The 60,948-nt window shown below is 42.0% G+C and overlaps 3 protein-coding genes across 3 annotated transcripts; 1 reads left to right on the forward strand and 2 right to left on the reverse strand.

The window, feature by feature from the left end:
- Nucleotides 1-13,845: 13,845 nt before the first annotated feature.
- On the reverse strand, nucleotides 13,846-14,469 carry neurog1 (neurogenin 1). Its single transcript, XM_070837452.1, has one exon. The coding sequence runs from the start codon at nucleotides 14,467-14,469 to the stop codon at nucleotides 13,846-13,848; it is 624 nt and encodes a 207-aa protein (XP_070693553.1).
- A 13,457-nt stretch (nucleotides 14,470-27,926) lies between these two features.
- Nucleotides 27,927-30,562, forward strand: exosc3 (exosome component 3). Its single transcript, XM_070836908.1, has 5 exons — nucleotides 27,927-28,209; nucleotides 28,749-28,898; nucleotides 29,071-29,222; nucleotides 29,322-29,603; nucleotides 30,297-30,562. Exons 1-4 carry the CDS (start codon nucleotides 27,985-27,987, stop codon nucleotides 29,527-29,529), a joined length of 735 nt encoding a protein of 244 aa, XP_070693009.1. The 5' UTR covers nucleotides 27,927-27,984; the 3' UTR covers nucleotides 29,530-29,603; nucleotides 30,297-30,562.
- A 4,583-nt stretch (nucleotides 30,563-35,145) lies between these two features.
- Nucleotides 35,146-59,033, reverse strand: b4galt1l (DP-Gal:betaGlcNAc beta 1,4- galactosyltransferase, polypeptide 1, like). The gene is made up of 6 exons (XM_070836555.1): nucleotides 58,279-59,033; nucleotides 48,254-48,489; nucleotides 40,450-40,637; nucleotides 37,695-37,817; nucleotides 36,137-36,241; nucleotides 35,146-35,874 (listed from the first exon to the last, which is right to left on the reverse strand). The coding sequence occupies exons 1-6, from the start codon at nucleotides 58,625-58,627 to the stop codon at nucleotides 35,745-35,747; spliced, it is 1,131 nt and encodes a 376-aa protein (XP_070692656.1). The 5' UTR covers nucleotides 58,628-59,033; the 3' UTR covers nucleotides 35,146-35,744.
- Between the last annotated feature and the right edge of the window lie 1,915 nt (nucleotides 59,034-60,948).

Consider the following 60,948-nt stretch of genomic DNA (forward strand, 5'->3'; position numbering starts at 1 on the left):
TGATTAATCTCCTGATGAAGACAGTGGGAGGAGGCTGAAAGCTCCACAGAAAGCTAACGTGAAGATTATTTTGTCTAACTACGATTTTTTGTCAAAATGTTTCTTCTTCTCCAAATATTAAAAATCAACACACACACACACACACAGACAGACACCTGTTGTTTTATTTATTGTGAGTGTGTGTGTGTGTGTGTGTGTGTGTGTGTGTGTGTGTTATGAAATCATGGCCCTTTAACATTGAACATCTTTTATTTTGAAGTGCAGCTAAAAGACACCTAAAAATTGATGATAGATAGATAGATAGATAGATAGATAGATAGATAGATAGATAGATAGATAGATAGATAGATAGATTGGCTGATTGATCGATTGATTGATTGATAGACATCAGTTTATATTGATCCTCTTCTTTTCTCCAACCTGCAGAGATGAATGAACCAATTAGTGAGTAACAGAGGTCTGCTGAGGGTGAGCAGGATGAAACTCTACTCTGCCCCGGGGTGAGGGGGTGAGGGAAGGGGGGAGGAGGAGGAGGGGGGGGGGGGGTTACAGGTGCAATCAGTGGCACAGGGAGGGGGGAGGAGGGGGGAGGAGGGGGAGTCAGAGGTTATCTTGTAGAGCAGAGAGAGCAGAGGGCAGAAACTCCCATCTGTTTACCTGAACAGCAGCAGCAGCAGCAGCAGCTCTGAGGCTCAGTTTCCTGATCTCTATCTGAGGGAGGGGGTCCTCATACCTGAACCCCCCCTCACCCCTCTCACCCCTCTCACCTGAGGAGCACTGCTGTGTCTGCAGAGATTTGATCCTCTCATATAGTCACAGCTTATCTATTTATAAATGCAGCAACACAAATCCAACAGACCAGTGAACATAATGTCCTGTTAATACGAACCACAGCTACAACTATTAAGACTGTTATTTATATATATTCAGACACTAGACGCTGTTATTTATATATATTCAGACGCTAGACGCTGTTATTTATTATATTCAGACGCTAGACGCTGTTATTTATATATATTCAGACGCTAGACGCTGTTATTTATATATATTCAGACACTAGACGCTGTTATTTATATATATTCAGACGCTAGACGCTGTTATTTATATATATTCAGACGCTAGACGCTGTTATTTATTATATTCAGACGCTAGACGCTGTTATTTATATATATTCAGACGCTAGACGCTGTTATTTATATATATTCAGACAATAGACGTTGTTATTTATATATATTCAGACACTAGACGCTGTTATTTATTATATTCAGACGCTAGACGCTGTTATTTATATATATTCAGACGCTAGACGCTGTTATTTATATATATTCAGACAATAGACGTTGTTATTTATATATATTCAGACGCTAGACGCTGTTATTTATATATATTCAGACGCTAGACGCTGTTATTTATATATATTCAGACACTAGACGCTGTTATTTATATATATTCAGACGCTAGACGCTGTTATTTATATATATTCAGACACTAGACGCTGTTATTTATATATATTCAGACACTAGACGCTGTTATTTATATATATTCAGACGCTAGACGCTGTTATTTATATATATTCAGACACAAGAAACTTCAAAGTGCGTCACAGGGACATAAAACACAATAAAAACAGGACACAGAAACATTAAAATTTTATTAAAAGACAATAAAAGCGTGCAGATAAACAACTGTTTGTGTTATTTTCCAGATCCAGTGATCCGTTCTGACAGTTTCAGGTCCGTCGGTGTTTTATTTCAGGAGGAAGAATGTTTGAAGGATTTTATTTTCCTAATTCAGTTCTGAAGAATATTATGAGAACTCTTTGGTGGCAGCAAAGGCCTCCGTCTACAGATGTTTACAGAGGTCTACAGAGGTCTATAGATGTTTACAGAGGTCTATAGAGGTCTACAGATGTTTACAGAGGTCTACAGAGGTCTATAGATGTTTACAGAGGTCTACAGAGGTCTATAGATGTTTACAGAGGTCTACGGATGTTTACAGGGGTCTACAGAGGTCTACAGATGTTTACAGAGGTCTACAGAGGTCTATAGATGTTTACAGAGGTCTACAGATGTTTACAGAGGTCTATAGATGTTTACAGAGGTCTATAGATGTTTACAGAGGTCTACAGATGTTTACAGAGGTCTACAGATGTCTGTAGATGTTTACAGAGGTCTACAGAGGTCTATAGATGTTTACAGAGGTCTACAGAGGTCTATAGATGTTTACAGAGGTCTACAGAGGTCTATAGATGTTTACAGAGGTCTACAGATGTTTACAGAGGTCTACAGAGGTCTATAGATGTTTACAGAGGTCTACAGATGTTTACAGAGGTCTACAGATGTTTACAGAGGTCTACAGAGGTCTATAGATGTTTACAGAGGTCTACAGAGGTCTATAGATGTTTACAGAGGTCTACAGAGGTCTACAGATGTTTACAGAGGTCTACAGATGTTTACAGTGGTCTATAGAGGTCTATAGATGTCTATGGAGGTCTATAGTAGTCTACAGATGTCTATAGAGGTCCACAGACGTCTATAGAGGTCCACAGAGGTCTATAGGGGTCTATAGAGGTCTACAGATGTCTATAGAGGTCTACAGAGGTCTGCAGATGTGTATAGAGGTCTACAGAGGTCTACAGAGGTCTATAGAGGTCTACAGATGTCTATAGAGGTCTACAGGGGTCTATAGAGGTCTATAGAGGTCTACAGATGTCTGCAGATGTCTACAGAGGTCTGTAGAGGTCTATAGGGGTCTTCATTCCACTGGCTAAACAGAAACTGATGCAACATTTCTAATTCTTCCGTTAGTCGTGAAGACACAACAGCAGTTTTGTGCTGATGTGTTATTAGTGAGGTTCATGTAAATAAATGCAAATAACTTGAATTCCCTGTTTGTTTCGTTTGTTTGGTTGAAGAAGTCGAGACTTTAGTGTTTCCCCTGAATTCTGAAACCAAACCCACTCACTTAGACTTAGAACTATTTTTTATTCTTCGGGCTGCGATTAAAAGTTGAACTCGTTAACATTCAGAAAGGTTTGACAGAAACGTTCAGGACTCGACTGAATGACTTCACACTGATTTATTTGCAGTGTGTGTGTTCGTGCATTTGCGTGTGGATTTAATGCATGAGATGTGAGCAGTGTGTGTGTGTGTGTGTGTGTGTGTGTGTGTGTGTGTGTGTGCACCTGTGTATAAGTGGTGTGTGTGTGTTCATGCTGCTTGGCTGCTCTCTTGATTGACACTTTCCTGTGACTCTGTTCTGCCTCTGTGGGCTTTTAAAGGGAAACTAACTGACCCCCCCAACATGCCCCGGAGCTGTGTGTGTGTGTGTGTGTGTGTGTGTGAGTGTGTGTGTGAGTGTGTGTGTGTGTGAGTGTTGGAGGTGACAGAGCGTTTAAGCCTCCTCCTCTCAGCTGCACTCGGCCTCTCTCTGCTCTCAGAGATCATTAGCGCTCTCTTCACTCCGCCATAAGAGTCCTTCATCGTCCACTTCTACCTGTCGACCTGCTCACCTCCGACCCTCAGCGCACACACACACACACACACACACACACACACACACACACACACACACACACACACACACACACACACACACACACACACAGTGAAGAGGAGACACGAGAAGCTTCAAATCAACGAATCCACTCAGGGGAATCAGATGTTTACGGTTTCCATCTGAAGTGCAGCACGAAAACAGCTTTCACACACGTTCACATCACATCAGTGACTGTAAACCTTCATCTGAATCAGAAATACGTTCATAGCGACCGATTCTGAGTCTGTAGCTCGTGACTTCACCCCCTCGAGCACGATGTGAGTCCATTCAGCACACACTCAGATATGAGACTGACTCATTTTGTCAGTTTAACAGCATGTAAAGGATCCAAAAACACCAGAGAAATGACACAGACACATACAAATGTACAAATAGTCAAATCTTATATTGGATTAATACGTCACTTAAGTAAAAGTACAAAGGTATCAGCATCAAAATATACTTCAAGTAGGTTATATAGAATGTCTTAGTTACTTTTCACTGCTGCAAACCTTCAGTCATAATCATTTATAATATTATTTAATATTATTATTATACAGCCAAAAGGTAAAAAATATATAGTTTCACTTTTTCTATGCACAGATACAGCATGAAAATATGACATTTGTTTACATGTTAAGTGATGGAGAGAGAGAAGGAGAATGAATACAATAAGATATCTTAAATAAAAATAATTTTTACCGAGGTAATTAAACTTTGCTGTGGGGAAAAAACATTAATTATTATTAAAACCAGAGTATTTTAATGTCCTGAGAGAAGAGCTTCAATGATTTACACATTTCTTCCAGTGTCGATCAGTTTTCTGTCTCTACATGATGTTTAAATAAAGTTTTATTACTATTAATGGCACACGCTCAGTGTGTTCACAGATCAATCACAGCGTTTCTCCGGCTGTGACCACCTCCGTCTCTGAAGCGTCCCTCTTTCTGCCGTGCACCTGAACGCTCCCCATGTTACCATGACAACCGGCAAAGTTAGCCCTAAAAGTTTTGACTGATTTATGAGTTATTTCAAGTAACAGACTCTCTTTTTACAGTGTGTGTGTGTGTGTGTGTGTGTGTGTGTGTGTGTTCCCGTGTCAATAAGTGTGTGTTCATGTGAGCGAGCGTGGATCACTGAGTGTGCAGTGGTGTGAAGGGGCATCTGTATGAGTGTGTGTTCAACCGTGAGACTGTGAGTGTGTGTGTGTGTGTGTGTGTGTGTGTGAGTGTGTGAGTGTGTGTGTGTGAGTGTGAGTGTGTGAGTGTGTGTGTGTGAGTGTGTGAGTGTGAGTGTGTGTGTGTGTGTGTGTGTGTTTCCTCTACAAATGAAGACAACATATCTTTACATTGTGGGAGGTCAGTCACTGAGAGCGGTCTGCCTCAGGCCAACACTCCTCTTCTCCTCCCCTTTTCACCTTCTACCCTTCCCTCTCTCCTCTCTCCTTTATCTCCTTTCCTTTCACAGTAAGAGTGCTGAAATGAAGATGAGAACACTTTTATTGTGAAGGAAGTGAGCTATTAACCCTCTGGGGTCACGATCGCAAAATCGCTTCATACTTTTAATGAAAGCAAATAAAACGAGCCGACGTTCGTTCCCATAATCCATCCCGGTGTTCCGTATTATCATTTTGGATCTATTTGATAGATTTTTCTAAGTGTTTGCTTTGTTTTGTTTCGTGCATATGTATGTAATGTGGAAAATGAAAACAAAAGGGCAGGTTTGTGGTGGTGTTAATGTCCCAGTTTCAGATCCCTCACTGGTCCTGACTTTATTTAGCCTCCTGCAGGATCAGGACTAATATAAATAGTGATACTTTGTGGTTTCCAGCTCCTGTAACAGCTGGGCGGTTAAACCTTCAGTTTGTGGACATTCAGTGTTTTGGGATGTCTTCGTTTGGGCCCACTTACTCATTCGAAACATGAACAGACGATAAATGTTCTTCAACAGCTCCGAATATAATTATAATTCTGCTTGTTTTGGCATCGACAGGTGAACAAAACTTAATTAACCCACAAAGACTTTATTAAACATGCAGAAAACATGCCAGTTTTTGCTCCTATTCCAAAAAAGACATTAGTCTACTACTGGGCTCTGTTCACGACCAGTCAATATTAATATTCCTCCAATATTCCCGTCTATATGCAGCTTCGGGCTCAACAGCCTCCTTCTTTCATTCCTTCCACAACTTTCGGAAAATTATATTTGTGCATTTCCAAAAGTATTTCAAAATATTTTTATGTCCGACCAGAAATGTGTTTTTCTTTTGGGGGAACGACGACCTGTTGGCGTGATGGTGGATGTTTTTTTGGGTTTGTTTTTTTTTGGCCAAATGCAGATGTGACAGAAAAAGTTTGGCAGCACTTTACTTTGACATTATGAGCTGCTGTTTGTGCGTTCACATTTCAACTGCAGGACACAGAAGTTATGTTTTCATGTCTGAAACACTGTCGTCTCTGCTCCAGCCCCCCCCTCCCTCCGTCCTTGTATCTGCAGGTATAAAGCTGTGATTGCTGTTTTCAGCAGGAAAAGGACCAGAGAGGTGAGTGAATGGAGGGTGGGGCGGCCTCGGGGTGGAGGCTGAATGTCTGAATGGAGGAAGTGAAGAGAAACCAAGTGGAAGTGACGTCCTGTCGTTTTCTAAAAGTCTTCTGTCCGTCTCTTCTTCTTCTTCTTCCCCTCTTTCTGTTGTCACACAAACAAAACTCTGCGGCTCGCTCCTCCTCACGTGGCCGATGGAGCGTCCACGCAAAACATGGCCGCCCTCTGCTCCCGCTGTCCGTCACTGATCACTTCCTCACGTTGATAGAGTCGATCACACCGGCGAAACTCGGGGACGAGGAGGAAAAACTCTTAAAAACACAGAGGAAGAAGAAGAAGATTCATCCACATGTGAGGAAACACTGAGTCTGACTGAGTCCAGTGTTTACACAAGTCCAGGATCAGTTCTTCAGACCTGTTTCACATCCGTGTTACAGTCTGTTTACACCTGTCCTGGTTGTGATCGGCTGTTACATGTTCGGGCTTGTAAACAACATTTTTTTAGCTCTCAGATATAGAAAATACACAATTTTTACACAAAGATGCACAAAACTCTGCAGATTCAAGACTAAAACTCACATCTCTGCTGCATCTCAGAGGAAAATGTACTGTATAGTTTTGTCTGGTTACTTTGACCTCTCACAGATTAAAGGTGCACATTCACACAGGTGTTTTCAGTTTTGTGTCTGAGTCATTTGCTTTATTATAATAATAATAATAAGAAGAAGAAGAAGAACTTTATTTGTAGAGGACCTTTACAAAACAGAAATAAAAACGAAGCAAAACAGGACAAAAATGAATTTAAAACAAGCAGAAATGGACAAAAATAGTAGAGAGAAGGTATGAGAGGAGATAAAAGAAAATGCAAATGCATGCAAATAAAACAATAATAATAATAAACAATTGAAAATATAAAAGATAAAATCATAAAAATGATAAAGTTTCATACAATCCTGCAAGAAAACTGAAATTTAGAAAGTCGTGTCTCAGTGTGGACAAAAGCAGGAAGAGAAAGACTCATTTTGTCTGTTTATACGAGAAACGAGTGCAAAAAAGGAAGCAGGAGGAGGAAGAGGTGGGCAGGAGGAGGAAGAGGTGGAGGAAGAGGAGTCATCTTCAACCACAGAGGAAGAAAGGTTAGAGAGAGAAGAAGGAGGAAAAAAGGCCATGAGGCTTTTTGACTGCAGGAATCCTTCCTCCGGTGTTTGAGGGGTGAAGAGGAGGAGGTGAACACTGCTGTAAAAAGCATCCGAGGAGAGGAAGAGGAGGAGGAGGAGGAGGAGGAGGAGGAGGACACTGTAGAGTGCTTTAGTCCCCTCAGACAAAGAGCATAAAGTGGGTTAACAAATTGAGAACAATGTGGAGGAATTTACAATGAGCTGAATGGGAGCGTGCTGCAGAGGAGCAGGCGCTCATTAACCAGACTGTTGTTTCCCTGAGAGCTGCTCCAACTGTAAACAGCCTCTCAGGACGTTTAGATCATAACTTCTTAGGATCCTTTAACTCGGCTGCTGGTTTTGTTCTTCTGACCCAACAGGCTAATGAAACTTTATTTAACTCACAGTTATTCCAAAACTAAACCTGCTCCAACTGTATAAAAACCCTCTCAGGCCTCAGAGAGAAACCTGCAGGACGGCGTCAGTGAAGGAAAGAAAATCTGTAAACCAATCAGAAGCTTCTTCACAACACAGGAAGCTGAAAAGTTTGAAGTCCAAAGTAAAATCAAACCGAGTGGACTCACCTGATATTTATGCTGCTTTACGTTCTTGTTCAGCTGCTTCTGTTTAACTTTTGGTGCCTCGGGATTCTTTTGTTAAAAGAGAATCAGACTCAAAGAGTTTAAATTGAGGTTCTGAAAACATCATTTCAGCACTGAAACTCAGGATTTATCAATCAGGAGGATCAAAAAATGTGAAATTACACCCAGACAGGCAGCAGCTTCTGCATTAAATTCAGTATTATTATCGGTTTAATTAGCAGTGTCAGAATTAGCATTATTAGCAGTATTATTTTATGATTATTGTCATCTGTTTTATCATTAACAGTGTTACTGTCATCGGTATTTTCTGCAGCATTAGTATTGTTATTGTTAGCAATATTCTTATGATGTTATTAGCAGTAATATAATCAGTATTCAGTATAATCACTATCATTAGCAGTATCAGTAGTAGTAGTATTATCAGAACCATAGTTATTCTAATTGTCTGTATCATTAGCAATATTAGCATCAGTATTATTAGCAGTACTATTAGCGGTATTACTATCAGTTTTATTGTTATTATTATTATTATCAGTCTTGTTTTTATTATCATTATCGTCAGTATTCAGTATTATCAGTATCATTATCAATATTATTAGCAGTATCATTGTCAGTATTATTGTTATTATTATTAGCAGTATTAGCACCAGTATTATTAGCAGTTTTAGCACCTGTATTATTAGCAGTTTTAGCACCTGTATTATTAGCTGTGCTCCCATCACTGAGGCTCCTCTCTGACAGGCGTGCCAGCGGCCGTCCTCCTGCCGGATAATGACTTGTTGATAAAATAGAAGCTTAACTTGAGTCTAATTGGTCCTTTAAGTATCGCAGTCTGTTTGAGTGACAGAAGCCACCGCAGGGGGGTCTACAGGTAAATAAATGACAGTTGTTCAGGTAAGAACAGATGTTCAATAACAACTCGTTACCTCAGAGAACAGAGACGAGTCTGGTTCAAGTCAGGCAGTTATAGATAGATAGATAGATAGATAGATAGATAGATAGATAGATAGATAGATAGATAGATAGATTTTTCTTTACACGTTTCACCAGTGTAGCGTCAGATATCACTTTATGCAGATGATGCACAACTGTACATTTTTGTTTCAGCAATTCTTTAAATGCTGTTAGTGTCTTTCTCACTGATCTTACATGATGAAAATGTTACTAATTATATTATATTATATTTATATCAAACACAGACAGACAAAGTTATAGAACTAGCAAAATGTTTCTTCTTCAGAACATCAGAACAACATATTTAATTGTACTCCTGGTTTTCCTGCCTCCCTGAGTTTCTCTCTAAGACCTCAAACTGATCCAGTGTCGTGGAGCAGATTGCTGAGAGCCAGAGGTCAAAGGTCACCGGCTAAAGGTGACTCTGTGACCTTGAGGTGGCTGCTCAGGCTGACCTGAGATCGGTGCTGATGGGTAAGTGTGTCTGCTGTCGCCTCGGGGCGACAACCAGCCGATCGGAAGCTCTGATCCAGGATCAGAACAATCCTGCTCCAAATCTGCTGGACTGAAAACCAAAAAGCTTAAAGCTTAAAGGCTTAAAATCACACCTCTGGTGAGTGCGTCCAGCTCCTGTTCGAACCAAAACACTGCTTTAAATCTTACGTACACATGGACACGCGTAAGTTTTTCAGTGTTTTAATAAAGTTTGTTTGTTGTCGCCGTCTTCATTCTTATTTGTGTCAGTGTGTATCAGCATGTTCACTTTAAAGGAACAAGACCAGAACATGTTAAATTTGCTCTATTTTCTCAATATAAACAGTCAAAAGCTAATAATGTAACATTAATGGCAATAAATTTGGTTAAATTAAAGCGAGGGTGGCATTTCTGTCTCCCTGTTTGCCACTGACTCATTTCTGATGTCGTGAACAAAATAAGTAAAACAGTCACTTAAACTCACCCATAAAACATTTTTTAAACATCAAACACACTCAGACACATTACAGGACACTTCAGAAGGTCCAGAGAGGAGAAGAGGAGGACATGATGAGATGACGTTGTTAGAAGAGCTCCAGTCGAAGCTCAGTCAAAGGAAAACAATGACGGAAATATAATAGAAAATATGACGGAAATATGATAGAAAAGTGACGGAAACGTGAAGGAAAATATGATGGAAACATGAAGGAAAAAATGATGGAAACATGAAGGAAAAAATGATGGAAACATGAAGGAAAATATGATGGAAAAGTGACGGAAACATGACGGAAAAAATTACGGAAACATGAAGGAAAAATTATGGAAATATGACGGGAAAATTACGGAAACATGACGGAAAATATGATGGAAAAGTGACAGAAACATGAAGGAAAAATTACGGAAACATGACGGAAAATATGATGGAAAAATGACAGAAACATGAAGGAAAATATGACGGAAACATGAAGGAAAAATTACGGAAACATGAAGGAAAAATTATGGAAACATGACGGAAGAAATTACGGAAACATAACGGAAAAAATGATGGAAACATGAAGGAAAATATGATAGAAAAGTGACGGAAACATGAAGGAAAAATTACGGAAACATGAAGGAAAAAATGATGGAAACATGAAGGAAAAAATGATGGAAACATGACGGAAAAATTACGGAAACATGAAGGAAAAATTACAGAAACATGAAGGAAAATATGATAGAAAAATTACGGAAACATGACGGAAAAAATTACGGAAACATGAAGGAAAAATTACGGAAACATGAAGGAAAAATTACGGAAACATGAAGGAAAAAATGACGGAATTGTTTGTTTTTTTTAAAATAATTATTTCTTTTTAAAACAAAACAGGAAGCACTTCTCTCACAGTCAGTTTGTTTTTGAATTTGCAGTGTTTCCTCTCAGGTTTGAGAAAAGTAGAAATGAAATGAAAAGCGGAGGATGGAAACACAGCCGAGTCTCTCTCCACCATCTGTTGTCCATTAACTGTAGTTTGACTTTAATCAGACTGTTGCACCTCCACTCTTACAATAACGCCCTGCTGGGTGTCCAGTTTAAGGTGGGGGGGGGGCCTCAGCTCCCTGCAGCCCGGCACAGCTGAGCCCCCCGAGCTCTCTCTCTCCTCCTGGGTTGTCTTATCTTTCTTCCTCTCAGTCGCACTCTGGGGGCCGACAGCCTAATGTCTCCTCCATCTTGTCCTGATCAATATTTAATGAGGTGATAAAACAATAAAACGTCTCACTGAGACTCCACAAGCGGAAAAGTGAGCTCAGCAGCAGGAGGACCGCGAACCAAAGGCAACGGAAACAGTAGAAACAGTTTCTGACTGGATGCTTTAGGGACAGAACAGCGGGCAAACTTTTATTTTGACAGTCATACAGGTGTGTTCACATCAGCTCCATGCTCAGACGGATGTGATGTCACAGATGTGATGTAGGTAAAACACTTAAACTATAAGACTTTCTATTGACACTTAAACGAACCTGTGACATAAAATAACTGACTTCATCTTTGCACATGCACACGTATTTATTTATTTAGCTGAGCTAAATTCGGCAGCTGGTTTATTATGTTCGATGTTAATATTTTCCTGCTCTTTTTTTGAGCATACTTTTATACTGTACTTCTATTTTATATATTTATTGTGGCTTAAAACTGAGAGCGAAATTTCGTACCATCTCATGTGTAAATGTGTGCTGGTATGACAATAGAGTTCCTTCAATCCTTGACTCCTTGACTCCTAAGGCTTAGACTGAGCTAGATAGCCTGTTGTGCAATGCATTGTGGGTGAAATAAGACCAAAAAAAAAAAAGACGTCTGAAACGGCGACTTAGCAGCAGAAGATCAACATATTTCACATCGGCTGTTTAGTAAAAATGAACTCGTTCTTAGGTTTATCTTCTGTTTTGTTTTTTTTTCTGCCTCTATATACTACAATACCCATGAGCCTCAGCTGCTGTTGCTGTGGAGATGGAGCTAGTTATTCGTTTCCATGGTTACACTGATAACATCACCAACAGTTAGAAACTTAGACTTAGAATAAAGAAAAAGTCTACGTTTCTAACTGTTGGTGATGTTATCAGTGTAACCATGGAAACGAATAACTAGCTCCTTCTCCACAGCAACAGCAGCTGAGGCTCATGGGTATCGTAGTATTTAGAGGCAGAAAAAAACGACCTCGTTAATGAGTCTTGATTATTTTTATGGTGTTGGGGGTGGTGGGGGGGTCATGTTGTGCTCGGGCCCCCAGAAGTGCTGCCTCCGGCCCTGGTGTGCTTCCTCCTCCTCCTCCTCTTCCTCCTCCTCCTCCTCCTCCTCCTCTGCTGTGCGGGCAGTTGTCAGACTTGGCTTCATCCTCTCTGCGGCCACAATAGAAATCTAATTCAGACCTCATTATGAGTCTGCAGGTGCACGCGGGCCGGCGGCGGTTAATCCCGCTCAATTAGCGCACGGCCCCGCGCACACCGACAATACAGCGGAGTCAGCATCGGGGGCGCGCAATCAACGCGTCCCCGATATAGAGGAGAGCAAACACAACAAGATCAGAGACTGTAGATGTGCAGAGAGACTAATCAGTGATCAATACATGTAATATGTGTGATACAGTGTGAGACAACACACACATGTTCACTATTAGGACACATTTTACTGTTAATCTGGATTATTTGAGTCCAGAATTACTCCACATTAATGATGATTATAAATATACACGAGGAAGTCACATTTAAATACAGTAATCAGTGCATTTGTATGGTTCTTTAGAGGTTCTTTAGAGGTTCTTCAGCTTAGTTTAGTTTAACTGGATGAAGGAATCATTCTATAATAATAATGTTTTCTGTTTTTTCTCTGAGTTGCCCCCCCCAAACACCCCTCTGATTATCTGTGCATCCTCAACACGTGCAAAGGCTGGACGTGTGTGTGTGTGTGTGTGTGTGTGTGTTTGTGGGGGGGTTAAACTGCGCCCCTCCCACCCTGTGATGTCCCTTAAAATACTTTTCATAATGAGAAAGTTGAAGCGTCTCTCGTGCTGTTTCACTTCCTGGTGTCACAGTTTCCTCTCAGTGTTTAACTTTAACTTTATCAACCTGTTACATTTTCACACAAAACTAATATAAGATAGATTTTATAGGGTTCATACTGTTATTAATGAAATCCACCAGAGCAGAGATCCTCATTAACATGACAGTAACCCCCACAATAGACGATCTTTGTTTTGTTTAACTTGTTTTCCACCTGCTGCTCCGAACAAACCGTTATCTTATTAATATTAATTATCATAAAGAACCTATTAATGCATCCTGGGCCCTTTGTCTGCGGACACATCCAGCGCGTCTGGAGGCTGCTTGTTATTTTCAAATGACGGATTAAATTCCGATGAGTCCGTGATAATTTATCAGAAAAGAGAAAAGAGAAGAGTTAGTTTTATAGAAACGTTATAACTTTATTTTGTAGAAAACTGGCTTCAGCACCAAAGTTCCAAGTAAATAGAATAAAAATCTCATTATGTACAAAATACAAATTTCATGTGACGAAACCAAACGAGGCAAATAAATAAAAAACAATAAACTAACAGAGAAGGGGGGGGTGATGGTGTGTGTGTGTGTGTGTGTGTGTGTGTGTGTGGGGGGGGGGGGGGGGGGGGGGGGGTACATAATGAATGAGGGCAGCTCCATTCACTCTATTGTCACAGCGTTGAAACTCGATTTTCACGCTCTCTTTTCTGCTTTATCACTCTACAAATTGTAAAATTGACTTTTCACCTCCGAGATCCCAAAAAAAAAAAGTGATGTGTAGAGACCTGGCGGGGGAGGCAGGAGGGGGAGAAAGTGCAAAGGTTTTAGGAGGGAAAATACAAAATAAAAGCCACTAAATCTACGTAAATAACAAATTAAGTTATTCTCATTTACAATCCGTCAGCAGAGACATGAGTGAGATAAATGAGCTCAGTAAGGCAAACAGTGATTCTCAGTCTTATTCCAACAGAAACCTGTTTCTGTCACGTGTCTCTACATTTCTCTGGTCTGTGTGTCCGCGGGGCTGCGGGCCTCCTCCGGCGGCCTGTGGCTCAGTAGATGCCCGGCACGAAGCTGTGGAAGCCGAACACAGCGTCCTGCTGCAGGTAGCTGTAGTCCTCCGGGCCGGCGGGGCTGCCCGGGCTGGAGGTGCAGTAGGCCGGGGAAGAGGAAGACGAGGAGCCGCTGGAGCTCCAGGAGCAGGCGTCGCTGCCGGGGCTCGGAGCATCACCGAGGCACTTGGAGCTGAGCAGCAGAGGAGCGTCGCCGGTCTTCCCCGCCTGCAGGTCGGCGATGCGGATGGTCTCTGACAGAGCCCAGATGTAGTTGTGCGCAAAGCGCAGAGTCTCGATTTTGGTGAGTTTGGTCTCGTCCGGGAAGGCCGGCAGGACGCCGCGCAGCTCGTCCAGGGCGTCGTTCAGGTTGTGCATGCGGTTCCTCTCCCGGTCGTTAGCCTTGGAGCGCCGGTTCTTCTTCACCACCTGCACGCAGAGGTCGCTGCGGCCGCGGCCGCGGCGCCGCTTCTTCTGCTGCTGCTCGGGCTCCGGGGAGCGCGGCGGGCAGAGCGCAGGGGAGCCCGGGGAGGCGGAGCGCAGGCTGCCGCGGGAGTCCTCATCGTCAGTGTGCGGGAAGAAGTCGCAGCTGTTGCTGTCGATGTCGGAGTAGACGGAGTCCATGTCGAAGGGAGCGGGTTGGTCCTGAGGAGGGAGGAGAGGAGCGCGTTAGGACCTGTGGCGGACCGGAGCGCGTGCAGTTTGGTGTGTGGAGTCCCGCAGCTGAGCGGACTCAGGAGCAGCGAACTCACCTGAAGTCTGCAGAAGTTTTCTGAGCACTGATCCAACAGGACCGACTGTTTTGGTGCAGGATGAGCGGCACGCGTCTCTTTGCGTCTTTTTGCTCCGGATCAGCTCGTGCGAGCCAGTGAGCCTGGCACACGACCGGCCTCAGCCCGCTTATATACTGTGGACTGGACAATGACCGGCCCCCTGCTCCGGTACCCCCCCTGTGACCCCCCCCCTCCCTCCACCCTGGCATCAGAGGATGAGGAGGATGAATGCTGCGGCAGGTCTGCCCCGTGCCGCGGGAGCTGCTCATTAACATAATGACGCCTGCGGTGTTTGTTCGCCCCGCACAGAGAAGCGTGCCGGTAATCACGGCCAGCCAATCACAGCCCGCGGCCGGCCACGCGAACGACACGCACGAACCCGCACCTCCTCCCCCCTCCCTCCCTCCCTCCCTCCCTCCCTGTGAGGCAGAAAAGACCAAACCCACTTTCAGAGTTAAAACCAAAAACATAAAAAAAGAGAAAGAATGAAGAAAGAAGAGTAGGTAGGGCTCCCCGCCCCCCCGCCGGGCGGAGACACGCTCCGGAGAATTCACCCATCCTTCCACCCATCCCTCCATCCATTCATCCACCCGTCCATCCATCCTCTAACACCGCAAACACGCACAGAAAGAAAGAGAAGCGAGCAGCAGGAGAAACACTCACATCCTTCACTCAGCAACAACACAAAGAAAAGTTCAGCTTCAAGTCAACAACTCTGAGCAGAAAAATGTGATAACTACAAAGTTTATGACTCCAAACTAGCTTTCAGGTTGAGGAAGGGAGAAACAAAGAAATATCTGGGTTAATAAATGTGAAACTGAACCTTTAACCTGAGCTCAAACATTTAAATCAGCAGGAAAAGTTTAGTTTGAGACATTTGTGTTTTATTTCCATCAGAGACATCATGTTTAGAAAATACAGTTTTATTTGTGTTAAGTGAGAAAATAACATTTATCTCTGTAGCACCAAAAGCTACATTTATTCACATTAAAAGTATTTAGCACATATCAAACATTCAGGCAAGAAAGCAGAGACGATATCAACAAAACCAGCAGAAACATCCAGGGGGTCACAAATATCTGGGGTGTTTCTGTGTCTGATAAATAATAACTAATCTATACTGAATTTTAAATTCTTTGGCTCTGAAGACACAGAACCAAAGATCCGCTTTTTCTGGGGTTTTTTTTGATTGAATGGAAAAAGCCAAAGAACCAAATATGATGCCTAAATCCTCAACTGGAGAATAAAGGTCAAAGGTCACAGGAAGAAGCTTAACAACTTCTGTTCTGGCGTTTATAACAAAAATAGGCTGAAACTTCTTACACATGTTGGGTTTTTTCTTTAAAGGTATATTCTGTTTTTTGGTTTTTTTTCACTAAATGTAATAAAAAACAAATAAATTACATTAAAATCAAAAGAATCTGTACGCTCCACCTGCTGAATTACATATCCGACAGACTGTGATGTAAAGAAATGATATTTTGTTTGGTTGGAAGCTACAGTCCAAAAAACGTCTTAAGAGGGTGGGGCTCTGCTGCTGCTAATCAACATCATGTAAACATCTTATAAATTTGCAAAATTTAGCCATTCACGCTTTTTTTTCATCAGGTTGATGGTTGTATTGAAAATATTAAGAGAAAACATAATAACAGAACACAGACAAACGGTGAAACAATGATCTCTGTATTTGTGAAATACATATTTAGGAAATAAAAGAGGACCTACAACAGAGCCTTGAGGAACTCCACAGACCACCTGCAATATGCTTTCAGATAAATGAGCTGTAAACCAGTTAGAAGCGGATCAAGACCCAGTCTGAACCAGGACCACAATCCATACCAGGCCTCTGGTGTAAAGCGACGATATTTACAGAAAAATACACTTAAAATGTTTAAAATAGGCATAAAATTGTGCAGAGTTTGGTTGGCAGCTTTAGTCAAAAACTTCTTAAGTGGGTAAAGTTCTGCTGGAGGTATTTGGACTCATTGTTTACTTATATGAGAAGAAACAATGCACATTAATCTTGTGAACATCATAGAAATGTGCCAGATTTAGCCATTCATGCTAATTACGTCTGCAGCCCCTAACAGGTCGATGACATATAAAGAAAATATGAAAAGAAAACGTACATGCAAGAGCAGAAACAGTAAAACAATGACCACACTGTTTATTTAGTTAGAAAATAAAAAAGGGACCTACAACGGAGCCTTGAGGAACTCCGTAGTCCAAAACAGCAGCATCAGACACCACCTGCAAAATTCTTCCAGATGAATAAGGTGTAAACCAGTTAGGAGTGGATCCAGATCCAGTCTGAAGCGGGATCAACAATCCAGACCAGACCATTAAAAATGACCCTGATCTTCGGTGTCTGCAGACGGAGCGATGCGGCTCATTTTTATCCGACGTGAACAGCTTCAGCTGAACTGTTTCACTTTATGAAGTCTGGCTTTTTGTTTGTCTTTTCATCTCTTCAGGCAGCAGTAAACCCGTCCAGCATGAGCGCATACAGGCCTGGGCCAATTTTCTTTAAGTGTTTTTTAAAGACATCTTTATGAGACAGGCATACAATTTTCCATTAATTATTCCATTTATTCAGTTTGCAGCTCAGCGGAGAAGAAGCAGAGACCTGCAGAGTCTTTCTGCGGCTTTATTCTGCAGGAGAGGGGGGGACAGTCATTTATAAATAATTACACAATGTTTAGAGTCTTCAGGCATGTATAATATATCAAAGCGATTATAAGGTGAATTGTTCCATTGTGGCCGTCCGCCCTGCACTTCTTTTCACTCCTCTCCTGGTTTGTCCCTCGTCCAAATTCAGCTCCTCTGGCCTTTTGTGCTGCTTTCTTTCTGCCTCAGCCACTCCATTGGCATCATTCTTATTCAAATGGACCTCAGTAGGAACAAAACCAAACCCAGGCTGCACACAAATCATCTCTGCCCCGGCTGCAGGGCCGGCACAAGCCTCTGTGAGGCCCCAACAGCAAGTCTGCAAATCCTAAATCCCGTTTCACTCAAAGAGGATAAACCACACTTTAAAAATACTCCAATACAAGTAAAAAAAAAAAATCCTGTTTTTCTACTCTTTCTTTTTTTTTTCACTGACGTCAGAGTAAACAGGTGTCTGCAAGAAACTCTACGCAAGAATTTAAAAAGTTCAGGTGCTTTTTAAAACGTTTCTTCAGTTTGGATTTTGTGGATTCTTTTTGCAAACCTTCTAAATTAATTTTCAAAATTTTTTAGTCATTTTTTCATGCTTTTAGAAACATTGAAAGAACGTAAGAAAGGAAAGACAGACGGATGGAAAAGCAGAAGGAAGAAGGAGAAAGAATAAAAGACTACTGCAGGTCGACCAAATCCTCAAAAACTCTTTGAGGGGATTTTTTTGTTTTGTTTTGAAGACAGAAAAGAGGGAAAGAAATAAGAGCAATGAAAATAGATAAGAAATGAAAGCAAAGAAAAAAGAGGAGGACAAGAGAGAGAATGAATCCTCTATACGTCTTAAAGTTTTTCATGCAAAAAAGAAAAAGGAGTAAAACAAGGAGTATTATAACCTCTAGAAGGCGCTACACATCGGGTGAACCTGTTTTAAAACTATTTTTTCCCACTGCGGCACAGACCCTGAACTCCACGGCTGTTTTTCTCTGGACAGCAACAGAAAATATAAAAAAAACTAAACTTAAACTCCATAAATATCATAATATAACAGGAAAAGAAAAGAAAATCGTGAGAGAACGTTAGAGGCCAATTCTGAACATTGGTTTAATTTCTCCTTACTGGCCTTTTCCCCAGAGCTTTCAGCCGCTGATGAAGACTTGCGAGATGGGGTTGAAAGCTCCAGATGAAGGCCTAAACTGAGTGCGCTGGTCTGCATGTGTGTGGGAGGAGAAGCAGTTTAAACTCCGACGGCCTAAAACAGAAGAAGAAGGTGGAGGCAGGTTTTGTATTTTACAGCCTCCATCACTTCAAAGTGATCGAACAGCTTGTCAGGCCGCAGTTAAAGTGCACGGAAACAGTTTACTGCTGCGTTGCCATTGGCTGAGAGCTGACGGACACGTGGGTGGCACAGCGTAGATTTACACTATACGGCCAAAAGTATGTGGACAGGAGCGCTGAGTCGGCCTGTTTCTCCGGCTTTGATCCAACCTGTGTGAATCCACACTGATGCTTTTATAGTAAAGTGATGAAGATATTTATATTCTAAGGGTTAAAGTTGTTATAGTTAGTTGAGTTTCCATTTTATTTGGTCACTTTCAACCAAAATAATGAATTGTAATCCATTAATTTACCCACTGATGAACAGATCTGGTGTGATGGGGACAAACTGTAGTTAATGTGTGTTTTACAGGATTTTCTTTCACATTAAACCTCTCAAGACTTCCTAAGATGAGTTAAGAATCAATTAAAGCTATTTTAAAGCATCTTGAATGTACGTTTTTTATAATACCAACGTGTGAAATGACGCGTTCGATGTCTCCGGTAGTGATGAGGAGTCAGATCAGCTGACTGATGATTCAGCTTTATAGTGAAGTTTCAGCTCATTTTTTATCTGTCCGCATAAGTTCGTAAAGAAATGATTTTACCAGAACTGGACTGGAGTCCTGAGCTCGGCCTCCACTCACACCTGATCACCAACATTGCTGTCAGACCTCATGAATGCTCTGGAGTCTGAATCACTGCCATAACTGTATGTTTCATGCTGACACAAGCTGCTTTACCCACCACCAGAGTCCATTCACTTAAGTGCAGTTTTTGTATTCAATCATTTATTGCAACGTCCATATTATGGTGTGTACATTTTTTCAGTGCTTTATCATGTCAATAGTAGATGATCACAATAATCGTCTGAGGTTACGTACCTCTACTCTGCATCTCTTCTTGTTTGGGATCAATAAAGTTCATCACATCTTCTTTTATCTGTGTAGTATGTTAAATGTTTTTAATTCTTTGTGTAAAAATGACTCTGTTCTTTGTATATTTGAGTATTTGTGTTTGAAACATTGTGTAACAAACTAATAAAACTGAAAAACAATAACAAAGAGGGAACATAGGTTTTGTTCAGTGAGAAACACTGCGTGTCACTATGCAGCTACATGAAGAGGAGGAGATGAAAAGTAGAAAAAAAATGCATGAAAAAACACAAATGAAAGTAAGAAAGACCGAATGGGAAAAAAAAAAACGCAGAGTGAGAGGTCTGTCCGGGGTGAAGCTCTGACAGGATTAACTCTCAGCGACACGAGATGTGATTGAATTTCAATGAAGTGAAACACGTGAGAAAATGACACAGAATGAAATGAACCAAAGGGACCCCCCCAACACACACACACACACACACACACACACACACACACTACAAAAATAAAAGAAAAGAAGAAGCTGGAGGACTCTTAACGAAAAGGAGGAAACAAAAACAAGTGATTGAGTTGAAGGAGAGAAAACCTCTAATCTGCTCAGACTCTGATTAACAACTGTAGTAATCCTGCAGTACACAATCTGAAGAACATATCTCATTTTACTGAAATATTCCACTGAGAAAATCCTCCTTTGACACCAAAGATCAACACAAACCTCAGAAACACTCATTTTCCTTTGCAGAAACATGTTGATGAATCTGTATTCTCCTCCTGAGTAACATAATTGTCACCAGGCTGTGATTTTTACAGAGAAATATACTTGAAATGTTTAAAATAGGCATAAAATTGTACAGAGTTTGGTTGGCAGCTTTAGCTAAAAACTTCTTAAGCGGATGAGGTTCTGCTGGGGGTATTTGGACTATTTGGTTTGCTTGTTTAAGAAGGGACAACGCACATAAATTGCTATCATGTCATATAAATGTGTCAGATTTAGTCGGACAAGCTAGTTTCCATCTGCAGTCCATGACAGGTTTATGGTATATAGATAAAATATTACAAGAAAACATGCAACCAAGAGCACACAAACAGTATTTCTGTTAGGAAATAAAATGGGACCTACAACGGAGCCTTGAGGAACTCCATAGTGCAAAAACACCAGCATCAGACACCACCTGCAAAACTCTTTCAGATAAATAAGATGTAAACCAGTTAGGAGCAGATCCAGATCCAGTCTGAAGCAGGATCAACAATCCAGACCATTAAAAATGACCCAAAGATCAACACAACATCTCAAAAATAGATTAAAATGATCATTATGAGATTACAAAAATCTCATAATGATCAATTTCCAGGGAATCAGAATCAGGTTTATTTATAAGTTTTCACATCACAAAGAATGAGCCTTAGTATATTGGCACATAATCAATAACACATAAAAATATAAAACAGAGACAGAGAAGAAATTGACAAAAGAAAATAAATTGATTTAAAAGTCAAATACTGTTATTTGGTGTGTGTTTCTTTTGTTTGCATTAGCGTTCTTGAAATACTTACAATGCTCTAATTATTTATAACGATAAAATATTTCTTGAATATTATAAAGTGTCCCACTTTTTGAAAACTTTATCAGCCCACATGGGGTAATTTATTTGGTCCAGACATCACAAACACCCTAAAACCCACAGAAAGGAGACAACAGAGCCGCCTACACTTCGATCAATCATTTCTGTGTGTTAAATATGTGGCCTGAGAAAATCCATATTAGATGCGTTAATTAACATGTGACTCAATTCTGTCTCTGTAGCTCCACACGCCTTTCATATCAGTGATATGCTTGAATGAGTGGAGGTTAATGGCTGGAAGGATCAATAAAATGATCAATGGTTGTTTAATCATTAATGTGAGCAACATTTAAAGCCTCACTTTGCTCTGTTAAAGGTTAAATATGAGTGTAAGTGTATGTTAAGGTGGAATTTTAAGGCGTTTTTTTGTTTTTTTTTCTCCATTCATGGTGAAAGTCGAGGTGAAAATGTCCTCACGGTGTCAAAGACGCCGTGATGAGTTGGTGTCTTTTCAGGTGCTCTGTTTTCTGGCCGTGGCGTTGCCATGACGCCGGCCGGGCCGCAGATAAACCCTCGGCCCAGACTGTCCCCTTTGTGGCTGCTAATGCTGCGTAAACCGGAGGTAAATTATAACCCTGAGCAAACAGCCGCAGACAAGTGAATGGGAAGCCTCTGCTCCCAGAATGCAACAGCAGATTGATGGAGGTTGGAGGCCCGGCGGGTTGAGGCCGCGCGGCGATGGCGGCGACAGCATTCAGGCGGCTGATTCACGACGGCGTTCCTTTGGATTAAAACCTTCCTGAACAACAAGACGACTGTGAGGAGACGGGAAGATATTCATAAGAACGGACAGAACGCACAATGAGGCGTGTTTGATCACGCTTCAGGTCTGTGTGCACAGACGTGATGGAGGAGGAGGAACAGACGGACGGACAGGAACCTTCTTCTGCCGTCACACTTTAAAAACAGCCTCTTGTTTTTAAAGCTTTACTGGTTTACTAATTTTATTTAAAAGTTCTTCATTTATCCCAATAGGAAAGAAGAAATTTAAAAACTCCATCCAAACTAAAACAACGCTCTTCTCTCTCTACAGTGTGGAAATGTTAAACCCACGACATGATAAATATGAGATGACGAACAGCGAGCGGCGGCGTTATTGGAAAAACGAACCCCAACCGGGTGCATTTGCAATACTGGCCACCACTAGCTGTACATGATCCCGCTTATTATACGGCTTTGTGGTGAAGAGATCAACAATTTGACAGAAAATACTGAGTTAGAACTTGATTTTATTGCTTCAGCTGTGAGAACTGCATCCATAGCAACAATCTGTTAAACAGAAATAAGTGCAGAATGAGAAAACTGACCCGTGAAGTAAGCGTAGACATTACCTCTGTGTGCTCAGACGAAGGTCCTTGGAGCAAATCGATCCATCTAATATAAATTATTCTGATTTTCTAACAGAATTCACTTTCCTCAGATCGCTGCAGAATCCAGAAACCTGAAACTACACGAACGTTCAACCAGAGAGCGGACGACGGTGCAGCAGTGAGGTTTTTCCGCCTGCTACCTGGCACTTCTGTTGGCGTCACCTTCGTCGACGGGCCGAGCGAGCCGAGCCGATACTGAAAGGTGACATGAAAACACTGCAGACATCCTGCACAATGGCGTCCCCACAGACTCACACTGTGGAAGAGACGTCTGTAAATCAGTGGATACTTTTTTGTTTTTTAGCGTCACAACCTGTGAAATGATTCAACATCAGAGTCATATGATGAAATCATTTGATCCTCAATCAAGTTAGCGGAGGGCTAACAGGACGTTAACACGAGGCCCAACGATGCAGGAGGTACTGTTTTTTTTACTTTATGCGCCACAGGAATGAACTCAACCCTGATCTGAAAACCAGCGGTCAGTAAAACCACCGCAGAGGTCAGTAAGCAGGAGCGATCCCGCCTGCATGGAGGGGTAAATATGAGCGGTGGAAAACAAAATGGAGGAAAGTACGCGGCACCACAGGAACGAATCGAGTCGAGCAAAACTGTTCTTTGATCGGTTTGTCATCTCCAGCATCGATATCGCGCTCAGTGCAGCTGGTTCGTGAAGGAACGTCACCAAATGGACGAAAACGCCTTCGTACCAACTACTGAGCACCCTGAAATACCCAGAATGCAGTGCAGCAAGCCCTCATATTCCTTCCTGATCAAACTGAACGAATCTACAGACACGACGATTGTGTTAAACAGCAGTGAAAGACGTGTGTGAGTGGGCGAGCGAGGTTTGGTTACACTTGTAGAGCTCAGAGAGAGAGAGAGAGAGAGAGAGAGGGGGGAGAGAAAATGAGAGAGACGTGGAAAGGGGGAGAGAGAAGTTGCAAGAAGAAGAGGGGAGAAAGGTGGGAGAGGGAGGTAGAGAGAGGGAGAGAAGGGAGATAAAGATGGAGAGAGAGGAGGCAGAGAGAGACAATGAGAAAGAGACAGAAAGGGGGAGAGAGAGGGGGAGAAAGGGGGAGAGAGGGGGGAGAGAGGGAGCCATATGGTTTGGAGTGCAATAACTTGAATTCGCTCCAACAAAGGAGTAATTGAGACGGGGAGAAGGAGCTGTGAGTCTTGACTCGACAAAGCTGCGAAAACTCTCCTCTTTCAGCCTAATGAAGCTGTTGTCTGGGGGAGAGGTGGAGAGGACGGAGGCGGGGAGGGGGGAGGCGGAGGACGGGGGAGGCCGAGCGGCTCTGGACGTGATTTGTCATACAATCTGAATCTTTAGGAGGGCCACGGCAGAGAGAGACCTCCTCTCCATATGTCCACCTCGTTTGCATGTGAAAGCTGGTGGGGGGGGGCAGAGAGGAGGAGGAGGATGGAGGGGAGGATGGAGGGAGGGGGGGGTCCCTGCCTCTCTGCATCATCAGGTTTGAGGGTATTTATGCTGCTTGTTGTTGTGCTTCAGCTACAAAATACCTCCTTTAATGGACACAAACATTCACTTTAACAGTAAAACGTTCAAACATCAAAACCATAAAAGAAGAAGAGGAGAGAAAAAAGTAGTTTTAGCTCAGAAACATGTCGGTTTTTTTCTTCCTCTGGTCTCAATGCTCAGATTTTGGGCTATTTTGCCTCCATAACATGTGTTTTTAATGTTGTCACGCTTTTAATGTGTATTTGTAACCTTTTGTAAAGTGAGTTTGAGTTTCTAGAAAAGTTCTCTATAAATAAAATGTATTATTATTATTATTATTATCATCAAACGATGAATGAAAGAGAAACAGAAAGTGAAGCAGAAAAAGAGTAAAAACAAGAAAAAGAAAAGTGAGAAGAGTCTTTGTGTCGTCGATACACCCGCTCTGTGAAAGGCTTCATTATTTTACTTTTGTTAAAATAGTTTTGACGTTAAATTTGTCCCATTTTGAAGTTTAACTTCTTAAAGATCTGCAGATATTATTAAGAAACTTCTTTAAAAAAAACAGATATAAAGTTGTTTCTTGTGTTAAAACACCTGTTAATAATTCATCATACTGCAGGTGCAGGTGTTTAAATATGCAAATGTTGCATTGCTTAATTAAATATGTGTTGATTTACATTACAGAACAGAAATCTGATTACTGGATTAAACCAGATTAAAATGTTTTATTTTGTAGCCAAAGTTTTTTTTAGTTTTTTTTTTTTTACAGAGGACATGTTTTTTAACCGCTCCATAAAATAAACTCTTTGTTTTTAGGATTAAAACGTTATATAAATGAATTAATTAATTAATAAAAACCTCCAGATTACAGAGAGGAATCAAAACTGGAGAGTTTGGTGCTGCTGAAGTGGAGAAAAAACTCATTTGGAGAAAAATTAACTTTGACAGACAAACTCAACGTTGACATGCAAACAGACGCGTGTGCTACTACTGATACTGCAAAATATTATGTTTAAATATGCAAACAATACTTTGTCTAATTAAATATTCAAGATTCAAGCCGTCAAAAACATCAAATCTCTTGTTTTATTTGGTTTTCTTAGAGGCAGGAGCTTATATGACTTTGGTGCTTTAAAGGGCCAGTTTGGAGCAACGAGGTGCAAAACCTTGTAGAACTGAGATCAGTTGGACCAGACTCCATTGACAAAAACAGTAGTTTTACCTTGCAGATGAAGGTGAAGATGAAGATGAAGATGCTTTGACTTTGGTGTTTTAACACATTCGTTCAGATCAGAAAATATTTTCTTTATAACATCAACTTCCCAAAATAATAAAAATAAAAAATTACTGTTGTCAATGGAGTCCCGCAGAGACGACGTCAGTGAACGTATCCTGGAGGGGAATCTGAGCTCTGATTGGCTGTCAGACGTCCTGACGGCGAATCAGACAGGTCACAGAGAGACGGAGAGGACGCTGGACGACCTGTTACACTCTGAACGTGACTGTTACTGAGCCTGGCTTTAGGATGGAGTTTACTGTGAAGTTAGCGCAAGCATTAGCCTCAGTTAGCGCAAGCATTAGCTTCAGTTAGCACAAGCATTAGCCCCAGTTAGCACAAGCATTAGCCCCAGTTAGCACAAACATTAGCCCCAGTTAGCACAAGCATTAGCCCCAGTTAGCACAAGCATTAGCCCCAGTTAGCACAAGCATTAGCCCCAGTTAGCACAAACATTAGCCCCAGTTAGCACAAGCATTAGCCCCAGTTAGCACAAGCATTAGCCTCAGTTAGCACAAACATTAGCCCCAGTTAGCACAAACATTAGCCCCAGTTAGCACAAGCATTAGCCTCAGTTAGCACAGTTACTTGCATGAGTAACGCAAATCAACACAGCTGATTTAGCGATCTTTTCTCTTTGTGTTTGGTGGAAACAAAACTTCAGACTGAGTCGTTCACACATGAGACGACATGTTTTCTGTAACGAGCCTCAAATCCTCCTCCTGCTCACACAGGAACAATGAGCCTGTGTGTCGACTGATCTCAGGGGAGGATGGTGATGGTGATGATGATGATGATAGTGGTGGTGAAGGTGATGATGGTGAAGATGCTGATGCAGATGGAGGTCGGGGGGGGGGCGGTCATGACACCGACACAGGGGTCGTGACCTGGTGGCTCTTTGCAGACATCTGTAGCTGCTGCACATTCCCTGACACCGCCCTCCGTCCAATCAGCTCCCTGGAAGAATGTGTGACCTGCACCCCCGAGGCCACACCCCCAAACCACACACACACACACACACACACACACACACACACACACACACACACACACACACACACTCATCAACATGCATGGCTGTGGTCCTGGTCTCTATCTGACCTATAGGGGGGGGGGTTACTGCCTTTGTGCGTCTGACACACTGAGACACTAAAGAAGAAGAAAACCGTCCGAGCGAACAGGAGCAACTTCCTGTCACATAAATTCACCCAGAATCCTCCTCCAGGAGCCCAGGTGAGTCTCCTCAGACTCTGCTGCCCCCTGCTGGTAAAATAATAATAATAATAATAAAGCAGCCTAGAATATTAATATTATATACTAAATTATATTACATTTAACTAAAATAATTTAAAGATAAAGTAATAAAAGCATGTAAAATATTGGAGTGTATTCCAAAAAGGAGGGAAATAAAATAATATACAGTTAAATTTAATTAAATAAATCAGCAAACACAGCAATAATAGAACCGTTACAGTTAGCATCATCTTCGTCTTCATCATTTTAATAACTGGACTGAACAGTTGATCACATGATCAATAAACAGCAGATTCAGATTTAAGTGAGTTTTTACGTTAAAACTGGTTTCCGATTCAAATTACAGCGAGAAATAGAAATAGAAATAAATGGTAAAGACTCATTCAAAGAAATTGTTGGATTTAATGTGAAAATCTAAATAATCTTTAATCTTTTCTTCCTGAGTGTCGTTTAGTTTATTTGGAGTTTACAGCCTGAGTCCTGTTTTATACGGTTTGTCCCTTTAACTCACACACGACGGCGACAGTTTGATACAGAAGCATCAACTCGGGAACAGACACAGGGTTCTCTGAAGCTCCCCGACTGGTTCCATGTTCTCATCTGTTAACAACCAGAGGAACGATGAGGTCAAGAAGAAATGGGCAGACTGGGAAAATGGTGAACCTGTCCTTTAAAGAGGAGAACATGGAGAACAAAGTGGAACATCTGAGCTGAACTGATGAAAACAGAACCAAGAGCTCCCTCTGCTGGACAAGAACAAGACTGAATCTACTCTGAGACTGCTGCACCAATGATACTATTAACACTACTACTAGTAATAATACTACTATTGATACTACTATTAATACTACTACTACTAATAATAATAATACTACTACTACTATTAACACTACTACTAGTAATAATACTACTATTAATACTACTACTACTAATAATACTACTACTACTACTACTATTAACACTACTACTAGTAATAATACTACTATTAATACTACTACTACTAATAATAATACTACTACTACTACTATTAACACTACTACTAGTAATAATACTACTATTAATACTACTACTACTACTATTAACACTACTACTAATAATACTACTACTAATAATACTACTACTACTATTAACACTACTACTAATAATAATAATACTATTGATACTACTATTAATACTACTACTACTACTAATAATAATAATAATACTAGTAATACTACTACTACTACTACTATTAACACTACTACTAATAATACTACTACTACTATTAACACTACTACTAATAATAATAATAATACTACTACTACTATTGATACTACTACTACTATTGATACTACTACTATTAACTACTATTCTAGAAGAAATATTCCGTTAACTAAATAATAATCTAATAAAGTGAGGAACCATGTGCTGTGATCTTTGTTCCTCCCGTCCCGCAGAGGGCGCTGCAGCCGGAGCTTCCTGTTTCCTGTGTGTCACATTAATGTCGGTCCGTGGAACAACAACAGCAACAACACATGTGAGCGGAGATGTTTTCTGGTTTCAAAGATAAAGTCGGGGAGGTTTTGTTACCAGGAGATGAATTCTGCTTAGAGACCGAAGACACCATCTCTCTGACGGAGCAGGCGAAGCCGGAGAAGGTGGTGTGTGGTCCGGGTCTGCGGCGGAGCGGAGGCCGGCTGGTGGTGTGTAAAAGCGGCGTCCTCCGACACAAACAGCCCAACATGTTCTGGATCGATTCACAGCAGCGGAGGGTGAGAATGTAGAGACACGATGTTCACTGGAATATAGTAATAATGTTCTCATGTTAACCTCAGCTAGGAGATCTGTGCTTTACTGTAGGAGCGACAACATGCAGAACTCCACTTAGAAAACTCCCCATTCAGGTATTTACCCTGTCTGCGGAGGGGCATGACTGAAATGACCAGACTTTAGGACTGCATTTAAAACATTTTGAACCTGTTGTGATTTCGGCGTAAGAATAATATAATCAAGTCTTATTTTCTCCCAGTAAAGTTAAACTTAATTGATCAGGTCTGCTGTTAACCCTCCTCTCCATCCGCCGCGCTTTACAATAGCGAGCAGCGAGAATCACTTCAGGAAAAAAGGATTATTTTGTGACAAAGTGCCGCCCGGTGAACCAGAGTCACTCCGAATTACTCAGAAGACAATAACCATTACTGAGAAGTGTTAGTTTTTGTTCTGACAGTTTATTACGTTCAAGCAAATTCCACCCAATTTAGAATAGATATATTTTCAAAAGGAGTTCAACAGTTCCCCTGTGTGTCCTCAGTATGTCCCGGCCAAAGGAGAGACCGTCATCGGCATCGTGACGGTCAAATCTGGAGACGTCTTCAAGGTGGACTTTGGAGGAAGTGAGCAGGCGTCTCTGTCCTACCTGGCGTTTGAAGGAGCCACCAAGAGGAACCGACCCAACGTCCAGGTGAGACGGTGGGGGACCTGTACTGGTGGGGGGCCCGGTGACCCCTCCCTCCCTCCCTGTGTGTCACCTGGTCTCTGACCCCTCCCTCCCTGTGTGTCACCTGGTGTCTGACCCCTCCCTCCCTGTGTGTCACCTGGTCTCTGACCCCTCCCTCCCTGTGTTACCTGTGCAGGTGGGGGACCTGGTGTTCTCTCAGTTCATCATAGCCAATAAGGACATGGAGCCGGAGCTGGTGTGTGTGGACAGCGGGGGCCGGGCCAACGGGATGGGGGTGTTTGGAGGAGGAGGTCTGCTCTTCACCGTCTCTCTGGGACTCGTCAGAAGGTACGAACCCGCTCTAATGTTTCTGTGTGGGTGAAGGTGTGTCGGCGTTCCGTCCTCGGTCTGGACCCGGCTCCACTAAGTCCTCTGCCCCCCCTCCAGACTGCTGGCCCCCCACAGCGAGGTCCTGTCTGACCTGCAGCAGCTGCTCCCCTGTGAGCTGGTGGTGGGGATGAACGGCCGTCTGTGGGTGAAGTCCTCCGGCGTCCAGCAGACGCTCGTCGTCGCCAACCTGCTGCAGAGCTGCGACACCATGACGGCCCAGCAGAGACGGCAGCTGTTCAGGAGGGCGGCACAGGGGGCGCTGTAGCCCACCTGGACCACACGCTGCACCTGCACCTCACCTGGCGTTTACGTTCAGGAGGAAGCAGGGTGCTCGTTCAGGTTTGTCGGATCTCTTCTCTCGCTTCAAAGCCACCAGACTCCATTGACAAAAACGGTAATTTTACCTTGCAGGACACGGAATTTGCTGCTCTGCTGTCGCCTCCATCAGATACTTTGTTTGTGTTACTGTGTGACTTTGGCGTTTTAAATGGTGAGTGTGGATGCAAAACTAAAGTGTTGGTTTCCTGATGAAGGCAGAGGTAGACCAGCAACTCTCGTGTTCTGTGAGATGAAAATACAGTTTTTTTCCAATGGAGTCTGGTTCCTTTTGAGGAGAGTAAATAGAAAGCAGAAATGAATGTCTGAAGGCAATATGAAATATTCTAAATATAGTGTACACTTAAACTGATGATTTTTTAAGGTGCTTTAGGAGCTTTTTTTTTTTTTATATTCTTAGACAACCACAGTCCAGATAATATGAACTTTCCCTTTAAATTTTAATATGAGTTTATTCCCACAACAAGACTTTAACAAAACTTCATGCAGATTGAGTCAGTTTCTTCGAATAGTCTGCTGTTAATAATACAAACTGTCCCGCCTGATCTTCAGGTTCTGGTGTCAGTGTGGAGTCGACTTTATGAGGCCTGAAAGTTTCCAAAACTTCACCAGAAAGAAGCACAACTTTGAGGAAAGATGATAAAAGTGAAGACAGTTCCTCTCTTTCACTAAACAACTCTCATTCTGACCCCCCAGGTTTATCTGAGGACCTCCTGCGGGGTCTCCACCCCCAGTTTGGGAACCACTGGTCTACAAGATATATAGTAATAGTTTAAAACATCCTGGAAACTCGTTTGAGCGTGTGAACGCACCGCGAGCATCTGGATTCACACGTTTGAGCCACTGACGACGACTCTGATGGATGAAGCTGCAAACAGATTTCTGCAGGTGGAAACGTGATGTTTAATAAATCTGCAGCGTTTAAATGATGAATGTTGTTTTTATATTTGTAATAAAACAGTTTGGTGGTTTTTCTGAATCATTTCCTGCTGTGAATTTATTTTTAGGACTTTTCCTTTAAAGGCTGTGAGCTTCTATCCAGTAGGAGGATGAATCCTTCAAGATTTATTTTCACTGTTTTGTTCATTTCTATCCGGAGCTTAAAACAATTAATTGATTAATCAAAAGGTCGATCAACAGAAGAAGAAACTGTGGAATCATCCTTTAAGAATTAAACTAAAATAAAAACTAATTGTGATCAGATGAGAATAAAAATCAGTAATTACATTTAAGTTCATGAGGCGTTCAAGTTCATGTTGGATCGTCTGATTGCAGGACACGGTGCGTTCAGGGTCTCTGTTGTTTCTGGATATTTGTGGATTTTAACGACCTGAGACCAAATTTACTGACACACATGGAGTCAGTTTTAGGTGAAACGTCAAACAACTAAACAGAATTACACATATGTAATAATAATAATAGAAATAATTGTTTTTCTCCTGAATCTTTTTTTAAAGGAGAAATAAAACAGACAGAATTAATAAAAACAGTTTAAGTAGAAAGAAAAAGTGCCGTCTGGACACTTTGAGTCCTGAATTATGATCATTTAGACACACGAGAACAATTATTACCAATATTACTTCTAATAATAGTAATTATTTTGTGCTGCTGGGAGCTGATGATGTCATTTACTTCCCCTGCACTTTGAACTAATTACTTATTTTGTTGTAATTGTTGAATAATCTCTGGCACAAGAATTTCCATTGGGATTAATAAAGCTCTGCTTAATCTTACATTATTAATGTCTAGACTGAGATTTTCTTTATTTTCTTTAGTTTTATTAATACGTCCTTTATCCCGAGATGCCCTGAACTCAACACGAGGCTGATTAAATGTGAACCGTCTGTCTGCTTCAAACCTCCAGACTGGTGGACAATAAAGTTTTATTCTATTCCATTCATCAGCTGACTTTGGGTTAACACCTTAGACTGCAGGTGATTTAGAGTCACCTGTTAACCTGCATGCGTTTGGACTGTGGGAGGAACCCACAGAGAACCAGACAGAACCCACTCGGTTCCGAATGATCTCATCTGAACCTCATGATCAGTTCAGTGAGGTTCCCTGCAGGTCCTCCAGCAGGTGGAGCCGTTTCTCCACCACAGAGTCTCCTCGCTGACCTCTGCTGAGGAGCTCCACGCTGGACCGGATCCATGGATCCATGGAGACCTGACGGGTGGGATCACTGTAGATCCTCAGGAAGAAGAAGAAGAAGAAGAAGAAGCTCTGACTGGTTCTGCAGGAAAAGAGTTCAGAGTCCGGCCTCCATGTCTCAGTTTCTGTCTCTGGTTTTCAATCTTGAGTCTCACTAACAGAAGAATGTCCCCCCTCAGGCTCGATCCAGTCTGGCAGAGATCACAGGAAACTTTATTGAAACGCCCGAAGACACAAACATGCAGGACTGAACTTCCTGTTGTTGCCGCCTTCCTCCTCCTCTTCTTCTGTTAAAGGTTTTTTTTTTTTTTTTTTTTTTAAACTGCACATCTGAAGCACATCCAGATGTTTGTGTCGGAGCGAATCCAATCTGAGATCCAAACTGGACGAGTTCCACATGTTGGAAACCTCAGTCTGACGCAGCAGAGAGGAAAAAGAAATCCACCTCAGCTGGAGGTTTCACGGCTTCCTTCCTTTGAGTTTATTGAGATTTTCGTCAGTCGTCCATCACAGTTTGTTTCATTCAGTTTCGGTCTGATGTCGTTAACTTTGCATTTTCTGTTGCATAATCAAAATGTTGAGTCATTCGCTCCAAAAGTCTGAAAAACTGACCAAAAACAGTCACGTCTCATGAAAGAAACCAACATTTTTAGTGTTTATGTTTGTTAATATCAGAAGCAGCTTAAACACGTCCTGTAAAATTACAAAACATGACGCTGATAATCAAACTAAATGATCAAATCATGTTTGTTAGCTCACCCCTAACACTGATTTCTACATAAAAGCAGATATAAATAAAACACAGAACTAACAGTAAACTTTATCTGAAAAGGATTTCTTCAGGTTATATCAGAACAGAACAGTTGCTTCCTGTTTAGTTGATCGCTATTGATTGGGCCGTGCTACAGGTGTCTCCTAGCAACAGATTTACACCTCATTAACATCTTCAAAGCTGAGACATTTAAGTTGTGACGTTGCAACCTTACTGGAACTGATGCGAAGCTGAGAGACTAAAAACCAGCAGAAAGTGAACAGAGTTCTGTTTATACTTCTGCGTCGGTCATAAATCTGTTTTTCTGTTTGTCCCCGAGGTAAAACTGCGGACAGAGTGTTTCCTGGACTGACCTCAGACCTGCAGCTGGAGGAAACATGAACTCGGTCCAGTTCAGCGGAGACAGGAAGTCCACCAATCAGATCTGGATCAACACAGAGCAACAACACCAGAGAGCAGGAGCAGGAAACATCGGTGAGGAAACGCTCAAAGTGATCGATGAAAGGCGGTTTTCCAGCGGATAGGCAAGACGAGGGAAATATCTGGACTGAACCGACCGCATCATGTCCTGTGGTTAAGTTTAAAGGCTATCTCCATTTTTACACATTTCTATATTTAATGTCCACTAAAAGAGCTTGTTTGATCCACTGACAGGCTCAGAGTGTTATTCTAAGTGTGTGACAGCATCATGGAAAGGATCCCTACAGAGAGAGACCTGGAAGATCCTTTTGGTTTAACCACAAACAGCCGTTATATTGCTCTCTGCACACACACCAGACTACATTCATAAAACAGCGATTTTACACAGTACTTGCTGCTCTGCCTCTGTTTCAATCAATTAATTTGTTTTTTTGTTACTGTGTGACTTTGGTGTTGTAAAGGGTTTGTTCAGATCCATTAAAGGCTTGTGTAGCACATAATAATTCAAACAAACAAACCAACTGAGGCAGCAGTAGACCAGAAACTCCTCTGTTCTGCGAGGTAAAATCACTGTTTTTATGAATGGAGTCTGGTGTGTGTGCAGAGAGCGATATAACGGCTGTTTGTGGTTAAACCAAAAGGATCCTCCAGGTCTCTCTCTGTAGGGATCCTTTCCATGATGCTGTCACACACTTAGAATAACACTCTGAGCCTGTCAGTGGATCAAACAAGCACCTGGTTGCCCTGAAGGATTTACATTACAGCTATAGCAGCTCGCTCGCCGCCCGTTCTCGGCTACAGCTCCTACAGAGGGGAGGTGGGCCGCCGCACCTGAAGAACAAAGAAAACACCATCAAACCCTCCAATGAACACACAGACTTGGGTTCGGCTCTTCACTTCTATTTCACGTCATCATCATCACACTTCACATCCTCGTACATTTTACATTTACACAGACTGGTTCCCTCCACCAGTTTAAAACCACTTGAACCATTTCGCCCATTTACACTGGATTCATTTTAAGGCACATTAAATGAAGATTGTTTTTTTTTTGTTTTTTTTGGTCTGCAGAGAAACAAACAAACCTGTCGACAACTAACAAAAGACACTCAACCGCCAACATTCAAGATAGAAAACAGCATCGTAACACACACACACACACACACACACAGGCTGATTATTCGATTCAGAACGTATGTGAACAGAGCAGCTGTATGTTTTGGGATCTGGATCAGTGTCTGTCATCGGTAATGAGATGAACACCTGCAGCTGTGGGGTGGCCACATTCACACGTTCACGAGAGTCTTCACGTCTTCAAGTCTTTGGTGCCGACAGCTCTGATAAGGACACTTTCAGATACAATCGATCAGGTTTTGGTCTCCCGGCAACATTTTTTCTTCTTTTTTTTTTTGGCTACAAGCTGATCAGGATTTGAAATGTGTCACATTTTTTTATCAAAAATTAACTTTTGGATTGTTGTGAAGAGAGAAAAAAACAAACATTTATCACAACCTGATAATAAAGACCTTTAAAGCGTGAGACAAAAAACACACACACACACACACACACACACACAGTCGGGGCCAGGTGTTTAGATCTGGTTCTGAAGTGAAACTGGTTCCAGACTGATGAATAAAACTGTTTCTGTCATGTTTGCATTTTTCTGAGGGGGGAAGTTTGACCCTGCTGAGCTTCCGTCACGGCAGTCAGCAGACCGCACACACGTTTACAGGATGTCAGTGAACGCAGCGCTACCCGAGGAAGGCCAGGAACCAGAACGAGATCCACTAGGAACCAGAAACAGGACCACCTGGGACCAGGACCACCAAGGCCCAGGACCTCCAGGAACCAGGACAACCTGGGACCAGGACCGCCAGGGACCAGGACTGACCTGAGACGTCTCAAACCAAAGTCTCTGGTCAGGGTTCCTTGTGTGTCTGTAACAGCATCAAACGTCACAATGGTGCAATGAAGCAAATCTGAAACGGCCTCAGACTCAACTCTTCTTTTTCAATCCTGACTTTTTTTTATATTTACTGAAAATTTAATTTAACTTTAATTTCATTTTACATTTTATTCTTAGAATCAAACCAGATTTACTGTTTGTTAATGTTTTGTTTGCTGCATTTTAATTAGTTTAAAAGTTATTATACACAATTTGATGTAAAGCTGCTGTATGGAAAATATATATATTTTGTTATTCTAATTATTATAATTTAAAGAGCTAATATGTGAACCACAAATTAGGATTATATTCCGAACTTTCACTCAAATATTTTGGTTTCTTTTTTTTTTACGAGAAAACTAAGTTGAGAACCAGGATTTGTTAAAAACCAGATCAACAGAATCCAGTTCAACAATCAGAACCAGGATCTGGATCAGACCAGATCTAAACCTATTCATTACCCATAATCCCCCAGCAGTAAAGCCCAGACCATGTGACCCGGCAGCGCTGATTGTCGCCGTTTGCTTTTCAAAATAAAAGGCTCGTGCAGGATGTGTCGCAGCAGCAGCGTGTGACTGACAGACGGAGGCAGCCGATTGGTTACAGTCAGCGTCCAATCAGAGACGAGTCCTCGAGGCTCCACAGTGGAACAAAAAACAAGACAAAACCAAAAAACACACAAACTTTCAGTCTGTCTGTCTGTCTGTGCAAAAACAAGAAGAATCAGAGAAACAGCAGAAACAGCTGATGATCGAGTCCAGCACGTCCGATCCGACCGGACCAGAACTTCAAAGATTCAAGTGTCAAAGGTACCATTTGGTTTTTACTGCATCAGTCCAGCTCTCCGACCGCGCCGTCACGGCTTCCCCACGTCCACTGTGATTTTAGTGAACATGTCAAACTTTTCCATTTTGACCACCTTGTAGGACAGAGAGTTGATCCCGTCTTTGTGCATCGTCTCTCTGGTGTGAGCGATCCGGTTGAACCTGAGAGGAGGAAGCACGAAGAGGAGGAAGAAGAAGAATTGGTACTCGGTAGAGTTTGGTACCCAACCCTAGAAGCTCCCACCGCTCATCTGAGATAAAAAACACTTCTGCTAACTTCAGAAGAAACTCAATTTATCATTCACAACTTTCAATTCAATTATTAAATTATATTTTATCATTTATTTTATTATTCTACTTGTGGAGTCGTGACCATGAGACCTGACTCTGGTCTGGTGATCGGTCGTGCTGTCTGAGTCTTTACCTCTGTGGATTCGGCTCGTTCTGTTTGTCTCTCTCGTGTCGGATCATCCGACATTTTCCGATCTCGCCGGTCGTCCTGGAGATGGACATCCCTTTAGACGCCAGCCTGAAAGCACAAACAAGCGACATCGTTTTTTTTGCTCAGATAACCTGCACTCACATCCACAACCAACCAAACAACCAAACAGGATCCTGAACGCAACATCCCACCGGGCTCGTCTACGTCACGCTCCGGCTGTGGTTTCATTTTGCTCCGTCCTCCTTTTCCCGGCTGATGAGTCGACCTGCTCCGATCATTATTAAACTGATGTTGGAGCTGCGTTTCTTCTTCTTCTGCTGCTTTAAATATGTTTCTAACAGGATCCAACAGGCTTCATTTCTTCTTCTTCTTCTGCTGCTTTAAATGTGTTTCTTGGATGTACTTCCTGCTTTGTTGTGCTGCAGCTACAGACAGCAGCTAAAGTCAAAGTCAGAGTGTTTCTCCACATCCCCCCCATAAGAAAATAATACTGATGTGCTGCTGGGATATACCATTAAAAATCTGCACTGGGGCTTTTATTTTGAAACCTGAGCCTGACTTCCTGCCGCCTCATTTGCTCTGAGCTGTAGACATGCTGCGGCGCCCGTCAGAAATAAACCAGGCGAGTATCTTTAACGGAGCGCCGAGACGCTTCTGGTGGAATTTAGCCTCGAGTCACTGTGAAACACAGCCTGTTCCTTCATGTTGGAACCTTGCCCTCGGTGACACCATCCATCCTGCTTTATCAGGAGTTGATAGTGTTTCCCAGCATGAACCACTCCCCCGCCTGTGTCCTGAGCCAAGGTCACCTCATTCACGCCGTCACTGTTGTTCTGACATCTGTCCAGAGGTCGGTCTGTTTCTCTCTGCAGCCTAAATCAATCAGTAACAACAGAAAACTACTGAACACGACCTCCATTCTGTAAAAGCCGCAGTGACGTGGACACGAGTTTACAAACTCTGATAAACCTTCTCAACAGGATGTTTCACACACCAGAGAAGCTGCACAGAACTCCTTCTGATGTCGGCTCAGTAAAACGTTCTCAGTAAAACGTTACACCCACTTTCTTTTTTTATTTATATTAGTGTGTTTCATTATCACCTCACATGCGTCTGCGCGGGACAAACAAATAAAGGTCTTAGGAAACTTAAAGTACAATAAATGTTGTGAGTAACGTGGTAGTGATGATGACTGGAGTGTGATTTTTAATTCATCATCATTAAATACTGATATTATTAATTATTGTACATTATATACAGTATGTTCTAGTTGTTGGATGTGTGTGTGTGTGTGTTTTATCTGTGAGTGTGTGTATATATATTTTTTTTGTTCCCCGTTTGTGTTTGTATGACATAATATTAATATATATTATATGGCATATCATATCCATGTGTTTATGCTTGTGTCAGCATGTGTGAGTGTGTATGTTTGTCTCTGTGTGGGTTTGTGTCAAACACACACTCACTAACACACACTGACACAGAGTGTGTGTGTTTATGTTGTGTAAGTGTGTGTGTGTGTGTGTGTGTGTGTCAGTACCTGTTGTAGATGTCGTCGTCCTCCCCCCCCCAGCCCCAGTAGTTGTTGGGGAAGCCGTTGATCTTCTGGTACTGTTCTTTACTCAGCGAGGAGACGCCTCCAAAATACTGATTATAAGGTAACCTGCAGCACACAGACGGGACGAAAACACTAAATACACGATAAAATGTCTCACCTGACACTCAGAGACAAGTTTATTTTAAAACCCTGAGGTGGAGGTTCATGAGGAAGGTAAATAAACTGTTTGTGTGTGCTCATGTTTGCACACCTGCCTCCTCAAGTTGCCCCTTAAGGGACAAATAAAGTGATTTGAACTAATATTCAATCACAATAAAGGAACTCATCCACACATCTCCTTTTAATGTCACCAGCAACACTCTGACTTCCTGTAGTTGGGTCTCGACTGGGATAAAGTGACAGCAGATCAGCGGTGTGTGTGTGTGTGTGTGTGTCTACAGTAAAACAGGAAGTGAGGATTCTGGCAGATGGTGTTTCAGAGCAGATCTCTTCCTCTCTGGTGTCACCATCAGCACACACACACACACACACACACGTTCCTGCAGTCGCCTTGTGACAGGAAGTGAACTTGGAGCCAAAACGGATGGATCATCATCATCATCATCATCATCACCACCACCACCACCACTGTCTGTGCAGCAGCTGGCTCTACTTTATTCACCCCAGCATGTTGAACCACAGCTCCAACCCTCTCATCAGAGCACTTTGAGTGACTCAGCGGTTTCCACACACACACACACACACACACACACACACACACACACACACTTTCCATTACAGCGCACAGTGAAGCGTTGGCACTGAGGAGACGGAGGGGAAAATGTACAACATTTTGTGGAGGCTGTTGGTAAATTACACCCTTAGATCGCTGACAACAGCCTCTCACCTTCAGTCTGGATGAAATACAGCAGATGAACATTTAAATTTAACACAGGGGATCTTTCATCTTCCCGTTCTCTTCTTCTTCTTCTTTCAATTCAGAAAGAAAAGTGTTCAGATCGTATTTAAGGACTTACAAACTTTGAGTTTGAGAATTGTGCATTAAATGTAGATGGAAAATATCATCATGTAGTGCAGAGAGGAGATTTTGCTCAAATTAAATTATTTGATTAACAACTTCTCAAATTTCTCAATCAAAAAAAAAAAAAAATTAAAAAACATATTTTTATGTGCTCAAACTTTCCCTGAACACATAAATGTAACTTAAAATGGATTCCTGCCTGAACCACATGAGTATCATCGAGTTTTCCATTTCTAAAAAGAGACTCTGTGGTGCTTCTCCCTATAAACCTGCTTGACGCTGTGATGTGTGTAAAGGATTTCACTTTTTCTACAATTAGGACAAAACATCTGTCCAGCAGATCCTGTAGGTCCGACTGCATGTTGAAAATATAGTTGTGGATGAAGGTTATAATCTACAAAACTTTAACTTTCCAACAACAAACCGACAGAGACTCAAAACCACGATCCTCTGCTCCATTAACTCTCGGTGTTTATATTTTGAACGGCACGCCAACAGGACCGACCGCGGCCGCTAAAGGCTGAACGCTCTGCCTGTCGGTCCATCACTGGCATCCTGTTGCTGTGGTTTTGTTTGTGACGTTGTGTGATGTGTTTCATTTATTTTGTTTTATTCCATCTATTCCTCTTTTATGTATGGGTTGATTGTAAAATGAACGCAGACGCCGAGCCGCCACAGCCACAGTTTCCATGGTTACAGCAACATTTATGTTAAATATCATCATAAAACTTTTGTCTTTGTGAAAACTTTTCGGTAACTTTTTAAATGTTTTTATTTTTTACTGTTCCTTATCTTTATTCTTTTAATTATTTTTACTTCCTATGTGCTTCTATTTTCACTGTCTTGTCTCGTTTTACTTTGTTTTGTAAAGCACTTTAGAAGATTGCTGAGAAAAATGCTATATAAATACAGATTTTTATTATTATTGTTCATTAAATTGTGCTTTTCTTCAGATTAACTAACTGTGGAGGTCGGACAGAAGCGTCTGTGTCATAATTACAGGGATAGTTAGAGTTATTTGAGTCCCCAGCAGGGAACTGTAGCCATTAAATTGTTCTCTACAAAGTCACCAGACTCCATTGATAAAAACAGTAATTTAAAAATCACAGAGCAGGGGAGTTGCTGGTGTAGCTGCTGTGACTTTTTGTGTTTTAACATGTTGGATGAGATCCAAACTGACCCTTACAAACACCGAAGTCACTCAGTAACACAAACACACTAACCGACCAAGGTAGCCGTAAACCAGCAACTCCTGTGTTCTGCGAGGTAAAATTACTGTTTTTGTCAATGGAGTCTGGTAGCTTAAAAGAGAGCACCACACCGAATATGTTCAGCTCTGTCATCGCAGTGATGGAGGCTTCAGAGAGACTTTAACCGTCCTGCTGCATCACACCGCAGCTGGAGACGGCCATCTTTGTCTGCATGTCACTTCCTGTATGAGGAGTTGTAGCCGATAACATCTGTGAGTTTCTGTGGGTCTTTCCGTTATGAGTTTCAGACCAGAACAGGAAGGTTGAGATTTTAAAAATAAAAACATAACCTTGCCAGAGTTGAGCTGATGACATGTGAAACACTGATTCTCTGGATAAAATACACTCAGTTTAATGAGAATCAAGCTGTAAGATATCAGATTTAGTATCTACAGCTGTTATTTCAATGTGTCAAATAGATATTTAATCAATATTTCCGTAGTATAGAAGAGTTTAATCGTCTCACCTGAAGCCAAACTTGTCCATGGACACGGACAGGTGTCGAGGCTGACTGAAACACTTGTAGGTGTTGCGGTCGTCCATGGGGATCAGATCGACGTCGCTGAAGACGAAACAGTCGTAGTCGTACTCCTTCAGAGCCTCCATGTAGCCCACGTTCAGCAGCTTCGCTCGGTTAAAAATCACATCTCCGTCCTGATGAACAGACACACAGAGGGTTGGAGACACACAGCTGACTTCAACACCGAGTATCACTTAAAACTCGTACAACATTTACATCATGCGGGATAACGCCACTGTTTTCACACCTGGGCGTTGTTTGTCCACATTTTGGTGACTAAATGACTAGTTGGTCCTTTGGGGCAACTGATCTAAAAGAGCTTGTTTGATCCACTGACAGGCTCAGAGTGTTATTCTAAGTGTGTGACAGCATTATGGAAAGGATCCCTACAGAGAGAGACCTGGAAGATCCTTTTGGTTTAACCACAAACAGCACACACACCAGACTACATTCACAAAAACAGGGATTTAACCTTGAAGAACACAGGGCTTAGTTTAGATCCAAACTCACTGTTTAAAATACCAAAGTAGCAACATAACACAAAGAAAGTAACCGATTGAAGCGGCAGTAGACCAGTCACGTGTTCTGAATGTGTGTAAAATTACTGTTTTTGTCAATGGAGTCTGGTAGCTTGGAAGAGAGCATCGATGGATGGCACGGTTTCAGTTCCCTGCCAAAAAGGGGCTGCCTGATGGAAAAGGTAAAGCAGTGAACCCTTTTTTTAGAAGGGCCTTTTCTTAGATGGCTAAATGTCCATTTTACCTACAGAGAAACACTTGAGATCCTTTTGGTTTTAACCACAAGCATCTGTTACATCGTACTCTTCAAGGACACCAGACTCCATTGACAAAAATGGTAATTTTACCTCACAAAACACACGACTTGGTGATTTAGTTCAGATCCAAACTAGCTGTTTAATAGCCGTAGACCAGCAGCTCCTGTGTCCTGTGAGCTAAAATCCCTGTTTTAGTGAATGTAGTCTGGTGTGTGTGCTGTTTGTGGTTAAACCAAAAGGATCTTCCAGGTCTCTCTCTGTAGGGATCCTTTCCATGATGCTGTCACACACTTAGAATAACACTCTGAGCCTGTCAGTGGATCAAACAAGCTCTTTTAGTGGACCTACTGTGATCAGGTGCAGTTGTCCCAAAGGATCACGTTGCAGCCATTGCAGCCCGTTTGGTGGCTGCTGGCTGAGGTGATCTACTGGACCAGTTCCAACACTTTTACTACCTACCAATCATTTAGACACCAGGATGTGTAAAACTGAGACGCAGATTTTAAAATACCAGAGTTCTCCTTCAAAGTTTGTTTGACTTAAAGTTTCAAATGTATTAAGTCCTTTGAAGTTATGAATTTCAAGGCTGAGACATGAAAAATATATTTCACAAGTGATAACAGACGGATAGAACTGAAGTCATCGGGAAGTGACCTTTGGTTAGTTTATTTTGGGAAACAAAGACCAAAGTCCTTCATTGATCGCTTCACTTAATGATCATCAGTCTGTTTGAATGTTCACTCCTCGTTTGTCACTCACACATCTGCATCCACACTGAGGGGATTTAAAAAGGGACAGAGACACATTGGAGGGAAGTGAAAGATGAAGATGGCGATTGGATTGTTGGTACGTATGTAGCAGTGCTGTCTGAAGAGTCCCTGAACGCCTCAGAGGAGGAGAGCAGGTTGTTTGTCCAGCGTCAGTCTGATCTGAACGCCTTTGTTTGGACACTGACAGAATGAGTTCACCAGAGCCTCTCCTCTCATTGTCTCACCTGAAGCCTGACATCCAAACCTGCATGCATCTCACACACACACACACACACACACACTGCAGGTCAGACCACACACACAGGTCTCAGTCGCTAGATTAGAGTCTTCATCAACGCAGGATGGTGTTCGTTTAGCGAGTTAGGGTCCCATTAAGAGGAAAACAGTCCTACCCTAAAGCTTCCTGGTCTGTTAGAAGTGAGTCTTCATTGTTTCGTTGTGTTTGCAGAAAGATTAAAATGTTCTGCGAAGAGGCAGGAGTTTAAATAGTGAAGATCATTTCAAAACAAATCTTTATCTGTTCGTCTTGTGTCTGCTTGTTTTATGCCAAAACTTCTACTGCACTTTTGTGGAAAAATACTGACAGGCTGAAAGGATAACTTATAATTTAAAGGCTAAACAGCAGATATTTAAGAATATGTGAGCAGTATTCATTAATCATGTGAAGGATTTAGATTTAACAGATGAGAGAAGCGAACGACTAATGTCTGTGTGCGAGGGAAGGGATCTCATTCAGGTCGACTGTGAAACCTAAAGTAGGAAAAGCCCCGTCTCCGTCTGTGGAGCACAGTTTAGCCGCCTGCTTGTTTGGGTTAGCTGGCGCCTCCAGATAAGGGAGTGATGCTCCGTCGTCGGGGTTACCGAGGTCGTAGGTGAGAGCTGTGCTGAGCTCCAGACATAAGAAGATACAGACCGTCTCCTGTTGGAGAAAACATGCCGACATCGACCTTGAGATCAAAGATACAAAGTGATCTGGGGGGACGTGAAAGCTCCTTGTTTAGATTTCAGAGAGCCAATTCTTAAAACTGTAGGATTTATGCTTTGAATTTTTCCCTTTATAATCTTATGATGATAAAAATCAGTACTTCATGATGTCGACAATTTTTAAAAAATTACTGGGGGGGGGGGGAGCGAGTCTTCCTGCCGTGTTAGTGAAAATAACGCCTCCTCAGGTTTCTATGACGGGCATTTGGCAGTAGTAAACACACCGCAGGTTGCCAGGCGACCAACACCTGTGATGAGCTCAATCATCAGAGCTGAAATGACGAAGCCTGCGGACGACCTGACGCTCATCAACTTATTTATCACGCGAATGCATTTGTGCAGTGAGAGTGAGTCTCCTCACGCAGACCTCAGATCAGTTTAAACACAGTTCTCAGTGTGATAAGGTAAAAAAAAACAACATGAGACATTAAATCTAATGTTAAAAATACATTGATACTAATCAATTCAAGGCTTTTTTTCCTACATGAGAAAATTTAGGAGCACAGTGAAAAAAAATTGACAAATAACAGAATTTAAGGAGAAACTACTTATCACATTAATTAGGCAATATATAAATAATATTTTCAGCCTAACTTGTGATATGACATTTATCTCAATATACACATTTTCTGACCCAATAAAAACACTCAATTAGATTAATTAAAACAGTTATGAATAATATATCATTATAGTTTTCAGTGGCAGTAGTAACTGGACAGTAAGCTATATTTGCAGCACTAATATACAAGTACATTTACAGAAGTATGTGTACTTCACTTGAGTATTTCTATAATATGTAACTATAAATATCTGCTTCACTACGTCATCATGTAGTAACTGGAAACATTTCACTGCAACACGACTATGTAAAGTACACTTTTTACCTTAGTGAGGTTTTGAATGCAGAACTTTTACTTGTACTGGAGTCATTTAGTTTAAGTAATGGGCGTGAATACTTGTTCCACCTGGTCGCTCACAGCCCGGTGTGTCACCTGGTGGTCGACAAAAACAACATCTGTCGCTTTTAATGTCAATGAACGTCCTCCAGCAGAGACCGTCTGGATACGAGCTCTTTTATCTCCATATTTAAATAGGTATCACGTCCCTCCTACACCCGCCCCCCTTCCTATCTGTGACGGCCGGCTCTTAGCTCCACCTTCCAGTGCGGGACGTGTCTGGACAAACACACCTCCACCTCACGAATATCTGACTGGACGATCGAGTCACTGATTGCTGCTGGTGTTTTTCAAACAGGTGATTAAAGACGTCTCTGACTGTATAAAGAAGTGGACGTAGCCTCCTGAGGAGCCTTAAAGCTGCGTCCTCTCTAACGTCCAGCAGGGGGCGACTCCACCGGCTCCAAACAGGAGTCTGATTGAATGGAAGTCAATGAGAAAATGAGCCGACTTCTCTCCTGATTTATCAGCTCAGTGAACATTTTCCTGATGAGTTTCTGCTCTCAGTCTCTAGATTACTGTTTTCTTCTGCACAGCAGGACATTCATTTAGTAAATTATGGTCCATTTAGAGGAAGACAGACCAGGAAGAGGAGGGGGCGGGGCTACCTGCTCACTAACCAATCAGAGGCGGTCTTCATGAACGCCACTGCTGGCTCCAAAAAACCAAGATGGCGTCGGCCGTGAGGCAAAACTTGAGGCTTCAAAACAGCAATCTACATCCACTTCTTTTATAGTCTACGGTCTCTACATCCACTCATGTCAAACTGTGGGAGTAAGAATGAGGCTTGTGTGACCACTTTGTCACATTTAAAAAATACACTTAGATGAATATTTGAATGCTGCATAAATACATTTCTGTGCTTTATGTATTTGACTGGTGGACGTGTGTTTTTTTTTTTTTCTTTATTTCTTGTTTGTAACATGAAAAATGGACAAAGAGGTTAGTAAAGACTGACACAGAACATTCAGTTTGCAGTGCAACATGTTTAAAAGATGCTTCACATGAGTCGTGTCTGGTTAAATGAGCTCTGGTTGGATTTCTGTTGGTAGAAACACAGAGAAAAGTGGAAGCAGATAGAAAAAAAAAAGAGAAGAAAGAAGCGTGTATTACCAGTGCAGCCCCCTCAGCCCAAACCAGCTGCTATTGGCCGAGACCAAACGGCGGGGAGGGCCTTGGTGTCTCCAGCGACCACAGCCATTGGTCAGAAAGGCCTGACATGCAGAGGGAGGGGGGAGGGAGGGAGGAGGAGGCGGTGTGAGCAAGGGAGGCAGTGTGAGGAGGAAAGTAAAATAAAGGAGGAGGAGGAGGAGGAGGAAGGACAAGGACAAGAGAGAGAAGAACAACTGTGAGTCAGAGTCACAAACAAACAACAGAAGAAGACGATGAGCACAGAAAGTGTTTTTTTCCCGCCCAGGTCTGAGCACACCTGAACCTCAGTCTGATTAGCATCAACACTGTGCACCGCACCATCTGAAAAGGTGTCCTCAAGTACAGTTCACGTGTGCTTGGGGAAACAAAAGCTGCGTAGATGATGACACAAGTGCGTTTGGGTACAGAACAACACAGCTGATGTGAAACCTGAGCGGTGGGAGAGGAGTGGATGTCGTACTCGTACGCCCTGAGGCCGGGAGCGCTCAGCATACCTCTCCTCTGTGTGGCGGCTACCTCGCTAAACTGGTCCGGCTCGCATTGTCCTCGCAGACGGCGTGTCTGCCGGCCTGCTCATCTCCCCACATATCAAACTAAACCTTAAAACTAATCAAAACAGGTAATAAATCCTCCTTCATGGAGGTTATAGACGGACAAGAGCAAGTCATATATCTGTGACTAGTAATGTTCCCGCTTTTCATGCAGTGTTAAGGTGTTTTATGTGGTTTATAAGCTTATGTGGAGAATAACTGATTAAAAAATGTATCATAATGTATTTAGTTTACTAATATAGACTATTTTTAGTCTTTAAAACAGCATTGAGGGAGAGTGGATAAAGTGGAGAAACTAGTTTTTATCTGTGCATATGAAAATAAAATGATTTGAATTGAAATAACTGAGTCCACAAAAAGGTTTTACTCTCGTTTTTGGAAACATTGGAAGAAATGTGTGTGTGTCTTTGTTGCCGTCCTTGTGTTTTACTTTATTTTTATATTGATCAAATCTAATCTAAAGTTATGATGGCTGTTTAATCTGTGTTCAAAATGTTTCAGCGACTTGTTGACGCAACAGCAGGATCATTTGGGAGGACGTAGTCTGTCTAACTGTACCGTCTTATCCCGTCAGGTGCTTCTGATATTTAGTCAAGATAAGAGTAAACAGCTGCGGGTGAATATCTCATAAACCAGACTGCAAATAACCAGTATTTTCAGCATCACAATGATTATTTACTTCATTAATTATTAGACTGTGAACGGTTCAGGAACAATGAAGTAGAAAAACGCCTCACAAGCCACGGAGAAGACTTCAGTTTGCTTGTTTTGTCTGACAAATGGTCCAAAACCTGAATATAACAATAATCTAGTACATGTTAACTGTGATGTATTTAGTGAGGATGCTGTGTATGTTTTCCAGTCATCAGGTCACTTGAGCTGACAGATTTAAACTGGCCCTGACTTGTTTTATCTTTTAAAACTTAATCGAAGAAGGAGATCTCTTTTTTTTTAAGGGAGTCCTGGCTGAAATATCAGCAACACAGTGTTTCAAACATACAAGAAAACATTGACACACACACAGGACAGGCAGGACAGGTGACTTCCTGTTTTGCAGTTTGTTCTCCTTCAGTCAAAACTTGCAAAACACGTGGTTGCATGTCTGTTGGTTGGTGTTTTTTTGTTTTAAATCATATGCTGCGCTGTGCAGATGTTCAGATTGAACACAGTGGCTGGAACCTGTAACTGTAAGCAGCTCCTCATTTTAACGACGATAGCATGAAGGTAGAACTGCTCTTTTGTTAGCATCATCAAAGTAAAAAAGAAAAAAAAAAAGTTGAGCTCAATTGGACCAGACTCCATTGACAAAAACAGTAATTTTACCTCGCCCTTTTTTTAGTTTTCTGGAACAGAACCAGGCAGCAAACCGCTAATCTAACTGCACACAACAAAAGACGGAGACAGCTGTGGCCTCAAAATGTTAACAACACACACAAAAAGATTAAAAGCACAGGACAGAAATGAGAGTAAAATGTCTTTTGTCGTCACGAAAACTAAAATAAAAAATTAAAATCAGGTGCTAGCATGACCGCTGTGGAAGTACAGACTGTCTCTGTATATCCAGTACTGACTGTAACAGCCAGTCTCCTCATTCATATCAGTTTGTTGTGTCCGAGCGTCCAATCTAAACCTCTGTCACACCTTCAGCTCACAGAGACGTGAAAACTACACAGCTGCCAGAATAAGGAGATTACGGTGATTAATCCAGTCCGACTATAATAACAACTCTTAAGAAATAACGGCAGTCATGGTGTGTTTGTGCTGGGGCTGATATGACGAACACACACACACACACACACACACACACACACTGTGAGCACTCCCTCCCTGAGTCTGTTTATACAGATATGAATGTTTTCACTTCAACTAAGGATGTTCCAGGATCTTTCCAGGACCTTTTCAATGACAAACCCAGGGCGCATTATCTTCTGTCACTTCATGAGGAGCTCCGTCAGGTCTGCGACTTCACCCTCCGCACTGATACGCTGACGCACAGTCACACCTGCTGTTACTCTGTTGGTCATGTGACGGTGTGTGTACACTGTGTACTGACAGCATGACAGTGATGGATTTCAGCTGACATCTTTGTTTAGCCTTGTGGTTTTTTTTAGATATATCAGAGCTTACAGAAAGGATGTTGACATCTATGTTAGTCACAAGTAAACCCCGGCTGCTACGGGTAACTCCCTTATGACATAACTGCAGCATTAAAGGAGTAGTTCAACATTTCGGGAAATGCTCTTCTTCTCTGGTTTGCTGAAAGTAAGATGTTCTGTAATATGAAGTTTAAGTCAGGAGCAGCTTAGTGTAGCTTACCATAAAAACTGAAAACAGGATGAAAGACCTAGCTTAGCTTAGCATAAAGACCGGAAACGGGGTGAAGCAGCTAACTTAGCTTAGCATAAAGACTAGAAACAGGAAGAAACTGTTAGCCTGTCTCTCTCCAAAAGGTAAAAAAACACATAAAAACACCTCTGAAGCTCGCTGACTAGCGTGTTGTCTCTCTTCAGTTTGTAACGCAGCCGTGCCATCTGATGACATCACAGTGACATCACTCTGTACCTGGTTGATGACGTAGACGCCGTAGTCGAGCTGCTGCCTCTGCAGGATGGGGTGCAGGTAGTGCAGCCAGTACTTGAGGTGTTCGTCTCGCTTGCGGAAGGGGATGATGATGGCGACTTTCTGCAGCGCCTCACAGTTTTTGGGTTTGAAGCGTCCGCCCAGCTGCACGTCGGGATTGTTCTTCTTAATCTGCTCCAGATTCACAGGAATGTTAAACTCCACCCGCATCGGACCCACTGGGGACACAAAAACATCCAAATCAGACTCAAAACTGACTCGCAGGAGGCTTTTAGATAAGACAGCGACTTCAGGACTTCACAGGGAGACAGGAAGGAGGAAGAAATAATCCAAAATAACATTCATTGGAGGAAGAGAAGCTAAATCTGCTGTTTGGTGTACAGGAAATGTTCACAACTGATACAAGGAACAATCTTAAATTTCTATGCAAGTTTCCCAAAGCAGAATTACAGCAGACGTTACAATCCTTACAGTCACTTCTCATACCTTTGATATAACTTTGAAGGACGACACTAAGTGAAGCAAACTATAAGTGAAGCAGTGAATAAAGTTATCAAAGTCTCTTGTGCCCAACGGTCTTTGAACACTTTGCTACACAAGAGGCTAAACGGCTAAAAATAGCAAACATCAATCACCAAACACCAAACACAGTCAGCACAAAGCTTTTAACCTAAAATAGAAAGCGGGAGCACAAATCATAAAGAGGTATAATCTACCACGGACAACTGCTATTTTCACACCTACTTGAGTGTGAAATTCAGGTTGTAACTTCTTGCCTTTGAAGCCCCTAAAATGTGATGAGTGTGTAAACTAGATAGAGTTTAAGTTCAAGCCAGGCTTCATCTGAACTGGTGGAACCCAGTTGCAGGTTTTTTGCCGCGTGGACCAGAACCTCCGCTCGTTTTCTCCGAAGGCCGATGTGTCGTCGGCGGATTAATATTTAATGATGTTAGCCGAGACGCTCCACAACACTGTGAGAAAGCCTGGTCCGTCTCTGAGGCTTCGGCTGCAGCTGCACGGCATGATGGGACACAGACATCATGCACTCTACCTCCACATGTGCACTTATTCTGTCCTGACATCTCACCGCCTTAAAAAGTTGCCTTGACCTCATAGTTTTTTTTTTGTATTTATCCATTTAGTTTTTTAATAACATTAGGAAGATTTTATTGCTTTTATATTATGTCACATGTGACCGCACCACGAGGGCTGCTCCAAATTTCACTACTGTGCTTGCATAGTGAGAATAAATGCATCTTGAATCTTTAATCTTGAATATGGATGAAATGGATCAATTGTTTGGTGGAATAAAGACAAACAAAGAGACCAGATCCAAAAAGCCAAACACATATGAACTGATATCAAACATCAGAAAGCTAAAGCAGCTAATGGAATCACAGTTAAGATTATCATTAATCTGCCAATAACATTCAGGATTCAAGGTCGGTGACAGAATAACTGAAGTGACGGCTTCAAAATGTCGTGTTTTATTCAGCTAACAGTCCTGAAACAGCCACAGTTTCGTATTGAGAGTGAAATGATTTTAACACAAACAGCAGGAGAGGAAACTTCTTAATCCAGCAGACAAGTTTTCCAAACTTCGGCAGGCTTCTCGGTGTGTAATCAGACAAATATGTTCGAGCAGAAAGGAGGCTGGTCTCTGTCCAAACAGCTCATTAACACACAGACTCAAGCTGGTACTTTTCCATCCTGACAGACAGACTTTAAAAAAAAAAACAGAGAAGAAGGAGGAGGAGGAACTGTTCTCAGGTCAGTCTGGACTCACACACACACACACACACACAGACAGACACACAGACACATAAAACACTCTGGTCTCCTTCGTGCTGGAAACAAGCAAATTACATCGGGACCTTCTCTGTGTCCATCCGTCTCTCTGTCAGTCTCTCTGTCCGTCTGTTGGTCTGTCTGTGTCCATCTCTCTGTCTATCTGTTCCTGTCCATCAGTCAGTCCGTCCGTCCGTCTCTCGGCCTGCTGAGACATGTGAACATCTGTGGTGCGTTCAGGGTCGTCTACGCTGCAGTCAGACAGGTTTGACTCTGAAGTCCACCGGTATCAGACTGTCAGGTCACCACGACCTGCCGTCAGAGAGAAAAGAGGGACGAGGCCGAGAGCTCTAAACTCACACAGGACGCTTCTACCTCTGAATACATACTTTCAGTATAAAGCTCACTTTATATTCTACCATGAAACATTAGTTTTTCCACTGTGTTCTGTTCTAGTTTCAGCAGCAACTGAAAATCACTAAACGTCGTCTCAGAGTGACGCAATGCAGATGTTTCATAGTTTGCCAAGACCAACTGCAAAGATACTTAACTCATCTGGACGTATTTCGACTCCAAACCAAGCTTTTGTTGGAAAGTAACTCTAAACCCTTAAAAAAAATAATAAACTCTTACTTAGATTACTGGCCAAATCCTAACTCCTCATACACACCGTGTTAGTGTGTGTAGAAATAAATGTTAAATAACACCACATCAACACGGGACTTGAGCCCCAGTCTCCCAGATAAAAGCTCCATTTCAGACCCTCCACATCCTCTTCACATTTGATGATTTTAAACTACGTCGTCTGATTTGCCGTTAGTTCTGACTGGACCTGAACGCTCCGCTGTGAAGCTAGCACTAAAGGGAGAGAGCACTTCCTGTGATTTCTAGTAAAATGAAACAGTTAAAAGGGCTGAATTACAACCTCAGAGTCCTGCAGCCCTCCTGCCCCACTGCTCAGGCGCCCATGTGTCCTCAGATGTAGAGGTGAAACCTGGGGTGTTTAGTTTTGGTGGTTTTAAGAGCAGAGACACAGGGGGGGGGGGGGGACGGGTCACAGCTGAGGAAACATGAACGCCATCAGACTGACAACAAACACGTCTGATCAGCAGAGTCTCACAAAGTGATCACACGGAGACGAGCTGAGGCGGCTTCATCACATCCACATGTTCGCGTGTCAGCTTGGGGGCCTGAACTCAAGAAACCACATCAGACCTGCAGAGCCAGGACTCTGCAGACTGATATATCAAAACACCAAACAATTAATCAATATATACATGTTTTATGTTACTGCTATTTACACTAGAGCTGCAAATAACGAATTACCTTTTGGTATTATCGATAAACTGTTCAGATTATGAATCACACAGGTACTAAACGGCTCTTAATTAGCCATCAGCTGTTTAATCTAAATTAAGCAGTGAACATGTGTTGCTGACCTGCCAGAAGCTCCATTTTAAATAAAGTTGGGTTTTTTTTTTTACACTTTTTAGATCATTTTTTTAACAAAATAAAGGATTTTAACTTTTGCAGCAGAGAGGCAGACAGCTAACGTTAGCCGGTAGCTAACAGCGTGTCAATACAACAGGAGCTGCCGGTTAACTCTGTGGGTAGAGATGGAAACTGACCAACTCTGCTTATTGGTCTGACTCTTAATTAATTCCCCTATTGATTCTTGATCAATTTCCTTTGTGGAAAACAAAGGGCCTACACAAGTTTTCAGCATCAACCAGCAGTTTTATTACCTGTTAAAAGAAACTGCAATGCTCATTTCCTTAAAAGTCAATAAAGGGGATTAATAAGCTCAGAGAGGCGTGATTCCAATGGATCGGACAATCTGGAACCAGGTCTTGATTTGCTCAGCTAATGGAGAGCCATTTTATTGAGTTGGCTCCTTCCAGTAAACAGTATTCAGTGTATAAGAGGAGAGGGCTTTAATTGCGAAGGACAAGAGCTAAGCCGCTGTGTAGTCATAATTTTGTCATATTTTGCTCCTTTACTTATCAAATCTAATAAAATAACAACACAAGGCTCCATAACGGGAACCAGGAAGGAAAAATCATTCATGTCTGTGTTGTTATTCTATTAGTTTTGATATTTTCTGCATCCAAGTCAGCGTGAAAAATTGTAGGTGTTGGATCTCTAGAGACAAAGTCATTATGTTAGTTATGTTGTGTGTTTAAAGACATGACAACATGAGTCTATAAAAACAAGTACTGATGCTGGTACTGAAGATGTTTGTACCTCCAGAACAGATGAGAGTATTACAAACACTACTTCTACTTCCACTACAATCAAACTGCTCTTGTTAGTAGAGCTGGACGAATACTGAGAATGCAATCTGCCTCAGACACATCTGGTTTTCTACAATCCGTCTCCCAAAAGACTCGTAACACCGTCAGCTGCTGCAGAGATCTGCTCCACAGTCAGAAAACTCCAGGCCGTGAAAAACAGACTACAGCCAGTCAGACAGTAGAAAAGGGGCTCAGACACACTAGCGGAGAGCTAACAGTGCTGCCAAGAGAGAGGATGATGAGTGGATGAAGATAGGAGGAGATAACTGAGCTACAGACAGAAAACATGAAGCAGCAGGAGGAGGAGGAAGAGGAGGAGCTTCTACCGGGGCTCTGATTGGTTCAGATGTATGAAATAAACCACCCTGAACCTCGGCTCGCTCTATAAGCCCTTTAAAGCTGCTCCACTCTGCGGGACTTTGAGCTCTCGGAGGTTTAAGTTGACGAGCGTGAAGGAAACGTGGTGAAATCTCAGGTCTTCGGTCCAAACTGTGGATCCAGATCTCGCTATGGAGACTCACCCGCCAGCGGATGATTTGGAGCTTTGGACAAAATACAGACCCAAAACTACAGACCTACAAGCTCCGACCTGGAAAGTGAAGTCAATGCCAAAGACTGCAGTTCCTCGACTGGCCACTTGAGGCTTCAAAAGCGAGTCATTCCCCATTGACCTCCATGTTAAAAAAGCAGAAATAAACCATTTACAGCTTGGAAAAACACTGTTGGTCTCTATTGCTAATCACCCCACTGATGTTCCTGTGCAGAGGGTGAGAACGTCAAGCAGCTCAGAGCAGATGAGGCGGCAGGAAGTCAGACAAACAAACGGCAAAGAGAATCAACTCAGATTTCAAAATAAAAGCCCCCATGCAGACTTTCAGTGGTATACTCCAGCAGCACATCAGTATTATTCTCTAATGGGGGGGCACCAGCCCAGACGTCAGCCGCTCAGAGGGTTTTTAACACCACGGACGACCAGAGGTTCATCTTGGATGTGGAGAAACACTCTGACTTTGACTTTAGCTGTTGTAACAATCAGGATGGTTTTTAAAAAATGGCTCCTCAGAAAGAGTTATCGAGGACCATCGTTCTTTTGTGGTGATGAAGTGAGTTTGTTCCCCCGTTTAAACCAACAGAGAGTTCAAACACTGTGTAGATGTTGTCAGAGTCAATACAAACCAGTTTCACTGCAAACATTTAACATTCAGAGGTTTAAAGTCTGGTTGCAGAAACTATTATCCATTAATTAATTAACAGTAAAACACACCTGATTAATCATTTCAGCTATTCATTGCTGTTTCACAATTTACTATTGTTTTTATGACTAAATGATCAATAAAGAAACAAAAAATGACTGAGACCCTGAAGAAAGAAGGCGTTAATATTTAGATTTTTTCATATAATTAAAAGCGTTTTCTTTTCTCTCTCTTGCAGTGGCCAATCTTTCCCACTAAAGGTATGTTAGCAGGCACTATTTGTCAACGACAAAACAGAGACATTTCTCCTCACTTCCTCATCTGATGAATTTTAGAACCAAATCTAAAAACAAAACATGTAAAACAAAAAAAAAAACAACACATTTTGAAACCTGCTCTGCTGCCTGGCTCTCATCCAAAACCTGTCCTGCCTCACTCAGCGCTCGGTTTCCTGAAGTCTGGTTAAAACTGGCTGAAAAACGAGAAGAAGCGAGTCCCACTGTTCCCACACGGAGGATTAAAACGTGTGTTTGAAAGGCTCAAAACCAACATACACTTCTAAAATCTTAATATAATAACAGACAGTGAGTCACTCAGAGTAAGAAATCCATTTCTTCTAGTGATTTCTAATTTTTTTAAAGCCGTAGTCTCAAAAAAACACCACGTCCGTGTCATGGCTTTCTTGCTCGCCAACAAGAGCACTTCATAAAAAAGGTACTATAGGGATTATAAGGCGACTCCAAACAATATGGAAAGGGTCCGCCATTTGGCTGCCTCCAACGCCAAGATCTCGAGCCGACTGTCTTAGCTGGGCTCTCCCAAATATCAGTCCATTATTATATTACTATTATTATTATTATATTATTCCTCGGGTGTTTCCAGGCCTACGTCTGGATTAATTAAACTGATCTCACATGCAACACGCGTGTCTCCACAGATTAATCAAAACTAAATGTGTTAATTGTTTTGTTCAGCCTCCTTAAAAGTCAGCTTTCCAAAACATGACGCAACAGTTTTAGTGTTAGATTCAGTTCTAAACAATCTGACCGTCCAACACCGACTGAAGAGCGTTTAGGCTCCTAATTATCAAACGTCTCAAAGCAGGAGGGATGATTATCAATAACTAGAGATAAAACTACTGTGACATTCAGGGCCGATTCAGATAACGGTGTTTAAAGTAATAATTTGGTCCACGGCTGAAGTTTTTGTTGGTGTTTATTCACCTTTTCTTGCCAGAGAGACAAAGAAATCTGTATTATAAAGAAGAGATTAACTGTATTTAAGTGAGTCAGCCCTATGTATTTAAGAAAGAATCTTTTAATATACACTTCTTTCATATTAGAACAAAAAAGGGGGATTTTTGGGGTAAAAATTAGAGCTTAAAAAGCCTCTGGTGGTGGTTTCCACTTTCTTGGTGTCCCGTTCATCTTTCTGTTTTATCTTCATTCTCACATGTTGTTCCATGTCGCTAATCTTCCTCCGACACTCGCTCAGTGGCCCACAGCCGTCAGCTGCTTTGGCTTTCAGTTGAAAACAAGCCACACATGCTTCCGTCACCCTCTCGCGTCTCGTCCAGCCAGCGGCGTTTTATCCGAATCAGCGGCTGGGTCTGCTAGCAGCTGGCTAGTCCGAGCCGGGGTGACCAGATCCAGGAAACGTTACCGGTGCTGAGAAGTTTTTTTTTTTTTTTTAATTTAACAACTGACAATCGTTGTGGATCTTAAGGAATTAACATGTAGTTAAGATACAATAATGATGATCATAATAGGTAAAAAGTTAGCTTTATCCTTAGCTGTTTTATTGATTCAGTAGGTGTCGAGGTTATAGAGATAATTTCTCTCTGATCGAGCAGCCTGACGTGAGAAAGCTGCCATCAGCACCTTCGTCTCATGCTGGCTTTCCTGTTGACGGTGGTCGGGCACAGAAGGTGTCGGGACCACAGCGTGACCTCCTGACGCTGCAGTTTCCAAACACACACTTCCATAATGCTTCGGGACCTCTGACAGATACGGGACAGTTGCTGACGACAGCCTTCCTGCTTTCTGCACAGCCACTGGAGAAAAGCCAGCGGCGGCTAACAGGAAGGGCAGAGTGTGTGTTTAAATACACAGACTGTATATAGAAGAGTTCACACTCTTAAAGCTGCGTTCTTAAACCTGCGTTCTCGCTCTAATGTCCAGCAGGGGGCGACTCCACCGGCTCCAAACAGAAGTCTGATTGGATGGAAGTCAATGAGAAAATGAGCCGACTTCTCTCCTGATTTATCAGCTCAGTGAACATTTTCCTGATGAGTTTCTGCTCTCAGTCTCTAGTTTACAGTCTTCTTCAGCACAGCAGGATGTTCATGTAGTAAATTATGGCTTTGGCTTTAGGGCGGGGCTACCTGCTCACTAACCAATCAGAGGCAAACGACACTTTTGGCTCCAAAAAAAAACAAGATGGCGACACCCATAAAGCCAAACTCAAGGCATCAAAGCGGTCTTCCAACGGTTTACGTTTATACAGTCTGTGGTTAAAATCCAAATAACAGTGGATTTAAAACTGTGCCGTCTGCTCATCTGTCTGCTAACTCACTTCACTTTTGTTTTACTTGAAGAAAATGATGTTGCGTTACTCATAGACAACAACAATAGAAACGGTAACTTCTTTCCACCTCAGCACAGACTAAAATATCAATTTAGGCGTTAAAAATTCAATGAAGGAAGCATTAAGAAAACAACTGCGATATCTAAGCCACGTCAAAATGTATACGGATATTTCTAAAATTGTAACCACCAGTAGGTGGGAGAATACTGTGGCGTATCCAGCGTTTTCTTGAGCGAGCAGAGATTGTTAGCGAAACGATGACAGACGGCTAGGGCGCCTTGCACACATGCAAATCAGCCTAGCAATGCAGAACAAACCGGTAGTCCGCCATCTTGGGTTCACGGCGTTTTCCACAGTTTTCAGCTACTGTCCCATTAATAAAGTTTAAAATACAATTTCTTTCTTTATTTAAACATTTCAAAGCTTTGCTGTGTTTCATATATTAAAAACTGAATATATTTAAATTTTGTACTGAAGGCAAGATAATCTGAAAACATCACCTTCAACACAGCAATGGACATTTTTCTCTACTTTACAGACAAAAGGATTGATCGATTAATGAGCAAATCATCAGCAGATTAATTAATAAAGACATTCTGAATGATTTAAGACCTTAAACAGGTTAAATAATGTGTTAAATCTGTTGTGTCTCATGTTGTGTCTGAGTACTGATGATTATCTCCACGCTGTGAATAATCACCAGCGCACGGTTGGTGTGCCGCTCTCGTTTTACTGCCACATGTTGACTCTCAGAGGCCGTTCACACACACACACACAATGAGAGACACACACACACACACACAATGACAGGATGGGCTGCTGATCGCTGTGAATGGGAGCTGCAGTTTCAAGCCTGACGCCGCCCACTGAGCCACAGGGATGAACGGTATGTCCACATCAAGCTGAGCTAATTCATAAATGCATCTTTGTCTCTCAGTTTGAGCTCCATTCACACTGAAATAGAGTTTTTCTTCCCAAATTGGAGCTTTGCCAAAGTCCCTCTGGGGATTGTAAATGTTAAAGGCCCTATTTTTACATACTTTGGCGTCTAAATGACTGGTTGGCACAACAAGCTTTGGAACTGGTTCAGTTGTGTAGGATCAGGTGAAACCACTTAAAACCCCAAAGTGTCAAATTAACATAACTAACTGATGGAGGCAGCTGTAGCAGCTCCTGTGTCCTGTGAGGTAAAATCGCTGTTTTAGTGAATGGAGTCTGGTGTGTGTGCTGTTTGTGGTTAAACCAAAAGGATCTTCCAGGTCTCTCTCTGTAGGGATCCTTTCCATGATGCTGTCACACACTTAGAATAACACTCTGAGCCTGTCAGTGGATCAAAGAAGCTCTTTTAGTGGACCTACTGTGATCAGGTGCAGTTGTCCCAAAGGATCACGTTGCAGCCCGTTTGGTGGCTGCTGGCTGAGGTGATCTACTGGACCAGTTCCAACACTTTTACTACCTACCAGTCACTCAAACACCAGGATAGGATGTAGGTTAAACCACATCTGACCAACAGAGTCATTAAATCTCATCTGTATTTTATCTGATTAGAGATTGTGGAGGTAAACGTTGTGAACAGAGCCTGAGTGTGTGAACACAGAGGTGCGTCACTTTGACTAGTGATGCTGTTACACATGAAAAACCTCTGCCACTGTTGTTCCAGCAGCAGATACACCACAGTCCCGTGTAACACTGACAAACTGGGGTGGAAACATGCATTTACTCACCAAACAGTGAGTGTGTTTGCCACGGAAATTCACTCATTGCATCAACATTTAACCAAACTCTTTCCTCAGGTTGAATCAGCGTTCCCACAATCAGAACCAATCCAGGTGAAGCAGCTTTTAGTTTCTACGCTCTCCACCTGTGGAACAAGCTTCCTGAACACCTGAGCTCTGCTAAAGCTAAACTCAGGCCTTAAAACATCACTGAGCAACTTAACTTCTTTTAATCTGTAACTATTTATCCACATTCTTTTATTGCATCTTCTCTTGTGCTTTTATTATCTTTTACGTGCAATTTAATGCCTCTGTGTCTTGTTTTTATGGTGTTTTATGTCCCTGTAAAGCACTTTGCAGCCTTTTTCTTTAACCCCTGACAGCTCCTGGTGTTGTTGCTCTGACATGAAACCACACATATGAAATCTTACCCAGCAGAGGTGATGTCTCCGGGCATTTCTCCAGCTTCTTCCCCGGCTCTTCCGCCTTCTCCTCCGGGGGTTTCTGCTCCTCTTGCGGCCCCCGCTGCGGCACCTCCGCGGACACCCCCCTCCTGGTCTGGGCCTCCTTTGGCTCGGTCTTGGTGGTGGTGGTGAAGTCGGGCAGGCTTGGCGGCGTGATGTTGTTCTGGGACTGCTGGTGCTGAACGAAGGCGAACCGGATGTCCATATTGCGGACGTAGAAGACGACAGTGACGGAGATGTGGAGGAAGCACAGCAGCACCACCAGCTTACAGGTCCGGTGGAGGAGGTTAAAGTTGACGGTGGACTCTGCGGCCATCCTGACTGTCTGGTTCACCAACTGGAGGAGTTAGTTATAATCCAACTGGGGCTCTGGCTCCGCTGGCAGCGACGAGGAAAACGCGGAAATGCAACTTGTAACGTCTCCACCGGGCTCTTGCTCCCCGCTAACTCGGCGTTAGCTGCTACTTTCGGGCTCCATTTTCGTTAAAAGTTTCGAAGTTTTGGACACCGAGAGTCGGCCAAAGTTAAAGGAGAATCTCCCCAAAAACGAAGCCGAATTAGAGAGTAAAGTGACGGGAAAAGTTTCAACTCCGCCGCGGTCGGATAGCAGTTAGCTAAAATTAGCTTTCCGTCCGTTCAGTTTTAAAGTGACGTTAACTGTTAACGCTAACTGCTACCGAGAGTTAGCAGCTCAGGAACTCCGTGTCTCCGTCAACTGGCTTCTCTTAAAAAAAAAAAAAGGAGAAAAGTCCTAAAAGAGCTGAAGAAATACTTTAAAAAATGTCAAAAAAAACTAAGTTTCAGCGTGAATTAACAACAGCTGCTGGTTCAGAGCAGCGACGATGAGAAGTTACGGAGAGGCTGTGAAAACTTTTTGGCTCAGACTGTCGCTGCCTCAGACACCGCTGAGGGCACCAGAATGTCAAGGTAGCGAGAGAATCCGTAACACTTCCGGTTTGCGATTTCAAAATAAAAGGTACAATCTGACATTTAATATATCAGATGAAGAAAGAGTGTTTGGACTGAGCCGGAGTGATTAAAGACTTTCAGTGTTGATTATAATTAATAAGCTATAGATATTTATCAAGAAACACTACATTTGCTGTCTTCTTCCCATCTTTTGTCATAGTTTATATATATATATATATTAAATATTTAAGATTAAGTTACTTTATTCATCCCCCAAATGGGAAATTCACATTTACACAACAGCAACATCAGAGTGAGAAATTCCAGTGAAAGCAAAAGGAAAAAAAAAAAAAAATTAAGTTAAAAAATAAAATAAATACAAATATACAAAATATAACGCAAATGTGCAAAAATACAAAATATGAAATGTACAAGAATAAAATATGATACAAATTTATATTATTATTGACATTGTACACAGAGGTTAAATGTTTAGGCTTAAGTTAAATGTGTGTTCAGTGTTTTTACTTTGCTCAGCATTGTTGTTCTTGTTTCCCTCTTATTGTGTTCATGTGCAAGTACGTGAGAGCAGCTGAAAAACCAGCAAAAGTCAAATTCTTGTACATGTTCACATACTTGGCAAATGAAGCCGATTCTGATCCAGATTCTGCATTTAAAAGTAAAAAAAAGCTTATTAAAATAGACACTCAAAACAAATGTAACTCAAGTTCCACTCATGATATTTACGAGGATTTCTATTTCATTAGTTTGTTTCTTTATTCTATCTGGAATTCACTAATGAATACATGAATTAATAATTGTATTTAAACTAGAACTAAACATCTTTATTGATCATGATTCCTCTGGAATAGAAACATAGAATGTTTTCTATGCTGCATCACATGCACGCTATTTTCTTAATTTAATCGTCTATACTTTTTTTTTTTGGCAAATTCAATTTATAAAAAGTTATAAAAACACCAGAATGTACAAGTGAGTTTTTAACAACTGTTGTGCTGTTGGTGCAGAGAGTTGTGTTTATTCATCCCCGCTGCTGTCAGACTGTTTGACACATAAATCTCCAAACACAATATCACAGCCATCACCTGCACTTTGTCACCACTCATTTGTTTCTTACTACAGTGTGATACTTGAAATATCCTGTTCAATACATTGCATTTATCTTATATTTTGCTCTAACATGTAAATTTTGTAGTCTCCCTTATTGGATATATATCATCAAGATGGCGCCGCAGATGGCAGCCTCGGTACTTCGCTCTCTGGTAACTACCCAGGGTCAGGAGGAGGGCAGGTAACATCTCTGCACACCCCTCACACCCGGCACATAAACTCTTCAAACTCCTCCCGTCTGGTAGGCGCTACAGATCACTGTACGCCAAAACCAGCAGACACAGAGACAGGTTCTTCCCCCAGGCCGTCACCCTGATGAACTCGCACTAGCCTCAGAGTCTCAGGATCCACCCCCCCCTGCACATTTGCAACATTTTGCACTACTTTTTTGCACTGCAAGTTCTGCACTACACCTCCCTCTATTGTACATACCGTTGTTGTTAAAGAGTTATATATTGTTTATATTGTCCTGTATTCTTTTCCTACTGTTGTAGTTTATTTCTACTTTACTTCCTCACTGTACAGAGAGTCAAGCTTCACCGAGTCAAATTCGTTGTTTGCCTATTCAAACTTGACAAATAAAGTTGATTTGATTGT

Source organism: Pempheris klunzingeri, chromosome 9 (genome assembly GCF_042242105.1).
Source record: "Pempheris klunzingeri isolate RE-2024b chromosome 9, fPemKlu1.hap1, whole genome shotgun sequence".
NCBI lineage: Eukaryota > Metazoa > Chordata > Actinopteri > Acropomatiformes > Pempheridae > Pempheris > Pempheris klunzingeri.

Excerpts from the sequence above, each read along its gene's own strand:
- neurog1 (XM_070837452.1), bottom strand. The coding sequence starts at position 14,469 with ATGGACTCCGTCTACTCCGACATCGACAGCAACAGCTGCGACTTCTTC.
- exosc3 (XM_070836908.1), top strand. The coding sequence starts at position 27,985 with ATGTTTTCTGGTTTCAAAGATAAAGTCGGGGAGGTTTTGTTACCAGGA. Across the intron at positions 28,899-29,070 it reads GGAACCGACCCAACGTCCAG|GTGGGGGACCTGGTGTTCTC; the intron begins GTGAGACGGTGG and ends TTACCTGTGCAG. Across the intron at positions 29,223-29,321 it reads TCTCTGGGACTCGTCAGAAG|ACTGCTGGCCCCCCACAGCG; the intron begins GTACGAACCCGC and ends CCCCCCCTCCAG.
- b4galt1l (XM_070836555.1), bottom strand. The coding sequence starts at position 58,627 with ATGGCCGCAGAGTCCACCGTCAACTTTAACCTCCTCCACCGGACCTGT. Across the intron at positions 48,490-58,278 it reads GGAGACATCACCTCTGCTGG|TGGGTCCGATGCGGGTGGAG; the intron begins GTAAGATTTCAT and ends TTGTGTCCCCAG. Across the intron at positions 40,638-48,253 it reads GCGTCTACGTCATCAACCAG|GACGGAGATGTGATTTTTAA; the intron begins GTACAGAGTGAT and ends TCTGTTCATCAG.